Source organism: Seriola dumerili, unplaced genomic scaffold (assembly GCF_002260705.1).
Source record: "Seriola dumerili isolate Sdu_G_001 unplaced genomic scaffold, Sdu_1.0 BDQW01000478.1, whole genome shotgun sequence".
NCBI lineage: Eukaryota > Metazoa > Chordata > Actinopteri > Carangiformes > Carangidae > Seriola > Seriola dumerili.
The window spans coordinates 4,051,278-4,121,688 of record NW_019174733.1 but is presented as its reverse complement, the minus strand read 5'-3'; the positions used below and the strand labels follow the sequence as shown (position 1 = coordinate 4,121,688).

Sequence of the window (70,411 nt, the reverse complement as noted above, 5' to 3'; positions counted from 1 at the left end):
TAGCAAATACACTTTCATTTCAATTCAGTACAGTTAATCTCTCTGCTTTTGTTCTGTCTTCACGTGAGACTGTCCCGCCACCCCCCACCCCCACCACCAAGTTTACGCTTGTTTTTCACTGTGTATGCCAAAGCTGCAGCCCTCCACCGGTCCACTCCACTTCACCAAAAGTTTCGATGGAATGAAAACATCTTGTTTTGACATCTATGATGATGCGCTTTCTTTTTGCACCACATTTAGAGGAAGCAGTCCTCAGTCCTTGTTTGCCTCGCGTCTGCACTGAATCTGCATCTCAAGTTGAGCACTGAAATCTCTCCCCCTTTCGTCATCTTCTTCCCAGTGTCTTTCCCCCCCGTCCTTCAGGCATGGTAAATTTGAAGGCTAATTAGTCCAGAGAAACCAGTCATACCAACAGCCCACCCCAGGCCACACACACACACACATCCTCCTATTGATCTTATAGCACCAAAACAAGCACAACCACCCACAAATTCACACACAAAACAGAAGCAAACAAATAAGATGCAACAAGAGTTTTTAGAGCATTATGTATGATAGATGGTGCATACCTACAAAAATCAGCGAGCTTGCTTTATGCAAGTTTTTTTGACCTTGACAGAGGTCAAGTGAGCCAGATATTCTGCATCATGCTCCAAGATGCTATTTACAGAGCCGAGTGTAAAGGAAATGTTTTGCAGCATCAAAACCTTTTTTCTTGCAATTCCTCTTCTCCTCAGTTACTCCCGCTTCCTCAGCCATCCCTTCCCCCTCTCACTCTCCATTCTCAGTCTTTCCCTCATTTCTGATCCATTTTTTATGCATTACTCCATTACTCTCAACTCCCATTTACAGTGCATTACCTCCTCCCATCTTTCACAAACACACTTTGTACTTCTCTCTGTTTCTTTCAGTCACTTTGCTTTGCTCCTTCCCTCCCTCGCTCTCCTCTAGTGCATTATGACACTTTCCTCCACTTCTCCCCTTCACCAGCTTTATTATCTCTTTGTCTCTTCTCCGGTCACGTCATCTCATACTAAGCGCTTCTTTCCCCCTTATCTTTATTTCCCCCTAGTTTGTCATTCTCTGTACATCACGGCGTCTGTCTGCATTACTGTCATCCTCCCCTTTAATTGGTTATTCAAAGCATGCCATGTAATTGGGATTTAATACTGCCTATTGTCTCCGCTCTTTTACAACACCAATGTACAAATGTCAGCTGATGTAATTAACAATACTGGCGGTCAGTCTGTCCAGACATTTATTTGATCCGCACATGAACGCACAGACAACCAGCAGACTTTGAAATTTAATGACACAATAAATCACTATATTACAAGTTGCCATACAGAGTGAAACAGCGGAGTGACCAGTGTGTAGCGATGCCATCCTGCAGCTTTTAAATCAGGTAAGTGTGACGATGTTGTCTTCAGCAAGTTCTTTACAGCAGGAGCTCATGGCCATTTTTCTCATGTCAAAAGTTTTTCTCTTTGATTCTAGGACACAGCTTGCGGGAACCCATACTCATTGCTGTGGATAAAAACAAACAAAAAACATTTTGGTTTGGAATAATCTGTGATATAAATCAGATACATTTGACTTGAAAATTTGTAAGGAGAATGATCACGTTTTAGATCTAAATTTGGGGTAAAACTTGAAGCAAAATGTATGGAATGATTACGGAAAATACCCATCATCAAATCTTTTTAAACTGGTTGGGAATCTTTGCTCTTCTTCAACTGTATAAAACACAATCTACTACTTTTACAAGGACTACTTTTAATCTTGGCTTTCAATTACAGTAAAAGGGGCTTTGTGTGATCTATAACCTTTATCAACTCCTATATGTGACCATGTGGATTTACTGCAAGATCGGGCAAATGATGCAACTAACACATGAAATGGTAGAACCAGGCCTCAGAGCGATCCACCAGACAGCTCGTCCACTCTCGCAGGGTCACCTTCCTGTTCCTGTTACGGTCACATGACCTGCAAACACAGCACAGTGCAACACACGATGACCTCACAACATGGCACCGGCAGACGACAGAGCAACTGCAAAAACAGATGCGTTCACTCATACTTTTATGAACCCATGCACTCGTTGCAAGTGCACACAACATGATAGACTTGTATAGATGCACAGAGATGGTATAAAGACATATCCATAGGTATAGAAACAACTGCACTGGGGTTCCTCAACAGCCGTTGTCTTTCATTTCACCCTGCAGTATTATCTCTGAAGGGTACTCCTTCAATTTGTGTTAATCCATGGGCAGCGGGAGACACAGTGGGTAATAAACATTATCATTGCTGGGAATGGCTTGACATTGACACAGCTTGCCCAACTCCCACAAAACCTGTCACTGCAGACTGACAGAGAAATGGGAGGTTGGGTGGGAGTAGGGATGGTAGAAAGAGGATAAGAGATGGAAGAGTGCAAGAATGAGAGAAGAGTGAAAATGAAAGAGGGATTGACAGAGAGGGAGGAGGCTGAGGATAAGTCAATTTATGGGAGAGATGAAAGGAAAGTAGGAAGCACAGAAGGGGAGAAGAAATGCTTCAACATGGAGGAGGAGTATGGTGATGGAGAGATGGTGTGGTCATGAAATGGGAGGGGAGGAGGACACAGGAAGCGGGGATTGGCATGGTGAATGAATGAATAGATGGCATGCAGAGAGAACAGCATGGTGGGAGGTGCAACGTGGTCACAGAGCGGGGGCGAAATGCATCTCTGTGTGACATTTTTAACCCTTGGTGTTTCAGTAATTAGCTGAGATATAACATGTTGCAAGAGACAAAAAGGTTCACATCATGAAACTTTGTGTGACATGAGGTGATGCTGTTATGGACATAGTCCCTATCTTACTGACCACTTAGTCACCTCATGGTAACTGCGTAGTAAGTTTTTCAACTAAATTAGTCATCATATAATTTCCTGCAGGTGGGACTGACTGAAAGAAGGGTGTAGCGCAGTGCTCCAGCGGCATCCTCTTGTAACGCAGCTTCCTCAGGTCCCTGCGGCTCAACTTGCCATCTTTGTTCTTGTCCAACAAGGTAAATCTTTGCTATAGAGACAGAGGAAGAGGCATGAAAGTAATGGTGCAAACTGTTCAGCTTTACAACATTTCTTTCATTTCCATTGTACTAAATGTAAACATACATAAACATGCATTGTTAGCCATGCTAGCGGCACTTCTCTAACGTCTGGACAATTACTGGAAGGATTGCCATGAAATTTGATATAGACATTTGTGTCCCCTGCAGCATAATAACTTTGGTGATCCCTCCAGCGCCAGATTAGCCTCAACTGTACGTTGTTGTTGGGTTTCATGCTAATTAGCAAATGTTAGCATGCCAATACGCTAAACTAAGATAGTGAACATAGTAAACATTACATCTGTTAAACATCACCATAGTATTAGTATTGCCATTGTGAGCATGTTAACATGGTTGTACATTCTTCATTTGGTGTTTTACAATTGGTGGACAAAAGAAGTACTACAAAGAGTTTTATTCCAAAATACAGTGTATCATTTTTCCTATCATCAAAATAATGCACAGCTTTTTCTTTTAATTCATTTGAGGCCAGGAGGTCAAGGTGGCTGGCGGGAGGATATTAAGTTATCCCTCCATTCGCCATCTTATTGAATAATTTAGTGATTATTGACCAAATCCTATTTATACATGGTTTTCTTGAGAGCCACTGTCTCATTCTTTGGATGACCACACCACGAGCAACACAAGAGCTTGCCACTTACAGTAAGTTGTTAACATCGATTTCTCTCCAGATAATTCATGAAGCACAGTTTGTATATTAGCACGATGATGGTGTCTGGTGTCAAAAACAACTTTATGTTCAGTGTTAAGTTGCACGGGGGAGTGACAGTGATCCCCTGGCATGTTTTTTTTTCTTCTTCTGTCTATAGTTTCTCTTTTTGCATCATCATTAGCTGAGATCACAGATCATAAATCATGTTTACTACTCTCCAATCATCATCTCCCCTTGGACACAGACTTGTGGTGTCTGTCAGTCTTCTGTTTACCCCCACTTGAAGCCTGACATCTCAGATACCTGCGCTAGTTGTGTCCTCTGGGTGTGGCTGAGGCAGCTCTGGGGCGGGGCACCAGGTGTGTACGACTCCCCCATACGACTCAGGAGCAGAAACCAGTCCATGAGGCGATATGGAAACTGGCCTAACTCCTCCTCAGTGCATTTAGCCTTGGGGACTGATCGAGAAAAATAACAGAGCTAGTTTGGAAGACTGCAGTGCACAGTGGAGATTTGTGTGTAATATCTAATGCTGTATGTGTTTACCCAGACAGGGTCCTATGTGAGCCAGTCCAGTGCGGCGTCTCTTTCTGCAGGCTTCTTTATGCAGCAAACATTCATTCCCATAGGTTTTTCCCAGAACACTGCACACTGGTGCCCTCTGTCTGATTACATGAGCCAGTGCACACATGCAAAACCATATGTGAGGATGGATCTCATTTTTGTGCACAGCTGGATTAAATAAACACCTGTATTTTATGATTTCATCCCAAATTCTACACCCTTTTTGGTTTTATACGAGTATCATTTATAAATCCAAAGGCAGTGAATGATTAACTTCACACATGTGTGCAAACATTTGAATACATTTACTGGTAAAAAAACAAAAAAATGATCCAAAGCACAAATTAAATGTTGATAGGTTTTAAATGCCATGAGGCAATTACCGTGGACAGGACTGAGGACAAACACACTTGGGGATCAGGACTCCATTTTCCTGAACCACCTGGCACCAAGATCCCACTGGACTATGGCATTTCAGCAACTCACAAAGCTTTTCTGAAACATGAAGAGACAACCTTGTGAATGCATAATTTCTGTTCTGTTTCCACCAGTTCAGCTTTAAGTACTGATTAAAGGTGTTTAGAATGAGAGAATCATATAAAATAAGGGTCTGTTTGAAGGATAGAAATGTCATTGAGTGATGGACGGAAAAGTAAGTTGGAACAAGAGAAAGTAAAGTACAGGAATGATGGCAGGAGAATGAATAATTTGATTGCCTGACTTTTAATCATTGCTATACATTAAATTCTTGGGCCAAAATACTATGCTGTACACATGCATCACCCAAAATAGAAAGACATGCAGTGGGAGACATATCTTTGAAATTGTTTATTATAGATTTACTGATCTTATCAACTGGTTCAAACAAATGTTTTGGTCAAATTCTCTTTCCTTAGAATGGGACTGTGTTTGTCACCAAATGTCCCATTTTCTTTACAGTCAAAATTGCAGATTCATATAAATATAATATCTGTATAGATCACTTCTGCTCTGTTTATTCTTTTCATTAAACATGTAAATATAAAATATTTTTGACAGCAGTCGTATATGGTCATATTTATATGGATTATAAGTTACTGTTGTTTGAACAAACAATGCAGACGTGTCTTGCACTTGTCTCATTGTACATTACAGTCTTACCTGGCTCTACTCTGCCAATATATGGTCTCAGCCTCTCCTCGGCTTGTCTCTGTCTGCGCTGGGCTCTGCCTCCCTGACACACACAAACACACATGCATTTCTACCTTATCAACAATGAATTATTTGGCTCGACCAAAAGTGGACCATTATTTCTAGTAATTTTGAAAAAAACAAAAATGCAATGCTATGGTCTTTCATCATAATATAAGCACAGAATTGAATTTGTAATTTTCTTTTAAAAGTTGTCAAAGGGGGCTTGCAACTCTGGCCGATGTCTACATAACAAAGAGGGGACCTCCGTAGCCTGAAGTGTCGCTGTCAGTGGTGAACACAGACTGGGACATGAAGACATATAAAGACTTGCTGTCTTTCAAAACTTAATCTTTTGATTATATTATTTTTAACATTTAAACATTTTGCTTTGACAAATATCTTGAAAATAGACACTTGTTGCACTCCGTTAGCACTAACTATTATATGTAAGACTAGAATTGCTAATGTATTGCTGAACTCTTTTAGCAGAGTGGTCAAAAGGCACGACTATCTAAACCATTAATGTAGGCTATGCATTTTGTAAAAACTTATAGTGGATGCAGTGATCATTAGTGTCTAATGTTTTATCATAGTTGGAAAACAGTTCCAATTGGACTTCAAAATGTGCAGCAGAGCAGGGGATTGAACCTTAGATTTCAAACCCAAGATTTCAAAACTTACGCGTGGCCCTCCTGAGCCATTTGACTGGGCACTGTTGAACATTTCCTTGAGCCTCTGACTTTGGACTTCTCAACAGTCTTTGGTCTCCATTTTGTCATGACCATTTGAGCAGTGTTTGTCAGACCTTTTGTGTCTATCCTTTGGAAGTCAGGCTTCAGAATTCACTAGGTTAACTGAGGCTTGAACCCACAAGCTCAAAGGTCCGCAACAGTCCTCTAAGACCCTGAGCCATATGAGCAGACACTTATGAACTTTATTACTTAGAGTCTTTGCGTCTTCATTTGGGTGTTGGATTATGAAATTCACTGAGTCTCATAAATATTGAACCTCAGAACTTCAAAGCAGTCCTGTAACATATTGAGCTATTTAGTTACGGACTGACTTTTTCTTAGAGCTTTTGATTCTTTCCTTTGAGTGCTGTCCAAAGGAAAACTTGGGACCACCTTTGGCAGCTCACGGTAGACAAGTTGAAAGGCATTGGAGCAACAGGACTATTCAGAGGTTTTTAGGTTGTGGGTTTGATCCTCTGGCAACTTGTTGTACTTTCAATGCCCGCACCCAGAGGAAAGACTTGAATACTTTAAGAAATAGAGCAAGCTCTTCTGGTGAGATAGCTCAGGGAGTTAGAAGACTGTTTGGTAGCTTTTGGGTTGTGGTTTTGATGCCTATGAGATGCATTGAATTTTTAAGTCCAATGTTCAATAGAAAAAGTCAACATCTCCAAGAAATAAAGCTCAAATGTCTCTGTTCAGATAGCAGAGGGAAACAGAGGACTACTCTGGAGATTTGAGGTCTTGGGTTTGATCCTTAGGCTTTGCAGTGAATTTTGAAGTTCAACACTTCAGCACTCAAAGGCTCAAGGAAATTAGAGGCTAATGATATGACCAAGTAGCTCACGGTGTCAGAGGATTTATTGGATGATTTGAGGATGTGAGTTAGATTCTTCTGAGGCTCAATGAATTTTGAGGTTCAACACCCAAAGAGGAGACTGAAAAGTTCTCAGAGAGAAGCTGCCAGTGTGAAGGTTTGTATCCTGCCTGTTCTCTGTACCGGGAGCATCAAAAACCAATCTCGTGCAGATCTCCTGATCTCCAGAAAGAAAGAAGCAGGGACTTATGTCATGCAAAGCTATGACCGGCTAATATTTTGCTGCAACATAGAGGTGGCTGTATATATGTGTAACTTTACTGTATATAGTGCACCCTGCATTGTGTCTCCACACTGCCACTGCCCATGTAGCCACACATGGACATAGTTTTCTGAAGCTCCCTGTCATGTTCTAGGCAGAGGATGAAAGGTTCCTATGTTACCATGTAATTTCAGAGGCATGCACTAAACTCAGGTATAAACTTCTCTTTCATCGTAGACTTTCTGTGTTAAATTTTGGATGTTCATGGTTCATACTGATCAAAACCATGTTTACATCAACTTTGTTCATCATCAGCTCTGATGAAGCTTCTTCACAGGTGAAGAAGCTTTTTATCTACCTCTAATATAAATCATCAAAAAATTATTTTGAAGTCAGTGTACTATAAATGAATTATACTGTACAATTAAAAAAAACAACAAAGAATGGAACCACAGTGAAAACTTCTATTTCCAAAAACTTTGTAGTCTGTGCCAGGTCCACATCTGCCCCCAAAGTCCTCCAAGATCAGATGGGAAACAGGTGCACTGCTGACCCAAAAAACTGGAGCAACACTTTCTTAATACATGAATTACCATTTAACATATTACAAAGCAGCCCCCCTGATAACTAGCAAAACAACAGGTGAGGAGAGATTGTGTGCACTAAATATTCTACCAAATAGCCATGTGATCCAGTTCTTTAAAGTTGCCCTTTTCTCAGATCATAAAACAATAATATGATTATCCTTTATTAAGGTTTGTAACATTATTGTTCTCATATCCACATCAAAATTTGACAGCAAGTTTAGACAGAAGTTATAGACTCACCATGGTTGTACAAGAGTGAAGACTGAGGAGCAGAAACAAGGCGAAGGTCAAGCTCAGGTTCATAGTTGAGACTTCCAGTAGGATACACAAGGAAATTGACAGATTTTCCTGCAGGAAAATACTTCACTAAATCACTCTGATCTTCATATCACATCTGTGGTTGCTATCTAGAGTATACAGTATGAAAAATCATTGCCATGTGTTTATTTCTAGCAGCATCATCACTCTACATTTACATTTCTTGATATAAATTACATTTGAGGTTAACTCAGAAAAATAATTAGCACTGGAGAACTATCAATTTGCTGAGATCAAGCTCTGTTAATAGAAGCACTCTTTCCTCATTTTCTCCCTCTACTTTCTTCTGTGGTTTCATTTACTGACTATTACTCTATTTCCAGTCATTTTCATAATGCAGCAGGAAACAATGCACCTCATTGAGTCTCAAGAAAACAATCATTTTCCATCACAGAGGAAACAGAGGGTTGGATTACACGGAGAGGACATTCAGCTTTCAGTTGAGGAAGTTGTTACAGTCTAACAAGTCATTTTCTATCCCCCCGACTGCTTGAAAAGAAAAACCATCTTACCAGGGCCTCTGTCACTCCTTTCTTCTGTTGTTATTCCCTTGTATCCTTCTTTCCTTGTTTCCAGACACCCTTTTCTTTCTTTCTCACTCTCACCGTGAGGCTGTATTCTTTTTACGGCCCTCTTCAGCTGTCTGTACTTTCTCTTTTCATTTGATCCATCTATTTTTACATTCTTGCCTTATCTAACCCCTCCTCTCTGATTTTCCCTGTCTGTCAGACTTTCTCCCTCTCACGTTAGCTCCTTGTTGATTGCAGGTAAGTGCACAGGTACCTGAACTCAGCGTTAGTTTAAGACATTGTGCAGTTCAATGCTACTGAGATGGAATATGGGAGAACGTACAGGAAAAGCTGTGCCTACTGAGGAAGTGAGAGAGAGTGAGAGAGAGCGAGAGAAAGGATGTTTTCAGGGGCAAGTGCGGTGGCTTTCATTGAAGTTGGCAGAGACAGATTTACAAGCCAGAGAGAACATATGGTCACACATCTTCCTCTTACACTCACATCTCTCTATCTCCCTCTCCCTCTCTCAAACATTAACTGCAATGGAGCTGGAAGAACACAGCTGCAGAAAGTAGAGTTATCCACCTCTAGACGGTTAGACAAATCATAAATTGACTGCTGACTTTAGTATAACAGCAAGATTACGAGAAAACCTTATATATATATATATATATATACACATAATACTTTATTTAACATTTTAAGGAACCGTTAAGGGATAAAGTTAAGGTTGTTTTGAGCTACTGTTTTTATTTTAAGGAAATCTTAACTTGGACTTTAAGGAAAATCTTAACTCAAGGTCTCAACTTTTTTATGGGTGTCTCAGGTCCTGATTTACTACAGAAGTCTTCCCAAATGTTTTTCTTTGCTTCTTGTAGCCTACTTAGCTTTAGCTCCAACTATCTTGTATTTAATCGCATAGCTCTCTAGTGGATCCACCATACTACACCATAAACAGTAATACAAAAGCAAAAATAATATAGACAAATTCAGTGCTAATTATTTTCATTGCATGCACTTAGTATTTCTCTTGCCTTCTTTAAGCACCAAATAACACCAAAACAGCACATCAGTGATCAACAGAAGCACAAAGGAGTGAAGGCAATCAGAAGGTGGGACCCTTCTGTGTCTGGAAATTAAACAAAAATCTGCAGCATCTCAATATTGTCACATAGGACTAATGAGGCACATACAAAGTCACATCTGTGCAACCTTGTAACACCGGCCTCTAGAGGGCGCAGCAGCATTCTGACTCTTCTTCGTTGGTGCTCTCTTGCCATGTTTGCGGAAGCTTGGTCACAGCAGCGAACAGGAGGCTTGTCACCTTTTCTGTGTATGTGTTGTGGCTGTATTTTATAATTCAAAATGAACCTGCCGAAGGGCCCAGATTCTCTGTGCTTCGACAAGGATGTTTTTATGAAGGTGAGAATCCGTGAACGTTACGTTTGGTAACGCGTTAACCGTAAGCTGCTGTTGTCAAACTAGCTAGCATGGAGCTAAGTCAAAGTAATGATCCTGGATGCTCCAGTTTCTGAAACCTCTGTTTTTTGTTGAATAGAAATACTTTAGATGTAATAAGCGTTTAATGGTCAACGACAGACATAGTTATTGTTGTTGATATCATGTCAAACGTTAACTTCTCTGTGTATGAACCATGGCCAACCCTTAATAACAAACGACATTAATAATGAGAAAAATGTGTTCATGCTTTATAATGTGCCTCTGTTTGTTGTTTATTAGCTGCGTCTATTTTCTGGTGACATTTACTGATACTTTACTTAGCTGTCCATCGCTTAGTAATAACCGAAAATGCATGACTGGCTGCATTAAATGTCTGTACCCTTCTGGTCTGTTGCTGTCCCCCTGTCTGCAGGATGACTTTGACGTTGACCAGTTTGTGGCGGAGTGTCGGAAGCAGGTCCAGCTGGAGGAGATGAGAGAGGACCTGGAGCTCTACTATAAGCTGCTGAAAACAGCCATGGTTGAGCTCATCAACAAGGACTATGCAGACTTTGTTAACCTCTCCACCAACCTGGTCAGTTGCCCAGTATCTGTCACTGTGGCTGTAGTTACAACCATAACCCTGCAGTCAGCATGACTGTTACTGTCATGTTTGATAACAAAGTTAATTGTTAAATCCAAAATATCTTTAGAAAGGCATATCTGTCTCAAAATATTTGCAATATTTTATGTATATGTCGAAAAAGAGAAATAAAGAATATCGGACGTTTGATAACACATTTTATTATTCTCAAATATCAGTATCAGCCTTGACAATGCAGTACTGTTGGGATCTTAATATGCCCTTGAAAAATTAATAGGAATGCATGACACAGCTTTTATTTTTAAAATGAATCTAATGAGGATAGACTGTTTCTAATCTCAGACCTCTACTCCCTACTCAGGTGGGGATGGATAAAGCCCTCAATCAGCTTTCTGTGCCATTGGGACAGTTACGAGAAGAGGTTATGGTATGTGTTCTGATTAAGAATTATGTAAATCTTGATTAATTCATGCCACAGAGGCTTTATTCATGTCGCTGTTATCTGTTGCAGAGCCTACGGTTATGTGTGAGTGAAGTGATTCAGGCTATAGACAGCCAGCTGTCCAAACAGGAAGATCTACAGAAAAAAAAGGTCTGGTTCCTCGTCTGTCAGTTTGACTTTTATCATTCGGTCTTATTTTGTTTTCATCATTAACTGTATTCTATGATCACCCGTGCAATGCTCTTTGACAGTCTAGTGTAACATGTCCATGCCAAATTGTGAACTTAATGTTTCAACAAGCTTTATTTCTTTGTGGGATGATTTTAGTTAAGTATCATCTTCCTATATTTATCACCATCCATCAGGTGTGTGTATTGAGGCTAATCCAAGTGGTGCGCTCAGTGGAGAAGATTGAGAAGATCCTCCACTCACAGAACTCCAAGGAATCCAGCTCTCTGGAAATCAGCAGGTGGGAATCATGTCAACAAACGCACTGGCTGTCACTGAATGTGGGCAGGTTATTTACCAAGTAAGGCCAGTTTCAATATTTACATTTCAATATCTGGCCTAAACAGGTATGACAAGTACTCCTTGCACTCTCCTTGCACTTATTACACCAAGGTCTCCTACTGCACTGAAGCTTTAGTGTTTTCACTCACTTGTAAGTCACTTTGTAAGGTACTGTGTATATTTTTGTATATCTATCTTTGTTTGGAGGTGCAGAGAATGTTTTCCATTTTTGAACAAAAATCCAAACTGTTGACAGAAAGTATTCCAAAAACACAAAGTACTTGAGCACACGAGAGGTTCAAACTGTTTGAGCTTGGTCACTGCAGGCATGTGGTGCTAAGCGTTTGTGTCTGACTTTGTGTCTTTGTATGTAAAGTCCTTTGTTAGCAGGTCAGATCCTGGAGAGGATAGCTACAGAATTCAACCAGCTGCAGTTCCACGCTGTACAGAGCAAAGGCATGCCCCTGCTGGACAAAGTCAGACCTGTAAGTGTTAATGGGTCAGTCAATCGGACAGCTGATTAATCGCTAGCCACTCAGTTTGTCAAACAGTTTTTCTGCCCGTCTGCTCTTCTGTCAATCCACCAGCCCTGCAATTATTTGAAAAAGATAATCAACTTTTGTTTGATCCTTCTGGGTAGTGCTGAGGACACCTCTGTTACAGGAAAAAATAACATCAATGCACTGACTATCCATTAATGATCTCCAAAAATATTTGATCCTAGCACATTGATGCATGATTCCCTTGGTCTATGTGTTCCTACAATATACTAGAATACTTTTGATACTAATTTTTTTTTAACTATGTATGTGACGATGTTTCATCCTCTGTCAGCGTATTGCCGGCATCACCTCCATGCTGCAGCAGTCTCTAGAGGGCCTGCTGATCGAGGGTCTGCAGACATCCAATGTGGACATGGTGCGTCACTGCCTGAGGACATATGCCACCATAGACAAGACTCGAGATGCTGAAGGCCTGGTCGGACAGGTGCTGGTCAAACCGTACATGGACCAGGTAAACGTTTCACACGTGTTTGTGATATACTCCAGATCCCAGGGCGTTTCAACTTTTTTTTGAGGACATAAACTGCTAACTTTTCTGAAGTGTTTTTTCATTTAAATCTGATAAATTAAATCGATGAATCAATTCAATTAGCTTTATATGGGCCTAAAAACTAGATGTCATGTAGCAGGAGATAATACCATGTAAATATTGAGTTTCTTATTGAATGATAGCAATTCTTGTATATCCTGCTTTAGTAAGTTGTATGGATCAGCAGCTAAAACTCTCACCTCTTTCCTTCTTTTAGGTGATAGTGGAAGAGGTGGTGAAGTCCAGTCCGAACGGTCTCCAGTTGATGTATTCTCGACTGCTGGAGTTTGTTCCTCATCACTGTAGACTGCTGAGAGAAGTGACTGGAGGAGCCATATCCAGGTATTAATGTTATCATGGAGGCAAATCTATTCGAAGCGTGATCGCAGATCAAGTAGTTCTTTGTTGTGTTTTGCCTCTACTTGAAAAATAATCTGCTTTCATCTGTTGAGCTATTGAGCATACGGAATATTGGTTGTATGATCTTCTTCAGAGATCACACAGCTTCAAACACTTTTATTTATTTCTGTTTTAATAATACATTCATGTAATTACCATGCATCGTTTACTCAACGGATTTGAACATTTTCTCTCATAAAGGGTGTCAGCTTAACAGGGTCTAGTGGCCTTTAAAGATTTTTTCAGAAATAACAACTACTACTTTGAAGACATTAAGTTAATCAGCGGCTGGTATAGTGCCCAGGGTATAAAGTATCATAACATATTTTTAATGTGCCAGTGTTCTCTCTCTCCTCAGTGACAAAGCTGACATAGTGCCAGGTTATGATTTCCTGGTGAACTCTGTTTGGCCGGAGATAATCAAGGCGATAGAGGAAAGGTTGGGCTACCTCTTCAACCCTGGAAACCCTGACATATTCTATGAGGTACAGCCACAGTGACACAGTTGATGTGTGTATGCGTTCGCTTTGAGAAAATTTTTGTGTGTTTTGTGTGTCTTTACTGCCAACTCTTCTTTTCCAGCGCTACAGCATGAGTATGGAGTTTGTCCGAAGGTTTGAGCGTCAGTGCAGCTCGCAGGCCAGTGTGAAGAGACTGAGAGTACATCCTTCATACACCAGCTTCTACAACAAATGGAACCTGCCTGTCTACTTTCAACTACGGTGCATATTACCTCAACACAATCTATACTCTGCATACTGAACCTCAGCCTGTAGATTACACCACATACAGTACACATTCCACGGTCCTCTTTGCTAACTGCAGGTTTCAGCCTCAATCATGTTGGTAGTGTGACATCATATTTACTGGAAAAGTTAATAATCAGAGTGTGTACTAAAGGAATTGTTTGACAGAGTTAGATGAGATCAGTACCACTCTCATGTCTGTCTGTTCAGTATGAAGGTGGAGCCAGGAGAGGAATAGCTAAGCTTAACATGAACACCGAAAAAACTGGGGGAGACAGCTAGCCTGGTTATGTCCAATGTAAATTTAGATGTCTCTGAACAAAAGCCCATTTTTATAAGAATCTGGAAAAATTGCTTATTTGTATGAGTTTCATGCAGGGTGATGACAAGAAGAAAAAAGGAAATTGAGGATGTGCGTCAGAATATAACATACCGCATAAACATGACACCCAACCTTGACCAAATGGCCATTGATCTGTGCGACAAAGTAAAGAAGTAGTCTACTCCTTCTGCCCCGACAAACATACACACTGTAAAGTACACATGGCACAGATTCACCATTGCACGTCAAGATAGATATCAGGTAGTTGTGTCCTCATTTCACAATACAAACCTGCACTGTTCTGCTTTTCTGGAAAGTCCATATTTTCTAGTACACAGTGTTGTTTCACGTGAGCAGGTGCATATCAGAGCTGATGCAAGAAATGAGCTGATAACACATCGATTGTTTTGTTTTCCTCCTCTCTGCATGGCTCTCCTCAGGTACAAGGAAATAGCAGGAAGTCTGGAGAACGCTATAAGTGACGGACTCGAGGCAGCACCAGGTAGGAATTTATTTTCCACCACGAACACCAGTGTGGACCTCATACGTTACTCGCACTAACTGTGTGTCTGTGTCTGTTCATGTCCAGCTGGCAGTGCATACCACCTGCAGGCTTCTGAGGTGTTGTGGTCCTGTCTAGTGAGGTGCTGGTCAGACAAGGTCTACCTGTCACCTCTTGCCCATCGTTTCTGGAAGCTCACGCTGCAGCTCTACTCACGATATGCCAAGTTTCTCGATGAGGTAATCTCAAATAAACCAGAGGAGGACTATAATGATTTAAAGACTATTTTTAAAATCAGTAGTTCCAACAAAGCGGTATGCAAATGATTAGTCATCTTTGTTCCTCATCTGTATCGGTGTCTGCACAGGTGTTGACTAAGAGTCCATCCGCTGAGGTGACTAAAGAGCCAACCAGGCCTCTGCCCAGCTCGGCCTCCTCCACCTCCAGCCGAACGTCAATGGATGACGGTGGCAGCGAGAGTGGGAGTCCTGCCTCCCTGTCCACCAAACAGCTGGTCTACATTGCCGCTGACATCCAAAAGCTTCAGGAACAGGTGCTCACACACAAACTAAACGCCCATATTTACACGTGTAGTTCCAATTAACACATAAATTAGCATGCCTTTCTCAGAAGTTCAAACTGACAGTTTGCTCGTCTTTCTCTTAGATCCCAGAATTGTCAGAAACGGTCAGACAGCGTTTAGAAGCGGTCGGATTCAAAAACTTTGCTATTGTGGAAGGTAAGCTGCCCACACAGTGCCTAGAGAAATCATTTTATCTTTTCACTTCCTTTGCAGGGTTTCCGTGATCTTATTCAGTAATGTTTTGTCCATAAATGAGCAGGGAAATGCGAAGATGGAGCAGAATATTTTTTTATCTTTTTGGTTTTTCTGAATTTTCTTGGGATTATCTGTTAGCACAATATCTGCTGTAGTCTTAATTTGATATAATGCATGCTAAGGGTACACATGGTCACACAGTCATAAATGCCATTGTCCTCTGACATTTAAAAAATGTAAACACTCAAAAACGGCAACAGGCTTTATGTCTTAATTGACTATATTGTGGTCACAATATTTTATTACTTTAGTCCAATGTTAGCTCAGAGTGCCTTTACTTCATTGCATTTACTAGTGCTCTCTTCTATGTCAGATGCTCTAGCAGACTCCAAGGCATGCCTCTCAAGTAGCGTTCCCACTCTGAACGCCAGGATGACCCAGCATCTGACTGAACGCTGCTGCCGCTTCCTGAAGAGTGCCTCTGAGGTTCCACGGCTCTACCGCAGGACTAATAAAGTCAGTGAAGCGGCAAGCATTCACATATACATGTTGCTCCTATATTTCATCATATACAGTAACATTCTCCAATCACATAACATCCCTTGGAGCAAACACTGGGAGAGCACTGTTTGTCTGATTTAGACAAAACCTGGAGAGCTACTGCACTTGGAACTGTGCTTTCACATATACATTTTCTTTAGATGGAAATAGTATAATTGAAGGTCAGAATGTCACATTTGAAATGCTCTGACTGGTCAGATTTTGATGAAACCTGGAGGGATGATGCATCTTAAAACATGAATGGCTTTCAAACGTATGCCACTGGAGTATTTTATTATCATTGGCTCTAAAATTGAGCCTATTATTGAACTAAATGATGTTTCAGTAACAGGCTGAGCACACTTTTAAGAGATTTATTATATGTGAAGCTCATCAGAGTTCCAGAAACTAATGCAAAAATTGACCTTGGATGTGGCAGTTTGACAAAACAATTCAAAGTCCTCTAACTGGATTTATTTCTAGTAACTCTGATTTGTGCAAAGGATTTTCCATCAAACATCTTTACCTCTATCACTCACTTGCTCACTCATGGTTAGCCTGTCTGCCCCCCAGTGGCCACTAGCATCATGATATTGTGTTTCCTTATTCCTCATAGTTTTCTGTAGCATTGTTAGAACATTAACTATTTTGCAATGATGTCTAAATCAAATTGTATTCCCCCAATATGTTCCAAGTCCTGATAGTAAATTTTTAGTATCTGCTAATACTGAGTCTGATTCTATATTATTGTTTCCGGGAGGTCAACAAAAACTTTCAGGTGGTGTTAAGTTTCTTTTTTTTTTTTTTATTTCGCAGAAGCAATTTCAAATATGACTGAGGACTGTATAGATTTATATGAAGGAAATGTAGCCTACATAACGGATTTCCTTTCATAGTTCTCTCCTTATCCCCAACATGAACAAAACGTGGAACTTTAAATTCACCTTTCAACCAATATGTGTCCTTCAAATATTGAATTTTATTCCAACAAGTTTGTGAAAACCTACAATATTTGATGTCCTCCCTGTGTAGGATCTGCCGGTGCGGGCATCAGCGTACATGGACAACGCCTTACGTCCGTTACATCAGTTGCTGACAGACTCAACAGGGCTGGTCACCCCATCCACAGCACAAGAATGGCTGCGAGTTGCACTTTCTGACTGCACACAGAGGTAATTTTACGCACACGAATGGACCCAGATACAGTACCCATGATGAAGAATTTAAAATAGCTGACTAAGGCCAGTATTTAGATGAGTACATGTGCTCATCCATTTATTGTAAATTGGCTTCATTATAAAAAATGTCCCATCACATTAACTCAAAGAAAGTGAGAGGAATTTAATAGATATACAAAAGGAAAATTACAACCTGCTAACTTTCTCTCATGAACATTTTCTTTTCCATCATTCTTGACATTTTTTTTCATTCAGATACTATGAGACCATCTCAGAGGTGCTGAGCTCCGTGAGAAAGATGGAGGAGAGTCTGAAGCGACTGAAGCAAGCCAGAAAAGGTGCGACCACAACTACCACAGCAGGAGCAAATGGTGGACCCACAGATGACAGCAAGATCCGTCTTCAGCTGGCACTGGATGTGGAATACCTGGGGGAACAGGTCAGTGGTGTTTGACAAGTACACAATCACATTCAGATGTGTGGAGATACATACCTTACCTTATCTTACCATACATACCTTCCAGCAAAAACATATATTACACTCGCTGAACACTTTATTAGGAACACCTGTACACCTGCTTATTCATGAAACTATCCAATCAGCCAGTCATGTGGCAGCAGTGCAATACATAAAGAGCTCAGGATCTTCAGTTGATGTTCACATCAAACATCAGAGTGGGGAAAAATATGATCTCAGTGACTTTGACTGTGGCATGATTGTTGGTGCCAGACGGGCTGGTTTGAATATTTCCAAAACTGCTCATCGCCTGGGATTTTCACACACAACAGTCTCCAGAGTTTTTACTCAGAATGGTGCGAAAAACAAAACAAAACATCCAGTGAGCAGCAGTTCTGCAGATGGAACTGCTTTGTTGACAATAGAGGTCAGAGGGGAATGGCCAGACTGGTTGGAGCTGATAGAAAGGCAACGGTAACTCAGATAACCAGTCACTGTGGTGAGCAGAAAAGCATCTCGGAAAGCACAACATGATGAAACTTAAGGCGGATGGGTTGCAACATGAGAAGGCCACATCAGGTTCCACTCCTGTCAGCCCTCAACAGAAATCTGAGGCTGCAGTGGACACAGGCTCACCAAGACTGGACAAGTGAAGGCTGGAAAAACGTAGCCTGGTGTGATGAATCTGGATTTCTGCTGAGGCATGATGGTAGGGTCAGAGGGTCAAAGTTTTTTTTTTTTGGTGCAATTTGGGCCCCTTAATACCATTCAGTCATAGTTTGAATCTGATCACAGTTTGCCATCTTCTAATGGTTACTTCCAACATGATAATGCACTATGTCACTAAGCAAAAGTCGTCTCAGACTGGAAGCATGAACATCACATGGGGTTCAGTGTACTTCAGTGGCCTCCCCGGTCTCCAGATCTGACTCCAACAGAACACCTTTGGGGTGTGGTAGAATGGGGGAGATTGGCAGCATGAATGTGCAGCTGACAAGTCTGTGATGCAATCATGTTCAATCATTTCCAACGTCTTCTGGAATCCATGCCACAAAGAACTGAGGCTGTTTTGAGAGCAAGGCGAGGTCCTGCCCAGTATTAGCATGGTGATCCTAATAAAGTGTGCGGGAGTGTATACTGTAGACAGTTACAAACTGCTACTAGGGTGTGTTACAAATTTCAGTGTCATCTGAAATACTTTTGGCTAATATCTCTTATGTTGCTTTGTAATGTTGTTTGTCTCAGATCCAGAAGATGGGTCTTCAGCCGAGTGATGTCTCCATGTTTTCCACTCTGATGGACCTTGTGAAAGAGGCCCGAGAGCTTGCTGAACAGAACCAATAAAAAGTTGATTCCACAGTAACTGAAACCCATTAACATGCTGCACTCATCTCTGCATTTCCTGAAGGAAAAAAAAAACATTTGGCCCAGTCCAGGCTAAAGGTCATGGTCTGGTAACAGTCGATGATGATCAGACCATGAAGAATGTAGGACAAGATCTGACATTATTGAAATCCCTTTTCAAGGTTTTGTACAAAAATATCTCCATTTAATGCAGACCTTAGATCCACAGTGCACAAACATTTGAACAACAGGGACCTGCCGGAGTTGCATCTGACCAGGCTGTAAATTATTGTTTGAAACAGCGATAACTACTAGTTGGATCCTCGCTGGTTCTGTTGTAGGCACTGTGAATAAGAGGGACTGTTATTTTTCTGATGTGGCAAGAAAGTTGCAAAGACAGAATCAAACAATATTTGTCTAATTTCTGCTGTTGCTCGGTGAGAGATTCATCTCAAATAAATAAGTCTTTTAGTGTGTAACGTACATTTTTGTTAAAATCGAATTTGTATATTATTATATGTTTAACATAATTAACTTGGGGAAAAAATAAAGAACTTTGGATACAATCTTGAATTTATGTGTTTAAATACAAATGTCATGAGCTGACTACAACTGGTTGGGTATTAGTTATGGCAAATTCACAGGACTCTGACCATTGTGTACATGCCAACAAGTCGTTTTTACACATGATTTCACTCCAAAAGAAATATGACAGGTTGACACCATACATATATATAACTCAAAGACAAACTGTGGTCTTATGAAAACTCAAATTTGGCCTTGAATAACCGGTTTTAGATTTATTTTTTTGGACCTCAAGAGCAATATGCCATTGACACCTTTCACCATTCAACAATACTGCCTATTTCCATATTGTTTCACACATTAGGTCATGTTCTCTTCATGTATTTTCTAATCTTTTTGAGTAAGATGTAACACACAGTATATGTTGCCAATACAATTCAACCAGGCATTATAAGACCTTTAGTTACAGATGTTCTGATTTGCAGATGTTATATTTAAAAATACTGATTTGTGGTTTTGTAAAAGGTAGTGCATTGATCTTGACTCAACATCCTGTTTACACTAAACCGTATGATGTCAATCGGTAATTGGCTGATTCTGTAATTAGTCAAGAAGATTTTCTTTTATTTTAAATGAGCGATCTGTTTATTCTTTGGTTTAGCTCCATTTAGCTCCATTTTATTTTTCATAGAATATAAATACAACTGATGTCTAGTAGTTGATGAGATGATTCTCTAAAAAGGTAATTGTCTAAATTATTATTCTACATCTCACCAAAATTTCTGTCAGCAGTAAAAAAAGCATAATCTCTAACCAGAAAGGTGAATGACCTCTATTGCAGCAGTTCCCTGCAGCCAACACTGAAATGATAAAGACTGACTGAAATCCTGATGAAAAACAATAACATGATAACTATATTGGGAAACAAATGTTTTATTTTAGCAATCACAAAAAGTAACAAAACAAAAATAAACTCTTAGTTACAATATACAACGTATTAGTCATTCATCGTAGAGAATCGTGGTTACTGTACCTACTCTACTGAAAAATACTGTACAGAACTCTGCTATAATAAATTTTACAGAAAAAAAAAAACAATTAGGAATTTTAACAGACTGTTTGAACATAATTCAGCTTAAAGTAACAGGTTTTCATAAATACTGAGACAGGTATCCTGAGTGACTCCTGAGATTGTGGAGAGGATCAGGTCTGTGGTGAAATATAACTACAACACTGTTGAATATTGACGGTTTCGTCCCGTGTGAGGTTGTACTTCATTCCTCATGTACTGTATGTGGCCATTATTTCAGTTGAAAAACAAGGGCATGATCTAAATGTGACGTCTGATGAATGATTGATTTCAGCCCCAGTGGAAGCTTAAGCTGTAGGCAATAAAGTAGATTATAAGGAAATGGGCCTGGTATGTCGGACATTTTTCATGTCAGAAGTTTTTGTTTGCGTCATACTATATATCACAATATAACTTTAGAGTGTAGGGTTTGTGATCTTGCCCAGCATGAGGATGGCATTAGAATCTCCCTCTATGACAGAAAAGAAGAAAGGTCGGTTGATGGACAGTTTCAGAGGGACGCCCGCTTCTTGTATCTTGTCCTGAGGTTCTGCTCCTTCCTCAGACATCTCAAACAACACCTTGTTGACCGCCTGAGAGGAGACAGGGAGATCTGTTAATGATGCACACATACACAGTGAGCGGCTTTTATTATTATGACAAACTGAACACGCATCTAGTTCACCTTATCTACAGTGAAGGGCTTGGTGTTGCTGAGTTTGCTGAACTCAGCCTGGGAGCCCAACAGTTTGGTCTCGACTTCTGGGTCCATGTTGGTCAGCAGGTCTCGCAGATCAGTCACAGAGGACATGGAGAACTTTGGCAGTGACAGCTCCAACAGACTGGGTGGGTGAGGGAGAAAGATTAAGTTTAAATTTCAAGACAAAAAGTATTTGAACTAAAATGGGAATTGTACCTGACTCTTTCTCTCCTAAAAATCCATAGCCTCATTTGCTTTACATTGATATGACAAGCCATTACTGACTGATGCACTGATAGACAGGAAGTAAGGTCTTTTAACCTGTAGCCAATAAAGTGGCACACACTGTATATCCAGGAATTGTTTCTACAGTCATGACAAAAAAAAAACCCAGAAGTGATGAGCATTGTTGAAACACAGTTTGAGTATCATCATTTAAAGACTAAATAATGTTCACCTTGAAAATCAGATACTTTTAGGTTTAATAACTTATGAAAAATAATCCAAGGTGTAAGTGTAATAACGGTAATTACACTTGTAGTCCCTTGCAATAAATGGTAACTATACAAAAGATGATGGAAAGAAAAATGGACGCACAACAGGCCCATAACATAACGTGACGCGTCAGAGGTAAAGATAACAAAAGATGCTTCAGCTTTCCAGTCCGTCAACTCATGAGGACAATAATAGTGAGAAGTGACACCAGGTCTGGATTTAGTGTTTTAAAAAATGGACAACACTCACCCTTCCTGGAGGCTTTGGTGCCAGCCAGATATGACTTCTGTGCGCAGCTTCGACTCTATGTCACGGAGGTTGGCCCCTTCATGAGGCAGGACCAGCAACATGTATGACCTTTTGCTCAGAGACAGCTTCACAACAGTGCACCGCCGCACCTTCAGCAAAACAAAACAAAGAAATATTGCAGATGAGTGAAGTCATTAAGATTTGAGGAAGCTCAAAAGGGAGGCTCATTTTTATATTACATACATTACATTTTTACACCTGAAGGTTTGCAATAAACAGAAATACACAAATGAGTCAACAAATCAGCATAAAAAAAAACACAATTATACTGAAATAAGATTTACCTTATCATTCAGGTAGTGGTACTGACCCGTGTGGGTCATCAGTGGGGCCATCACTGTGGTTGTTTGATCCACATGAAACTCCTGCATGGAGGTCTTCTCTGGTTGGAAGGCTGTCCTCCAGTTGCCTAAACAGACACAACCAAAGACCACAGTCAGGTACTGCTGCAGGGTGGGTGCAGTAGTTGACAGCACTTTGAACGCTTATATTTGTAGGGTTTCAGTTTGTTGTATCAGCACCTGGATCAATGCACAGAGCCAAATCTAAGTCTAAGTCTAATCTGAGTCTTTGAATTTCAGAATCAATTTATCAGAGACAAACCTTGAAAGTTGAAGGTAGAAATGAACAGAAGGTCACTGCTGGAGTTCAGACCTTGGAAGATGCTTTTCACCTTCTTGTCTGACGTCTTCTCCACAAAGTTGTTGACCAGTTGCTCAGCCTCCTGAGGTTTGGAGAAATCCACACTGCGGATGAACGATGCATCTGAGAAGTCCTGTGTGCCTTGAATAAAGTCCTGGGAGAGCTGAACATTCTGGCGAGTGAAGGCCCAGACCTGGGTAGTGATTTCATCTTTAGGTCCATCGTCCACCAGAGAGTTGATGCTCTGCAAGGTCTTGAGAACCTTGTGTCCATCCACTAAGGACACGCAGTCTTCTCGGTCATTGACACTGCTCAGGCCCAGAAGAAGCTGCAAGGATAGAAGAGGATTGGGAAAGATTTATTTTTCTTGAGTTAAAGTACCCACATAAATGATCAGGCCTATATCAATAATCCCTTTATTCAAAACAGTAAAGAATCAGCAGGGTCTCCTTCCCTAAAACTCTTTTGAGGAATGTCTCTAAAGTGAGAGCAAATCAAAAGCAAAGACCTGGAATGGGCGTGCTGTCTTCTTGGAGGCTCCCAGGTAGAAAGTCACGAGGGATCCGTAGGTGTTGACCGGAGAGAGGAGGGTGTTGGTGCTGTGCTGCTTGCTGCTGAGACCCTGGTACATCCTCAGGCCCAGAGAGTTCAACAACTCTGCCAGAACTGCCGTCCTCTCTGTAATGTTCTGCCTCTGTGCATCCAGTGTTGACTGGTCCCTGCTGTCTGGTGTCAGGACTTCAATATCAAGGGGCGTCACAGGAAGGGTCTCCAGGGGCTTGGACGTCTGGGTCTGCAGGGTCTCGCAGCTGACATTCTCAGCGGCAAAGAGACTGAAGGGGTGAACGTAGACGCGGTTGGCCTGACTTCCTGACAGACAGCAGCATAGTAGGAGGACTAGAAGAGGCGATCTCTGCATTTTACTTCTGTTGGTAGTCACCGTGAAATGATTCTTTCTGTGGAGGGTGACAGATATTTTTAGTTAAAGATGAATTACCTTAAGTATATCAAAACACAAGCTGCCTCCTGTGCACCTCTCAGTGAGCACTGAGCATTGGGTGGTCTGTGAATGCTACATGACTATTAGTGTGGCTTTCGTCTGAAATCTGGCTGAAACCGATTTTCCGTCTCTGACCGGATTGGCTGGCAGAACACTGGGCATAGAGCGGCATGTCAGTGATTGATTGATCACTCTTTGTGTGTCCTCTCCTGCTGGTCAGTGAATGAGAGCAGGCATTAACCTCTGCAACAGAGGTCGCATAGATAATGAAGACGCATCTATGTGCGTCTGTGTGCGCGCAATGTGGATATTGTTTATTGCTTATTTAGTTTAAAGATCCTTCACATTGGGGACACAAACTGAATGTGCTCAGGCAGTCATTAAACAAATTTACATGCTCACCATATATTAAGAAAAAAACTGTTCACTTTGGACACTGATTGGAAAATATGATACTATAATATGAAATATAATAGTTTATTAATATATAATAAGTTGCTAAATAAATTTCTACACACATATATATAAGTATATAATTAAAATAAAAATATACCGACAAGTTCATTAAAATATTTCACATTTTCTCAACTGTCCATTGTAATTTTGTTGCTGGTTCTCCTAATGAATACAGAGTAAACACTGTGTCAATACTGCAGTTGGTCATCTAAGTTAAGAACTGGCAACTTTCTCTCCTTTATGAACACTTTCTTTACATTAACCCAGATGTTTCTGAAGGAGAAGAACTTGGATAAGTGCTCTTATACAAAAATAGGACTTTATCCTTTGAGTTGAACGTGCAGAGATGTGGACTGATGGACTCTTGGAGGAGGTTAGCAAACATCGGATTAACCTCTATTTGGACATGTACCGCAGGACATGGCCATGGTTCCTGATCAATAAAACCAGTGCACTCAAATACACATACACAACCTGGTGTACTTGTTGACACAGGTTAAAAAAAAACATGGCTGATTCCTCATGAGAGACGTTTCTGTCAAGCTCCAGAATTTTGACAAAACTTATGCTATGATTGGATTCATAACAATATTGTATTCAAGTGGGATATCTGCAAAAAATAAGTTGTCGTATTTATTTTTATGAAGTAGATAACCCTCAAATTAGACTAAAACGTTTATGAGAGAGAGAGTTTTTGACATTCAGGACACTATTTTTTGGTTTTGAAGAATTTAATGGAATAGTCCCCCTCATTTCTCTAAACTCAAGCATTAGATTACATTCACTGTACTGCACAAAAGGCAATTACTGAGATTAAGTCAAAGTTTGCTCTTACCGTGTGTATCTGCTGTTCCTGCTGCTGAGCGAGGTGCTGAATGAGGTCCTGACTCCCCTGCTCCCTTACTTTAACCCAGCCAGCCGCCCAGGGTGCTCCCACTCTGGTTACTGATTAACCAAAGCAGCATTGAGTCAGGGGCTCTGCTGCCATGACTCACAGCCCGCTTTGTACTGACGAGCTGCTGCTATAGATAAATAGGTCTGACAGAGAGAAGAAAGAGACCACCCAATGTCCCTCTGCATGTTGACTTTAGGAGGATGATGCAAGCACATCCTGGAGGGGGTGAAAAGGAGAGCTCAGCTTCCACAAAGGGAGGAGTATCAGAGGGACAGCCATGCTTGTTTGTGTTGTTTGCCATCAGAGTGACTCACTGAAAAGTCACCACATTGTGGAGATGTTAATTACGCATGTTCTTTGTAATTTTTGCCTAACGGGGTCAAACAAGTATCAAGTAAACAAGTCTCAAACTTGGTCACTTAAATCTACACAAGAAAAAAAATTAAAAGAGAGAGAATCTAGAAATTACCAAACAGTCGTGTTTTCTCTTGAGTTTCACTTTCTGATGTAATCCATAAGAATCTTTATTCACTCCATGTCATAACTGCAAAGTAACTGTTAACTATGAATTCACACTAATGCTCATAATGCTTGAGAAATTCTGTGGACATCCCCCTGACTCATATTTTTAACTTAATGAGCCCCTAAAAAAAGCTTAGAGAGAACTTACAAAGTGTCTGAGAAATGCACATGTATAAAATAAAGCAATACTGTGTCATGACTTCATCTCTCTTTCATGTCACGGTCAGTCTGTTAAAAAGGATGTTACAGCTGAATCTAGAGGGATAACAAACCCAACAGGTCCTGGGAAGAGAGCAAACACCTTTCAAATGTTCCTAATAGGCAGGTAAATTCATTTATTAATATATTGAGGAAAATCCTCCACACACACCTGATTCAACAGGCCAGGGTACGCTAGACTGTCTCATCAAAAAGAGAAACATCATGTCATGTCAAGTGTTTTACAGCCCTGGTTTTATCTTCTATAAACATTGTTACTGTAATAACAGCTGATAACGGGAAGTTAGGAGTCTTCATGTAACGCTGACAGTGAGATGGATTGTTTTAAACATCTTCCGTTAACAATATAAACCCAAAAATGTAATATACAGTATCTGACTGATGATGACATTCTGAACAGTTAACCTCATACATCATTAATAGCTGAGCCACTGTAAATTTAAAACCACAAAAATATAATTATAAATAAGATATTTAATGTATTTTGAAGTTGAATAAATACATAATGATCCAACCAAGATTTTATTTACACTATGTACTACAATTCTTATTTGCCAACATGTGCTAATACAAAGATTTACAAGTATTTCCCTTCAGTGAATAAGAGTTTACAGCCATGCTAGCAGCTCAGTGAGGCTGGACTTTAAAAAAAAATACTGCTTTGAGCCAAATGCTAATATCAGCATGCGAACATGCTTACAACGACCATGTCAACATTATCATTCTTAGCAGGTATAATGAACAGGGCTGTGCCCAGGGGCCCCCCTAGGTATTACCTGCAAAATGTCACTGAAACAGGCACATACCAGCTACAAAGAGACAAAAATGATGACAAAAAACAATTATAAAAACGTATCTGTGCTCAGCAGCCCATTATTTCATGATCTGTCCATGAACCGAAGTATTGGACAAATGAAAAAATTTGACCTCATGGTGTGAAATGAAAAGTTAAGGGATCTCAAAAGTAATTGCAAATCATTCTGATGGGAACATGAATGTCCAGAATTTCATGGCAATCCATTTTATAGTTGCATAGATGTCTAAGTCACGTCATAGTGGTAGACTGATATTACCATCCCACAGGCCACTGCTAACTGAAAGCTAAAATTAGCTTTAAATATCTATATAATTTTGTCACTTGACTGATAGCTATAACTTTATTGCCAAGAAATGATGTTTTCTTAAGAATATGTAAATCTTCAGCTGCAAAAAAATAGTTTTGTTTTTTTGAGTAAAATAATTAATTCATCTGATTTACTGTATATGGTATGAATGTTTACAGGACAATTATAAGCTTTAACATACATGAAGGTGCATCATTATTATAGTATATATATTAGTGTGAAAATAAAAATGCAGACATGTTTGATGTTCATTTTATTTTACTGTAACAGGATGCAACTGATGCAGCAGGATTCATGTGCTGACAGTAGTCACTCACAACTTTTGCAGCAGATGTCAGTTACACATGAGATCATTATAGTGTATATTTTATTATCCACTCATTTGTAAGTTCCCAAAAGCAGCGTGAAGGTCCAGTGTGTGTCTTAAGCAAATATCTTAAAACACGCATCCTGAAATGTCAACAATATTTATGATAGTTAACCAAGTGTGTGTTTCTCATGCACGATTATTGAGTAATTTATCACTATCACATTTGATGACATCAGAAACTTAAAGGGTGCTATATCATAGTGGGCTGTTGGGTATATAAGCTGCCAAGTTCAGCATCTGAAGCAGTTTGGAAGATGAACGGATTCACAATGTGGACTCTGTTGGTTCTTTGCAGCGTGATCGCCACACATGGAGTGCAAGGTATTATGCACTAATTTCTTATTGTTGTGTTTTTCCTCTTTGGTTTTGAATTATTTTCTTTTTCGCTCACATCAGTATTACATTTGTGTTTTTAGGGCAGTAATGGGCAACATTAGACTGAGCTGTTGGAAAGATTCTGTGTCTATGTGTTTTTACATTTACTTTTTTTTTGGCTGTTGTTACCTTTGCTCTAACTGGGCTTTTAAGTGGCATTGATCTTTTGTTTTCTAATCCATAATCCATCAGGTGGTGATCGCTTCCAAACAACGGCGGTACCAGGTTCTCCAGGTACAAAACTAATTCTAAATTTTTAGTTTAGCTTTAATTGTCTAAAATACATACATCAAAAATGTTGTCTCCCTTGCCCTGTTTCCATGAGAATGGGTTGATGTGTTGTTGCTTTCAGGTGGATTTAGCCAACAGTTTCCATTTACTAAGAATATTGAAAGTGAAGTGATTATTAGGATAACTAACGTCCTGAGTTATATTTTCTTTTTCACTCACATCAGTATTACATTTGTGTTTTTAGGGCAGTAATGGGCAACATTAGACTGAGCATTGAGCTGTTGGAAAGATTCTGTGTCTATGTGTTTTTACATTTACTTTTTTTTTGGCTGTTGTTACCTTTGCTCTAACTGGGCTTTTAAGTGGCATTGATCTTTTGTTTTGTAATCCATAATCCATCAGGTGGTGATCGCTTCCAAACAACGGCGGTACCAGGTTCTCCAGGTACAAAACTAATTCTAAATTTTTAGTTTAGCTTTAATTGTCTAAAATACGTACATCAAAAATGTTGTCTCCCTTGCCCTGTTTCCATGAGAATGGGTTGATGTGTTGTTGCTTTCAGGTGGATTTAGCCAACAGTTTCCATTTACTAAGAATATTAAAAGTGAAGTGATTATTAGGATAACTAACGTCCTGAGTTATATTTTCTTTTTCGCTCACATCAGTATTACATTTGTGTTTTTAGGGCAGTAATGGGCAACATTAGACTGAGCTGTTGGGAAGATTCTGTGTCTGTGTTTTTACATTTACTTTTTTTTGGCTGTTGTTACCTTTGCTCTAACTGGGCTTTTAAGTGGCATTGATCTTTTGTTTTATAATCCATAATCCATCAGATGCTGATCACTTCCAAACAACGACGGTACCAGGTTCTCCAGGTACAAAACTAATTCTAAGTCTCCCTTGCCCTGTTTCTATCAGAATGGTTTGATGTGTTGTTGCTTTCAGGTGGTTTTAGCCAACAGTTTCCATTTACTAAGAATATTAAAAGTGAAGTGTTTATTAGGATAACTAACGTCCTGAGTTATCTGAGTCATCTGAGTCACAGAATGTGTTGATACTGTTGTGTTGTATCGCTCTGTTGCTCTACTTTTTTTTTCAGTTTCTGATGCAACATACGGACATTTTGGAACAAGTGATTCTGCAGCAGGTAAAATGAGTTCCAGCAAAGCACAATGTCAGCTCATGGTTGTGGGTTTTTGCTTTGCTCAGTTAAAACATTCATGTAAAAAGTTTAGTTTTGTCAGGAGAGATAACCACACAGATCAAAAGCAATTGGCATAAACACATTAAACACACAATAAGATTTTTTTGGACAAAATACCTTTGAGGAAGTCTTTGACGTGTAGATTAAGAAGAAGTAATTTGTGCATTTCCCAACCCATTGTAGTTCAATATACGATCTCAGCATTTTTTCTTTTATTCTCTGCACCGCACCATAACATTTACTTTGTTTCTTACTTGTAAGACTGTCAATCTTGTTGTCGGTTGTCATTTGTTATTTCTCTATTCTTTGCAAGTCTTTTTAGTTTTACATTTTCATAAACCTGTGTTTCTTCATCTGCAGCATGTGGTGGTTATCTGTATAGCACCAGTGGCACCTTTCACAGCCCCAACTATCCACACAATTACTATGACTATGCAGACTGTACTTGGTACATCAGACCAGGCAGACAAATTGTGCAGCTGGAGTTCTCTAATGTAAAGTAAGTGTATGTCCTGCGGTCACTAACTACTGGCGCTGTATTGTCTGTGGCTTTAATTTCAAATCCCTGCTCTTCTTTTGCTCTTGTGACAGCATTGAGAATCACCCAGAATGCAATTTTGATGTCATTTACGTCTATGATGGCTCCAGCACTGGAAGCAGGCTCCTGGGGAAGGTGTGTGGCTCAAACAACGCCATCTTCCGCTCCACCGGGTCTTATTTGACGGTGCGCTTCAGGAGTGATAGCAGTGGTGGATACTCAGGATTTCGTGCTTACTACAAAATTGTTGGTAAGTTGCTTTGGATGTGACCAAGATATTTTACACAGTGTGTCCCCATTCATTTCAGATTAACATTTCACATAAAACAACATATGATAATCTTATAAAATACAATACAATTGTTGAAGAGTAAGATTGGTTGGTGCCACTGTTTCAAGTCCACCAGTTTTTCACATGGTGTAATTTAAGTCACTGTTTGAGGCCCAAAGGCATAAAAGTGTACAAAGATTAGAGAAATAAAATATGAAAGCAAATGTGTGTAGCAGAAATTAGTTTTTCATTCTTTGCTGCCCCTACATTAATCATCTCATGACCCCAGTGATTTATACTGTGACCCTTTGGGGTCCAGTTACATTAGTAAAATGCTCTTTATGCATTAATGCATCAGTATTAACAATATATTGATAATGTATTCACCGTTTTTCTTAGCAGAATGGGTACCTGTCCTTTTAATACTTTAAGTACACTTTACCTCTGAGCTATTACTTTAGCAGGATAATGAATACAGGCCTTTTAACTGTAACTTTCACATTGTTGTACTGATACCTTTACTTTAATCTGGGTACTTCTTCCACCACCAGACCAGGCTGTAGCAATATGATGGTCTTTGCTGAGTAGAATAGGTGAAGTATCAAAAGGCTCATATATCAATCTAATCTCTCTGTCATACAGATTTCAGCTCAGCCACATCTGCACCAGTCACAGGTAATTTAATCTCTCCAAGTAAAAGTTCCATACATTTTTCACTGGAAGTTTCTCCTGTAAAAGTAATTGTTTTCCCCTAGCTCGGCCCTCGTGTCGTTACAACTGCGGTTCCAACATGGGAAACTGCTCCTGCTCAAGCTCTTGTCAATACTATGGCAACTGTTGTCATGACTACAGCTGTAAGTGTCCAGCAGTTCTCACGCTTCAACAGCCTCACTATCTCACCACTGTTTAAACCCTCATGTTTACTAGAAGAAGAGAGGAGGAGCTGAATAGGAGTGAAAATTGATAAATTGAAAAATGAATTAATTCACTACTGTAATTGTTGTCTTTCTCTCAGATTACTGCGGAGCTGGAATCACGACCGAAGGTATTTAACTATCTGAAAACTGTTTCAAGCAGCAGCTCAAAGGTCAAATGAATATTCTCTTAGAGAGTTGAAAATACTTTGGTTTGACTATATCATCCTGTGTCTCCCAGCTCAGCCCTCGTGTCGTTACAACTGCGGTTACAACATGGGAAGCTGCTCCTGCTCAAGCTCATGTCAACACTATGGCAACTGTTGCTATGACTACAACTGTAAGTTCCAAGTGTAAAAAATCAACAGCATTAGCAGCCCTCTCTTGCTGAAGGAATCTGTCTGTCAAATTCCAGTATACTGTGCTCAGAATGACACATAGCAGTAGCTGTATTATAAGTTATCATGCAGTAAGTTAATGACCTCATTTTTCTTTCTCTGTCATGTAGACTACTGCCCATCAACGAGCACTACAAGGAGGCCTGCCACCACAGGTATAAAAACCCTTCAAGCTTCAGCCAATTTAGCTTGGAGAACTTGATATGTAATGGTTCCTCAGTAGCTGTAACGTAATGTCAACGTCATCCTGTGTCTCCCAGCTGGGCCCTCGTGTCGTTACAACTGCGGTTACAACATGGGAAGCTGCTCCTGCTCAAGCTCTTGTGAATACTATGGCAACTGTTGCTATGACTACCACTGTAAGTGCCAAGTGTAACAAATCAACACGATTAACAGGCTTAGTATCCCTCTCTTGCTGAAGGAATCACTCAAATTCCTCAGGGCTCATACAAACATGGCATGATAATATGTTTTGTTCACAGTTGCAGAATAAACAGCAGGTGTATCATCATGTTTTTTTACACAGTAAGAAGAGGTTTAAAACATAATTACCACTTTATTCTCTTCTCTCTGTCATGTAGCTTACTGCCAGTCCACCATTTTCAGAATGTAATATTTAAGAATTAATGTTATATCAGGAGACTTCTATACAGATTATAATGTCAGTGAACTGAGTAAATTGCTGGAAGTCAAAATTTTTAGTATGACCCTCTTTATGAGTGGGTCCAGTTCATGTAACTGGACCCACTCATAAAGAGGGTCATAGTCAAAATTTTGTGATTTAGCACAGGATTTAAAAAATACTATTTTTATGTCTTTAATGATGTACTTCCTGTTGAAACAGGATGTTGGGGCAGAACATACGCTGATCGATCATTGTGAAATCTAAATCAAAGTGATATTAGTTAACGAGAAAAAAAAGAAAAATGCTATGATCTGATAGGAAAGGGACAGAATATTGGTTGAAGTTTTTCTTTACAGGATGAGGTAATCATCAAAGATTCACAGATTTGCAGAAATGTGAAGTGTCAATTTCACATCAGTTTCCAGTCCTGGAGGATATTCATATTGTTCATGTGAAAAGTGACAGAAGTAGTTGTGTAATAAAAAAAAAAAAGAGCTAGAGCGAGAAGTGCAAACCTTGGCTCCTTTCTCACTTCCCCACAGCTGACCAGTCACTGCGTAAAGTGGGTGTGAGTGACAGAATGTCACTTATAGAAATGGTCGCAATTCTGATGGAAACAACCATCCGACAAGCAGTTCTCACCCCCACTGACTGAAAATTACCCTGCAACTCAACAACATCGAAGTAGAGGTTCTTAATTTTTGTGCTAAAAGCCTCAGGAGCAGCATGTCTTCATTTAGCCTGCCTGTCTTTACAAAGGACCACACAGACCACAAATTGTTGATGCTGACCACACACGCCACTTACAAAACGTATCTAAAGTAAAAGGCTTCCTATCACAGTCAAATGCAGAAAAAAACTTGCCTACGCATTTATTTTAGACTACTGCAATGTCCTTCTTACTGTATTTAACACAACTGCTGATCGACTGGATAACAATATAGACATGGTTGGATGATATTTTTTTGTTCACAGTTGTTTGTTGATGTATATGAATGATTGTAATTGTTTCATTGTCTCTCTTTGCCATGTAGCTTACTGCTACTGGACCACTGAAAGTGCCACCTCAGGTATGACCAAGCCTCTAAACAGTCTGGAGTATGTGTGAGTAAAGCAGCATGTCATTTATTCTGCTGGCAGGAAAGAGTACTGAAATGTCTCTTCTATGTCTCCCAGCTCAGCCCTCATGTCGTTAAAACTGCGGCAATTACATGGGAAGCTGCATATAGTTTGCTGCAATGACACTTGTGCCATCTTGTCCACCTTTAGCAACACCCTGTGGAGGCTCTTTGTCTGGTTCTGGCACCTTCTCCAGCCCGAACCATCCCAACTACTACTACGACAACGCCTACTGTGTCTGGCAGCTCAGAGCTCCGTATGACCAAAGAATCTTCCTGGATTTCACGTTCCTGCAGTGAGTGAAGACTGGTTCTTTGGAGACCATTAGTATAAATAAGCGCCCTCAATATGTGAATTACACATGGAGAAATTACAGTATGTGATGACAGGAGTGACAGAGAATATTATCAACTTCCTGGAAAAAATACCAACAAAATATAGATTTAGGCTCTGAATGGATCATCATTAAAGAAACTGTATTTCGAGTTTTACTTCAGTAAGTGAATAATCTTAATAATCTATGGCTTTTATCATATTTTTTTAACCTAGATTGGAGAACTGCTGCAACTGTGACTACGTTTCAGTCTATGATGGACCATCTGTCGGTTCACGATATCTGGGCAAAGTGTGCAACAACAGTCTGAACACTTTCTACTCGACCTCCAACTACATGACTGTGCTCTTCAGAACTGATGGTTCTGTTGTCGGCCGAGGGTTCAAAGCTGAGTTCGCGAGCTCTTTGCCACCAAACTCAGGTAGAGATATGATATATATGATATTTAAAAGTGGGTATAAGACACTGAGTTCTTTCAACTTATGTGTTAAATGTCTCTTGCGGACTGAAATACATCCTGTGAAACAATCTATACTGTCTGCTTTGGCTTGTAAAACTGTCACGAGGGATATCTCAATTTGACTACAATTTTTTCACAGAAAGCGTGTGTTACAAAGAAGGGGTATGGAGTTTGAAAGATGTGAGCAATTACCAGGCAGGGAGGATCTAACCAAATGTTGCTGTTGGTTGCATTATGGGTAATGTGCAGTAGCTGCTCTGTGGGGCTGTACATAGGCACAGTGGAGCATTGTGCTAAATACAAACATTGTCAATGCTTTAGCATGTAATGTTTACCATGTTTACTTAATTTAGCTACAAACAAAATACAGCTGAAGCTGATGGGAATGTCATTAGGTTTGCTGTTATTTTGTCATGAACCAAAATATTCGACAAATTAAAACCTGAATGTGCTGTTAAATGATGGGATAATCCATCTGCCACATATGTGAACCTCATGGTAGTGCTAAAGCAAAAGTCAAGGGATCATCAATTCCAGTAGGCTTCATACTCTGGGGACCAAGAATGTTTCGCCAAAATTTCATGGCAATCCTATGAGTGCTTGTTGAAATATAAAAATTTGGACCAAAGTGATAGATCAACCAATGCTAGAGCAACACTTGGGTAAAAATGCAAGTATTGTGAAATGCTACACCGTCATCCTTAAAGTAATTCAGGCTGTTGTAAATATCATGTCTCCTCTGTCAGGTCGAGTGGACTGTTCCTCAGACAACATGAACATTGTGATTGAGAGGAGTTACCTGAACTCTCTCGGCTATGATGGCCACAGTCTGTACCTGGACGACCCATACTGCAGACCCCAGGTTTCCAGGTACCAGGTGGTCTTCAATTTCCCCATCAACACTTGCGGCACCGCTCGAAAGGTAGACAACTCATCACCTTCTGGAAAACATTCGCAATATGCAGTACTTTGTAATAATTCTCCCACAAATTACAGTGATGGTTAAGACATACAGTAAATGCAGATGTCAGTGGATTCTTGAGTGTGACTGTTTTCCACTATCTTCTACCATGAACAGTTTGAGAATGGCAAAGTTGTGTACACCAACGCTATCCGTGCCTACACCTCCAACTCCGGAGAGATCACACGCCAGACCCACCTCAAACTGAACGTGGGCTGCCGAATGGAGCAGGACTCAGTGTCCCAGATTATGTACCTTGTGGAACATCATGATAACAGTAGCATTGTAGGCACAGGCAGATTCAATACCAGCATGGCATTCTACACATCCAGCAGCTTCTACTACCAGGTGTGTTCAGGTAGTGGTAAAGGAATGACTGTTTATGCAGAAGATTCCTATTGTAAATACTTACACATGATGCTGATATTTTACACTCTCAGGTGACTCAAGTTCCATACAAGGTGACACTCAACCAGAACATGTACGTCCAAGTGGACCTGAGAAGGGGTGACAGCACCCTGGTCCTCTTTCTTGACACCTGTGTGACCTCACCATCGCCCCATGATTTCCAAAGCAGACCTTACTACCTGGTCCGTAACGGGTAAGATGAGTGTGTTGTCTTGCTTCACTGCTCCCCACAAGCAGTGTAGATAGAGCACCTAACCTGCACGGGCTTCCTGTGACTGTTTTTGAAATAAGAGCGGCTGGATTAGTGTAGTCAATGCTGAAACTTCTAGTGTGTCCCACCAAACACCAGTGGTGCAAAGTAATCAAGTACATTTGCTAAAGTATTATACTTAAGTACAATTTTGAGGTACTTGCACTTGTGTATTTCCATTTTCTGATACTTTATATTTCCTCTCCATTACATTTATTTTACAGCTATAGTTACTTGGTACTTTACAGGTATAAAATATTTCACAACAAAACACTTATAAGTGTATATAAGTGGCACTGTTAAAGATAAACCTGTGTTTCCCCAAACTGTATGGCTTGTGACTTATTAAGGAAATGGCAGCCGGGGCCTCTTGTAACATGTTTCAGACATCTACGATTTGTTAGCAATTTTATTTGCAGTATTGGAACTTTTACTGAAGTAAGGGATCTGAATAGTTTTCCACATACAAATGTTAATAAACAAAGTACAGGCCCTTGCTATTCTCTTAACATGATAATCCATGTCCCTTACATAGTCATAGTATGTGTATTGTCCAGTAACACTGTCTGTCTCACCTTCAGATGTCCTGTGGACAACACCTACTATGCCTACACCAGTGGCACCAATGCCTACGCCCGCTTCAGATTTAGGGCGTTCCAGTTCCTGCGAGCCACAGAGTCAGTGTATATCCAGTGCAAGGTCCTGATATGCCAGGCCTCTGACTACAATTCCCGCTGCCGCCGTGGCTGCAACAGACGTATGACCAGAGATGTGGGGTCAAAACATGACAGCCAAACTCTGGTCATGGGTCCCATCCAACTCAAAGGTCTGTAGCCATTCGTACCTGGTTTTGATGTCAATAGTGGATCAATTGAAAAAATCATATTAGGTTAGCAGGAAGAAAAATCATTGTGATCTCATGAGCTCAAAAAACATAACAATAAAAGACATTTCACTATTTCTCTTTGACAGAACTTGAGAAAAAGGAAGAAGGGACTGATAAGCAGGACATGAAGCAGGACATGGAACGGGACAAGAAGCAGGACAAGGATTAACTTATTGCAGATATTGCAGTGAGCTGCATCAATCTTTACAAATCTAAATCTCCTACCATTCTTTTCACTGTGACTTTATTATACTCACCATTTCTCTTTATCGCATTACCTGATTAAAAGCATCATCAAAAGACAATCTGTGTTTGTGTATTTCATTATGTTATACTCTTAATGTTTAATATTAACACCCCATAAAATTAATATCACTTTTGCTGAATACAGAGGTGGAGAAAATGAAAACAAAAGACAAGATGCAGCTCTGTTAGAAAACACTTTACTTATAAATTAGTTAGATTAATCCATCTCACAATAAAATGATTTGCCATCCCAGAGGGAGCGTGATCGCCAAAAGGCTTCAACATTCACCATTACCTATGAACCTACGACACACTGAGAGAACATAAGGCAGTCATTACTGGATGCCCCTATTATTGGTAAGCATGGTGACAAAACGGTGGTCCTATAAACGGTAACTATGTTCTCCACACATGTTGCTAAGCAACAGACAACAGTACTCAAGACAAAGAACAATCTTGCTAAAGTAGCAGTCTTCCTGCAAAACGATTTTGCTTTTTTGACACTGAACATCTATCCAACCACTCAGAATACAATACTCAGTAAATATTCAGAAAAGCACTGGGATCCATGTGATGAATGGGGGGATTGTGGTGTATTATCACAAAGGCTAAAATTTGGCATCCCCAGTGCTACGTGGCAATTCTGAAAAAGTGTTCACATGAGACACAAGACTTGGTGATTCTGTCCTAAACACGGAGATACTGGTTATCAAAGTGACTTCATACAATATCAAAAGATCAGAATGATATAGTTAAAAGGATATGCAAAACCCTTTTAAGAAAATGAGAGGAGTTACCATGATGCTGGTCAAGGAAGGGCACTGTGTGGAGGAACTTCAAAAACAACACGACTTCAATAAAATCTAGTTTAACATCTTAACTGGCTGACCATACAAAGTGCGGCCAGGTTTTACTGTAAATGCCACCCATATAGTACAGCTGGCATTGATTTCAAAGTTTCTTAGCAGCACTCATGGACCAGAATTTTGGCAAACAAAAAAAATCGTGGCTACCATAGAAAACTACAATGGCCCAACTTTTTTTTCTAAGGTTCTGGGCCTATCCATTACAGTAAGAAGAGAATAACTGTAATAATATTAATCTTCAAAGTAACAGTCCTCTTTATCTTGGACACACAAGAAAGTGACTATGTCAGGCACTGCAAATAAATAGTAGTAATGCACCAAGCACTGAAATAATTTCAACAAGGCTTAAGTAAGATCACTCGAGGCCAACAGTTTGACTCCTGTGTGAGTATCATTACAGAAATCTTTATAGCTCCAGGAGTGTTGAGAATTTATTTGGGTGACTCAGTCAGAATCGCCCTGCAACACACATTTGTTTTGTCTTTACAGTTTGTATTTTTCTAAAGGAACATGCTGCTAAGAGTGACAGCCAATTTGTTGACCCTCCCCCCTTTACTCTCTTAACAGGCACAGGTGAGCTATGGTCATGCTTTTTTCTTCCATGAGGTGATGTTATATTTAGGATTTTTTTTTTAGAGTCAATGGAGACATTACATCTAGCCACTGCATGTGTACATGGTTTCCTCAAAATATGTAGTCTGCCCTTAGCATTAGTTATATCACTTGAGAGGGATTGAAAAGCATCACCTCTGCGTTTTGACCATCATATTTCAAATCATGTATATGCAACATTACAGTTGACCATTTTCTATGGTATATTTTATAAGTTGCTTTTAGATTTGTGAATGAATTCCTTAAAAAAAAAAAAGAGAAACAAAGTTCAAGGAATCTTGTGAATTTGGTTACCTACTTCATTCAATAAGGTCAGTTAGTTTGGCTGAGTAGGGAAGTTGTCTTTATTTTTTAACAGCACATAATTGTGACTCCCTCAATCACCACAAATAAATTCTCAACCTGTTGAAAACACTGATCATCCCTTTATAATACACTTGAATGGGCACCTTTAATTATATAAAATGGAACCATCTGAATGTTGACATTTTCCTGTATAAGTACAACTTTTAAAGGCTAGGCTACATCAAGGCCAAGTAAAAGACCAATAAATAAAATTACTATGGAATTAATAAAAAGAAAGCTGTCCGTTAAAAGTTCATTCAAATTCATACTCAGTCATCCATTACTTGTGCTGCCCGCGGGCAAAGTGGCAGGCAAAGTCGTACTTGCTCTTGCACTTGTAGCCACAGATGTTGCACTGGAATGGGTTCTCGTACCCATGGCAGCCCATGTGGATGGTGTAGAGGATGTTGTCTGGGAAGTAGATGTCACAGTGCTGGCAGTGATGCAGCATGTGGGAGTCCTGGAGTGGGGCGGACAGGCCTGGAGCTGGTGTACTGGGTTGGCTGTTGGAGATACTAGGGGTACTGGTGCGCCCACTGTGCTCACTGCAGGGTCCCCCTCCAGGGCTGCAATTGCTGTGGGGAGGAGCCCGGGGCTCTGGGGTGATTGGGGAGGAGGAGGAGGCATGGGCCATGCTGGCTGTGACAGCCACAGGAGCTGTGGCGGGGTGGGGCTGCTGGATGAGGAAGGGCTTCTCATCTACGATAGATTCTGCTCCTGGAGACATGGGAGGTTGAGTCTGACCCTGGGACTCTGAAGGGAGGCTGGCCAACTGGCCTGCCAGGGTGGAAAGCTGGTTCAGGGGGTTGTCCATGACCATATCATGGTGATGGTGATTTTGATTTGTGGAGAGCCCGTCCTCGACTGCTCGATTCTGATTATCATAGGTCTCCTGACGTAAGTGGGGCAGCTCATGAGAGAAGTCATTCACATTGTCAGCCTTGTGCACCACCATAGAAGGGGGGCTGAAGTTGATGAGGAGCCGGCGGCCATAGCCCAGTGAGCTGGCCTTCTTCTGTAAAACACTCAGCATCTTCTTGTGGGAAAGTGAGCGAGCACCTTTCATTGGCAGGAGTTTGTGACGTCTGCGGCGATGGTGCGACAAGTTGCTACGATCACTGCAGCGGAAGGAGCACAGCTCACACTTGTAAGGCTTCTCGCCTGTGTGTGATCGCATGTGGGCCTCCAGGTGGCGCTCGTAGGCCGAAGCAAATGGGCAAAGGTGGCAGCGGTGCGGCTTCTCTCCTGTTTAATTGGAAAAACAGGATCAATAATAAAACTTTGTGAGCGTTATCCCCTGAAAATTAACTATTAACACTTACCTGTGTGAATTCGGATGTGCTCAATAAGTCGTGCTGTGCCTCTGGTGGCATAGTTGCAGTAGCGGCACTTGAGCTTGCCGTCATATGTCCTCTCAAAACCATCCACAAGGATCCCTGAGCTGTCCTCAAGTGACATGTCCACTGCGGGGTGGTCCAGTCCATTTTGACTGCAGTCTGCATACAGGAACATTAGCAGCACTTATAATTTATACAAGAAAACACCAAAATGATACCATACCATACAAGCACTGATTATACTTTACTACGGTATATAGGGAAACAAGTGATTTGGCAGTAATGTCTTATTTTCATGAATACCATAGCTGCCTTTAATTCATTTAGCTGGCATTCAAGTTGTAACAACATGTAGTCCAACTCTTATGTTAACTGCATATTATAGGTGGCACTATGAAATATAAACGGGACAGTAGTTCAGAAATTGTTATCAAAACAACAGCCAATGATTTAACAAGCTGATTTATCACAGATTTATTGAAGGATCAAGTGGAAAACAATGACCATGTCCGATTACTCCAGCAGTAAGTGATAACATTCATTAAACTACATCTGATATCAGATAATGCCTATAGGGACATCTGTCAGCGGGTTGCCTAAAAATTAACTGAACAAAACTGCACTAAACCCACGCATAAAAAAATGCTGAATTTACATATAAGGGCTATAAACAGAGGTTAAATGACACTAGCAGTAACACAGTTACTTTACCTGCTGGCAGCTCGTCCGCCTCCTTGACGCCGCTGACAGAGCCTGATATCATGTTGACATGTTGAGTCTGCTGGCTCAGATACTCCTGGAAATCCTTCACAAAGTCCAGCGTGTCCGGCTTTTCCTCACCCATTGAAAGAAAGCGATGCAAATGTCCAACACTAAAAAGACGTGTTACGTGTTTTACTGTGGCGATCACAATTATGAATCTGCATGAAGTCAGGGAATTAAAATGTCATGAAAACACATATGCAACCAACCACATTTAAAAAAAAGTCTAAGTATCCGTGTCGTTAACGTAGCTAGCTGATTTCCAAAGTTACACACCTACCTCTTCGAAGATAAGTCGTCGGTTAAATGTAAACAGTTTTGTTTGCTCGCTTGGAAAAGCTGTTTAGTAGCTATCCAGACACAAACAATGGGGTAATCCTGAAAACCAGTAACTGTCAAGCAGGAAATCGGCGCGATCCGATTAAAGCTCGGTCGCTCCTACACACCGCTCCTCATCACCGTCATGTTGTTACCAAAGCTACGTACGCTGCGTTAGCTGCACAGCTAACGTTAGCTTAACTCGGAGATAGCATCTTTGTCAACAGCTACGCCGGTATCTGCTCAACACGGTCATCACTTACATAGTCCGTACGAGTGTCCGTAAACCCCACAAGTCTAATACTAGTTTTAAAATATCCGTTCCGTCGACACAATCGATACAATTCACAAAGAAAGACAACCTGCGAAATCAAAACAATAAACCAGTTTGAGGGGTCAAAGTTCAATATCTGTGCACCGGTGAAAACCGTCCCGCCAAAAAACCAATATAGCCCGCCAAGAAAGGTTCCCTTCACCTCCACTAATGCCACAGCTTTGGTAAAAAGACAAAGTTATACAGTTGTCCACATTGTATGCATTCAGCGAAAACGCAATACAACATTTTTAAACAACAATATGAATCGACGCACCTCTTTTGTATTTTCTGTGCCTGAAGACCAAAAATGTTTTGTACAGACGACGAGGCCTAAAACATGCCGCAGAGGAATGGGTAAGATACAATTTAACACAAATAATGTATTATTTACAAATTCTGAAACTCCAGTTAATGGCCTGAGGTTACACGTCGGATGTTGATTTAAATGTATGTTAATGTTTTCAAAATAACTGTGAAGCAAACAAACTTTTTAGCTAGTTCACCTAACTAGCTAAAAAGCGCATTCGACAGAGGAGAACGCCGTCGAAGGGATTTAACTATGTGGCTTTCTGATGAAACATGGAACTTTTTTCTGGTTTAGCGTCAGCATTAATATTAAGACAACAAACAAACTTGTGCACATTTTTAGACTGGCACAACTCTTAAGATGATGTCTTATTATGGAGTTGTTTAGTGTCAACATTTCACGTCAAATATAGGCTCATACATGAAGGAACTTGTTTTCTAAAACAATTTTTAGATAATATCTTTTATGTTAGTGATTCAAAGATGAAATTGTCATTAATAATTTGTCAACGTTGTATCAATATTGAAACTTACCTTCAACAATGCACTTTGTCATCAAAGACAATGGCTTTTTTTTCTTTTTTTTTCTTTTTTACAGACAGTTTGAATTAGAAACACAGATGTCTTGCCACCAGCTAATGAAGTTAACTGATAGCATTGTCCCTGACATGACACACTTTCAGATGTACAGCTTGCAATTATGCGCAAGTGGCAAATGAGGCACAACAATTGCATTACTTTCAAAAGCTATTGACTCATCCATGTTTTATCACAATCAATAATTTACCAGTAAGGGCTTGGTGAAGATCACATTGCCCCATTTGTGTCAAAGTTGTAGGAAAACCACTGAGGAGAAGATGATAAACGACTAAGTTGAGTGAGGCTGCTGTATCCTCTTACCGCATTACAACTGCTACTGTCAGAGCAATAGTATTACAGCAGTAATGTAAACCTGCTGCCAGAGAACACTTTACTCTGTAACAAGAGTCATTCATTTGATGTTGACAATTTATATACCTATCTGTGCTATGTCCTGTGGAGAAGCTATAGCGTGTGTGTGATCTGTTTGTGTGTCTCTTCAGGGAATGTTAACATGCTATTTTACGTTTTTTCATAGATCAGATTGGATCTGCATGTACACCTGCTGTTGCCTGTCCACATATGAGTGCAGTTCAGCATCCGGACACTAGATGGCGCACATGTCTCAGTGATGGTACAGGTACTTCCCATTTTACCACACACTGTTTTGAGACTCAAGGACTCCACATGACACAGGATACCAAGGTAAGACATGCAGGCTGGTACAAGTTCTAACCTCGCAGGAAAAGGTTTGACTCATCAAGATTAGACATGTCATTGCTATCACTGTGCAGACACAGAAAGCTCAGTCTACAGTAAGCTAGCGAGTCCTGTCTGTGTCAGCTGCCAGTCCTGTGGGACAGCATGTAGAGCACCCACAGAAGACGTGACAGTCAACCTCATCAGTTGAACCGTGACCGCCGGAGCAGCCAATTACATCACCTTCTAACAGCCTGTCCACACTAATGTTATTTTATTGCAATTTAATTATGCTCAGGTTTCCACCGAGGCCAGATCCTTTTGAATAATTTACACACAGCCACAATGATTTGTCGTCACGAAAAGACAAACTACACACGTCTTGGTGCTCTCATTTGTTTCAATTGTTTGTTTTTTTTTTATTCATATCGTATAAATCTTTGAAACAATAATCTCACGTTGTATTTACTACTAAGCATCTCCTGCAGTTAGAGCCAACATAGCTGCTGGTTTGAAGGACAGATTTATTAAGCCTAAAAATACTTAAGGGGAAGAATTGGTCATCCTTAATTTTGCATTAATGACATGTCCACTGCACGATATATTAAGCTGTTCTGTTAAAGGGCAGTGAGCATGTATTAATGAGACTGAGTGCAGGTAATACTCAAATAGGGCTTAGTGTGGGTGGTATTTACATCCAATAATACTGTGGTCACACTGTTGGAAACTTTTTGTTGAAAAACTGCTTTGGATGTTAAATGGCTTACCTTCAGCCATACAATTACATAATATCTACTCTAACATAAATCAAACATGGTAATCCAACATTTGTGTCTATTTTGATAGAATGACTCAATAACTCATATACTTAACATTTTGTATAGATCTGACTTGAACTCAAAACCTTTATGAGACCAATCTAAATTATATGAGCGAGCGTTTGAATATACACACTGCCACATGTAGAATGGGCTCTGGGACAACACCTGTCTTTGAGAAGGTTGCAGTGTTATCCACTTGCTCTGATTCACATTTAAAAGGCCTGAATGAAAAGGTTCCCTTCTCCTCTTAACTGCTTGATTTACAGGCTGTTTGTGGTTTAACGCCACACAAGACAATTCATTTGCTCCTCCTTTCCAAGAAAGAAATTGGAATTTAATTTAGAAAAAGGTCTTAAGCAGTTTTTTAAGAGTTGGTGTCATTTGTTGGGCTGCATTAGAGATTACCCTCCTGGAAAAGCTTTTTAATCCTAGACAAGTGCAGCCATAGTAACGGTAGACGGGAGCCTCTTGGATGCAGAAAGGTGAAGAGGGACTTTGACGAGATTTATTCTTCTTCTACTGCGACTGTTTCTTTCTTGAGGTCTCCCGCTCCACGTGGAGCATTTGAAAAAGAACTGAGAGGAGGGGGATAGGAAAAAGGAGGTATATATTAAGCTTTTCTTTCCTCTCACCACTTAATTTCCTTGCAGGCGCGCCTTGCGCCGTTGTAATGAATGTAATTGCTGCCTTTGATGAGAAAGCTATTATCTGGATCACACTTTACATGGGCAAACAAGACTGCCCCTCCCTCCACCTCCACCTCCCATTTAACTCAGCAATGAGACCCCCCAATTATGCAGGGAACAAGTGGCTTTTCATAAAGCCAGCGTGTCGCTCTTGATTGGTGAGGCTTGGAGCTGGCTACATGTGGACAAAGGATAGATTAGTTGTGATATAGGCACACCAAAAACCCCATTTCCTTGATTAATTTCCTGCATGCCTCGCAGAATGGCCCACTCTCTCCCCGCTGAATTCTATCTCTCCTTTTAAAGACAAACTTTCATCTTTTGATAGGTGTGGCAGCTCAATGGACAGACAGACATTTTATTGACCTAAGTTTGACCACAGCTGCCTGGACTTCAAGAGGGAATAGGAGCAGAAAGAGAAATGTGTCACTTCAACACGGGAGGATGGGCTTATTTTTCTTATGAAAAGCTCAAAGTCTTTGTGGTCCTACAGTATTTCTGCCCTCAGCCAGGATCAACTCGCTTTTCATGCTGATCTGTTTGTGCTCTCATGTCATCACCCTCTATACACACACACACACACACACACACACACACACACACACACACACACACACACACACACACACACACACACACACACACAGGCACAGGTTGCTCACTCATTCGCTGTCTCTTTCACACACCCACACACAGACACACTGAAGCACGCTAAACATCCATTTGATAATAGTGGCGAACAGATATGATGGGAGTTTATGAGGCGACGCGCGATAAAGCTGCTGTCACCTTAGGAAGTCGAAGTGTTCTTCTGACTGCCTTATTACCGTATTAAAAGCACGACTCGACGAATTCACACACACACCTCAGCCTGGCTCTGACAACCCGGCGCGATTCTGTCCAATATTCCACCAGGCTGAAATATCGAGAACAATCAAATAGACTGTCACAAGTGACAAATTATACTATTACTCCTCAAAGATTGTCATCCTTGAAATGTATTCATAGCCATTTCTTCTTTATCGGTGAGTGATTATTCCTCTAAGCAAGCAATTCCCCTGTGATAAATTGCTAATCAATTCATTTGACTGTTATGCTTTGAGAATGGCTACGAGGGATCAGCAGCATTGGTCACTCTTCTTCACATGGTGCTGTTGGGCCTGATAGATGCCAGCTGCCTGACCACCTGACTCTTAAAGGTTTATACCATCAGAAGCAGGTTGCCATCCGGACCCAGTCACGACAGAGAAAGAATTGGCCAATATTTTTGACTGAAGTGGCATTTTAGCAGTATATATTTGATGGTCCTACTACCAAAACCATGGGTCACAAATAAAGAAGATGGTATAATAGCTTTTGACTGGCCAGCTAGCTCTCGACTTGAAATGAAGTGTCCAGTTGTGAGTTATCGTGGCCAAACGTCATTTGTACAGCCTGAAAAGTGGGGACATTTTTCTAGCTTGTCACTCTCTAGCTATAGCTCATTGTCCTGAATGATGCCTCTGAACGCACAGTTGCCCTAATACGAGCATTTCACTCGCACTGCAAGAAGGCTGGTAATGGATTAGCCTGTCCATAGGAAGATAATATAGTGCGTCCACTGGCACATCCTTAAACACCAATGGTCACACATAGAGTATCAACCCTCAGCATGTCTACCACACTGCTCACACTTAGTATCATCTTAGCCGGCTGAAACAAAACAAAGATTGTTTTTTTTTTTTTACATCCACAACTAACGATTCATTTTTATCAGTTCATCTGCTGATTATTTTCGTGATTAATTGCTTTAACCAATCCATTGTTTACATTAAAATATCCCAGAGTACAAGGTTTTGAAATTGCTAGGTTTGTCCAACAAACGAAAAACCCAAAGATATTTAGTGTACGGTCACATAAGGTATGTAACAAATCCTGAATGTCTGCTTAAAAAATAACATAAATGATTAATGAATAATCAAAATAGTTTCTGATTAATTTTCTGTTAGTTGGCCAATTAATTAATCAACTAATCGTTTCAGCTCTACTTATCTCTTTTAATTTTGCTGGTAACACCTACAATATGAACATCAATGTCAAATAAATTCCAGAATTATTATACTGTACATTGTAACAGTTGATTTCCTTTTTTTTTTTTAATTTTTAATTTTAATACCTTATGAGCTCTTTCGGCCTTGTATTTTTTTGTGTGTTGTAAGTCAGTTTGATTCGCCTTGTTTTCACCTTATTTAGTAAAAGAAAAAGAAACAGTTTTGTGAAAATGGGTGTGTCATGATTTTGAATACTAGAATAAGAGACCTTGTTTTTACATGACAGAAGTAACCACATTCATAGAGATTTTTTATCAAATTTGTTTTGTAAAACGTCGTTTGTATTTTTTGTCTTTACAAATTAAGATCCCTGTAATAATAATAATAATGAATCAACATCAATATCATAAACAAAACTGGTCCCAGTGTTCACTAGGGAGCTCACAGCATTAAAAACTCCAGTGCACTCTAAATTAGCCGTTGAGTTTTGATCTCTGTATGGATCTGCTGGAGTGCCTATTGAGTCTGAGTAAAGAGTGGTCTAAATCGGACAGTGCTGCTAATGTGAGGGAAGTTTTAGATTAATGAGTCTCCTGCCCTCTCAGGATATTGATCAAACCCAATCTGGCCAGGAACGATTTCCCATGCTCCCCTGCTGTAATATTAATAATGTATCAACATCATGAGCAAAACTGGTCACAGTATTCCTTGGGGCACCTACAGGATAAAAAACTCAAAGCTCCAAGAAATGTGAGGCACACTTTAAATTAGCTGTTGAGTTTCGATCTCTGTATGGATCTTTGGGAGTCGTTATAGAGTCTGAGAAAAAAGCGATCTGAAATGGACAGTCCTGCTAATGTGAGGGAAGTTTTACATTAAAATGCTTTAAAAATTTCATTTCCTTTATTGTAAATAGACAAAAAATTAATTATTAAAACCTTTTTAAATGGCTGGGCATCATAAGGAGAAAAAAAATCATAGCTTATATAATGTTTCACGTTGGTGACTGGCTTGGAAATATAACTTTAAATAAATTAAAAAATAAGAAACAGGTTTTTAGCTGTAATTTTACCTCTATAAAAGAGAAATTACCAATACCAAGACACAAAAATTGGTAATATTGTTTTATTTTGATTTACAGATATCAGATAAATCAACAGCACATCTCATTTAATTTTACAATAAAATAAACCTGAAGAAATCTTATACCAGAATACTACATTATAAAAAATATAAAAATGACAAAAAACAACCGTAGCAGCACATTAAAAACTCAGAAAGAGCTGTTACCCTGAATTAACATAATGGCATCGTTAGGAATTACATCCATTAGGATATCGAATTCTTTGGGGTTTAAGTATAACATTGATTTAAAAAAATACACCTCTTAATAAAATGAGCGTTTGCATGAGCATTACCAAACTGTAGATGGACATCAACAAAAACTGAAGAACTCAGGGCACAAGGTTAAGATATGTTTATAAAGTTTATTTTAAAGTGTAATTCAGGGGAATGAACGTAAAAATTTCTGCTTTAACAGAGTTTTGTTTTTCCAAACAAAAAACCCTCATTAGACAATTATTGATTACACCAGTGTGAGCAGGAACAATTGCTGCTGAAACCCTGCTGTTTTCTTTGTCCTTTCCTAGTCAGTGACTGCACTGGCACTAGCCAGAGGCCATCACTGCAGTCACTGTTGGGTTGTTGTGTTTGATTATTTTTTTATACAGTTGTGTCGTTGCAGTTTGATGACAGTACTCTTTTGAGCTCTTTACACATGATAACAGACAGCAACAACAAAAACACACTGTTAGGTTATGCAGTAATGTGTAGTTCTACACTGTTGGTCTGACAGTATGTGTAGCTGGAGATCTGAACAACCAGATCACATGACCAATGTAATTGTGTAGGGACCATAGTTCTTACACAGTCGACTATATAGGAACTATGTACTTTATTAGCTAAGTGTGACCTGACAAGCTGAAGCTTTTCCAGAAACAGAATATGGAGACTCTCCAACCATGGTGAAGCTGTTTGGATTCTTCATCATAGATATATACAAAAACAAGCTTTAGACTTCAACCCCAGAAACCGCAACAGCCTCAGTTTGAAGCTGCTTCCTCTTTCTGCAGCAGCTCTGTCGCTGGCCCTCCTGCAGGCATCGTTAGCCAGACGATGATGGGAGCTACCTCGGACATAATGGGAGGGTTGACTGACCCCTGACCCCGTATCGATCCGTTGGCTGTGTCCAGCTGGGCCTCCCCAAACCCAGTCAGCTGAAGAGGTGTTTAAAAGCTAACGCCCCAGCTCCCATCCACTCTGCTACACACTCATTAATTACATCACTTACCTGTGACAGTGACAAACCGGCTCGGCCACGCCGCAGTTTATTAGGGTCACTGTATAAAGACCAGGCCAAACCCAGATCAAAAGTGTGTGCGTGTGTGTGTTTGTGTGCGTTTGTGTGCGTGTGTGTGCAATGGAGAGTGAAAGACCCCATCTCATACAGTATGGGATTATGAGTATAGATGCATGCTCCAGAGGGGAGTGTGACTGTTTTGTCCTGGCCTGTCGAGCTCCTTAGTGGGGAAATTTATTTTGATTTATTTGATATGTTGAAAGACAAAGATTGCCAATTTCCTTGTACAGACAAGAATATGAGTATAGATTCGAGAAACACAAGGGGGGAAAAAAAAATCACAAACAAAACCTCCCAGCAAAGTTTATCATTGTAGTCCTTGTAAAACACCACACAAGCAAAGGAATTTGACATGTTTTTGGATGAAATATAAAATCTTGCGGATTTAAGACCACTTTCTTTTTTATGTCTTTTGTGTTTTTACGTTCTATGCCAATTTGCTGACTCAGTTCTTGGCCAGTCTTTGTTGTCTTTGCTGCTCACAGGCAGCTGGATGTTTGTGGCCCATTCACTCCTCAACTTTTGTTGCTGCCTTTGCATCGCCTCCTATTTCTGCAGGTGTCTCCAATCCCAGATCCACCAAAAAATCACCTCGTTCCCCCGCCTTCACCCTTCTATCGTTTCTCCTTTTTCAGTATTCGCCTTCCTTTTCTCTTTACTGAAGCCCTCTACACAATAAAAGACTATTGGTTTCCTCTTGCCATACCTTTCCCACTACACACTGGTATTTCAATCTCGACTCAATCGAGAAGGCTGACCTGCAGACATAAAGAATTGGCTTTAAGGCTTTCGAAATGGAACTAAATCTGCTGCAGGTCACACTGGGGGAAAATAAGCGGCAAATGTAAGTAAGCATGAAATAGTTTTTCATAAATAATCCAAGTGACAGCAGGCTTTCTAATGGTGCCAGGGGGCTGTAAAAGAATATGTTGCCAATTTCTCCCCTATTAAAGTGAAATAGAAAGCCAAATACATAACAGTGGTGCCGGAAAAGTTGCATACCTGGGCCCGTTGGAGTGGAGATTGAGGACACAGTTGGGTGTTAGAGGTATTTGTAGTTGGAGGTAAGGTGGTGGAGTGATTGCTGGCCTTGCAGTCAAGGTCTTTTCACTGCGGGAAAAAGAATGCCCCTCCTTCACATCAAATCAATTGGTCAATAACTGCCCCCCTTTTCCTGCGTGTGCACAGGTAGGCAGCTCTCATCTGTCCCTGCGCAATGTTGATTTGATTTGCACTTATGTTTTTACAAATAATCAATGCTCCATTTTGACTAATACAAAGGCCTGTAACAGTATACATCGTCAGAGAAGGAAAAGGAGCGAAACCAGGAAAGAAGGTGAAAGTAGTAATGGGAATGCCATTGATAGAAAAGATAAATACCAGGATGTCACAATGCTGCGTGGGTCTAAAATATCACAGAACCATTCGTAAAAGTAGCAATACTGCAATATAGAAAGAAAAAATCTAGAAATGTAAAATCTTAATTTACAAAGAAGGTGCTCAAGTACACCTCATATTTGTATTTGAAAAATATACTTTCACTTACATTCCACTACTGAAGGTAACCTTGGTATGTTATCATCTCTTCTGTCAGTTTCTTTCTTTGTTTGATTGAAATGCTTATTATTTCCTGAAAAAAAAATTGCATGCATGAGGTTGAGGAAACCTTTCTATGAAGCTGTCACATTATAGGGTGTGTACGTGAGTGGGGAAAAGAGGGATGTTGCATGAAATTGGGCTGTTTGTTAATCCAGCTATGAGAGAGAGAGAGAGAGAGAGAGAGAGAGAGAGAGAGAGAGACTGATTTGAAGTCCCTGTTCGTCAGACTCAGTTATTTATTACTATTAAATGGTTAATTTTCCTGGGTGCCCTGAGGACTTAGGGGTCTGTTAAGATGTAAGGAAGAGTTGTCAAGGGCTGGTGTGAATGCTTGATGTACTGTATTAAAAGAGCACTTTTGAGGGATCTAATATGGATTGGTGCTGGTCCCTCATATGTATCCCATTTTTACTTAAACAGGAGGAAAATGATGATATGACTCCCATGACTTTATTTAATTTTATGTTCAGAGAGTATTTGATATACAAGATTCCATATTAAGTATCCATATGTATTTGTGTATTAGATTTTTTTTCTCTATATCTTTTATATATATATATATCTGTCTACACTCAGTTGGCGGTTTATTACGAACACCTAGCTAAAACAAATGCAGTCTAATACAGCAATCCTGATGGTCACAGTTTTCAGTTTTTGTTGAACCTGTTTTAAAGAGGTGCTCATTCAGCTTTATGGTCATTTTGGAGGCTGCCGTTTGTTGTGCTGTTGGAACTATATTGTGTTATAGACACGGGTGTCTATTATTTTGACCACCCCATTTGTTTCAGTGAGGGTAGGCTAAATTACAGAAACACCACCTTTATAATACATTACTTTTACCTCCTGTCTTTAAGTATTTTTATCAAAACTTTTTCCAGTTAAAAACAATTAAATTTATGAGAGCTCCAGTTGGTGAAGAGTAGATCTTACATGGCTGCAGTACTGCTCTGTGCATATTAATCATGTGACCACTTGAGAGCTGCTCTAAATATTTCTCTTACTCTTGATTGCTTTTACTTTTTTTTTCTTCCTAAGTTGTCTTAAGAACAGTCTTATGTGTGTGTAATTTTTAGAAGTTTGATAAATATGGGCTCAAAACCTCTCTTTTCCAATGTTTATTATTCCAAGGTATTTTGCCCTGGTGGTTAGCTTGAAGTCACACCACCTAAATAGCCTAAATTATCCACTGTTCTGTGTTGTGTTAAGTATTTGTGGCAGTTTGATACCAAGAGGAACCAGATACAAACAAACAGTGCATAGCTCCTATAAAATTAGCTGAATTGATTGTATTAGTGTAAATTGATTTTATCATAATGTAACTGAGGCAGTGCTGCATTTCTAGCCATTCTGCCAAAAGTTTCTTGACAAGCCTGTTGGTCTTTTCACCAAGTGGAAGATATTGTTGAAGGCTGATGTGAATGGTTTTTCCCACTTGGCTGCTCGTAATCACGGCTTAAACTTTTTGACGTGGATGCTGCATAAGGCCTGGCTTATAGTCAGTGTTCCAGTTCATACCAAAAGATGGGATTGAGGTCATCGTCTTTTGTAGGCCAGTTGGGTTCTCCCACAGCAAACTCTGAAAACCATTTCTTTATGGACCTCACGTTGTGTATTGTCATGTAAAAACAGGAAAGAATTTTCCCCAGACTGCTGCAACACAGTTGATGTGGTACCAGAACTCAGTGGTGTCCACATAGTTTTTTTTTTTTTTTTTTTTTTTTTTAATCTTTTGTTATTCGACTAAATACATAATTTTGGAGAAAAAAAAATACACTGAAGGCATGTCAAACGAATCTGTCTCTATCTCTCACACTTACTCTGTGTATGCTTAAATTTATGTGTCTGTGTGCAGGCCCCTCTTGTCTCTGCTCAAGTTTCCTCTCATTAGGCAGTCCTGACAGCTGCTGGAAGAGGCAGAGGAGCCATACTAATCAGCTGACAGTAATAGCACTCTTTACCACCCCACGATACAAGAGAGGGAGAAAAGAGAGCAAACAAACACCAATTACTGTCCGTCACGAGGAGGAGGGGGGCAATCGTGTTTGGGCACTCTTTGTAATCATGTGCTCCTTGCTGTACTTGCAGACCAATAAATAGGGTCAGCCGGATTTGTGTCCACAGGGAGGAGATGAATATTAGTGTCAAGTAGGAAAACACAATTTTTGTCCTCTGACCTGGAGAGTGAGAAGCTTGTTGAGTTTAATAGTCTTGTGCCTGTTTTGTGTTTGGGTCTGTTATCCTCTTTCATTTTCGAACATTCACCCCCCCCCACATGTCAGATAACTGCAGGTTTTCTGCTAAGCTGATGGAACAGCAGAAACAAAGAGGGCAGTTAAAGTGCTATTAGTTTTGATTGGTTAGTAATGGGCTCTTATTCACTAGCCAATGTATTGATCCATCAGTAATCAATTTTGCCTCATTCCCAACCCATGAGCTGAATCTCAGTCCATTTACTGAAGTGTCTGCGTCAAGACGAAAATTGACCCCAGCCCTTCACATACTAAATTCTGATGAGACGATCCAGTTCCTCTTTAATGTGGAGTTCTGTCACATTGCAGTGGAACACACACATCAGTCACATACATGTTACAGCCTGTTGGCTTCAGAGGCTGTCTGAGAGACTGTCTGCTGTCTCTGACCTGCGGATGCGCCTCATCTGTTGGTTCTGGTCTTACTCGAGCCGGTTCCTCTGGCCTGTTCACGGTGGTCTAGGGTAACACTTTCTCATCCCTCTCAGGATCACATCCTTGATAGCAACAGCTCCTCAATTATGCAGGGACAAAGAGAGATCGGCTGTCTGCTTGGATGTGGACAAGATAATATGGTGACACTGAGTGTGCATTACATCAGTTCTCTGCATGGGTCAAGGCTCTGGGTTTGGAGCCAAGACCTTCAAAGGACAGTGCAGCCAGTTAACCTTATTTGAACAAGTTTCTTAGGAGGTGGTATTTGATACCGACTCTACATTTAGACATTTCGAATAACAAATTTTAACTCAATTTTTCTAAGCTAACGCATAGCATACACCTCAGTAGACATACTGTATCTTTAAAAAAAGTCAGTGCTGCTTCTGATGATTTTTTTTCTGTCTGTTGCCTGTTTGAGCTGTTACATTCAGTTGTAGTGTAATAGCTCAGTAGCCACATGTCTGCAGCAGAGTTATCACATCGCAATTGTTTATGTGGCTTTTGCAGTCTCTGAGTAAGTTTTTGAGCTCAGCTTTAAACAGTGCTTTCAGTCACGGGTGAGGAGCTCCACCTCTAAAAGCTACTGATTCAGTCTGTGAAACTGATGATTCAGAATAGTCAGTTTAGTCTTAATACATTCAAACATACAAGCCCACTAATATTAGGAAATTGCAGAACCTACAATTATCTGGCAAACATGATGTACACTAAAGACTGTGTTTAAATCATTAGTGCAACATTTTGTTAAATATGCTTATTTGCTGCCAAGAGTTAGATGTGAAGTTTGATACTGTGCTCAGGTCCATATACTAAATGTGTAGCTGGAGCATGTAGCCGGTTAGCTTAGCTTAGTATAAAGACTGGTGGTAAAAAAACAGCTAGTTCGGCTCTGAGGGTAAAAGAATTTGCCTACCACCCCTTCTATAAAGATCACTAATTAACATGTTATATCCTGTGTTAATATAGACAAAAAAATTTACAATTTGCTGTTTTCCAGTGGCGATTTCTTGTCTGGGACCAGTAACTTTATGTCAAGTGTCTGCTGGTAGCTAACAAATAGTTTGATATATAACCCCCCCCCATAAAAGGACAAGTTATTGTTTTTACAGATCAGACATGCATGATATAATGTGTATATTTGTGCGCTTTAAAGGTGCTGATCTTTTACCTTTGGATTAAGTAGCCAGGCTGGAGCCAGCCTAGCTATTACCCAGTCTGTATGCTCAGCTAAACTAACAGACTGCTTGCAACATATTTACTACACAGACATGAGAGTGGTATCAATCTTCTCATCTTTCTCTGCAAGAAAGTAAATAAGCATAATTCCCCAATTGTCAAACTAATATTTTTTTCGCTGATGAGTTTACATGAATCAATGGTGCGATTAATAAGATATGAAACAAACAAGCTCCTTTTTTTAAACTACATTCTTGGTTGAATGGGTCGCCCGGGTCACATTTAGATATTGTTAAGTGGCTTTGAATAGCTCCCTTGATTTCACAGTTCCAAATGACCCGCGATAATCAGGCCATTAAAATGAGCCCATTCTCCACATCTGACACACTTCCACTCCCGCCTCATTTGAATAACAAATCAGCTCTGGAGTGCTTTCTCAAACAGAAAGGGGGGAAAAAAAGAGGGAAAACCGACTTTCTCTTTATTTTCAGGTTAACCTTATCTCTATATTCAGCAGCAAAGATAGTAAGTAAGCTAGAGGGGGGGAAAGGTCCTGTCAAAAGTGCCAGTGCCTGTGTGAAAGTACCCGGTTTTCTTAATTCATCCCTTAGGACCGGATAAGTCTATCAATCTGTTAAATTGGAAAGCCATTAGGTGCCCTGGTTTATGTGTTTCAAGCTGTTAACTAGAGGCTGATTGATTGTTGTTCCTTTGATGGGATATGCTGATCTAATCTCACTGTGTGCACGTTTGCAATAAATTACACAATTCATTTCCCCCATTTAGAGGTGGGGGGAAATCACACCTCCGGGCATGCCTACGCTCTGCAGGCAAAAGAGCAGGGAACCTATTTTATGGTGCCATTTAGTCAGCAAGCTTTCAGCAATCCCAGCCTTCTTTCTAACCCCCTCCCTCGCCCTCTACCCCTCCAAAAAATCGAAGCATAATCAAGGTGTATGTTTAGAAAATTTATTGTTATAATTTTCCCCCATAATCTCTTCCATTTTCCTGCAGCCACGCTGACATAGATCATCATCTAAAAAGAGAGAATGGATAGCAGTTTAAAATTTATCGGTCTTTGATTCTCAATTATACGTGTTTATGACTTCATCTGTCTTCAGTGACTTCAACCTTTTCCATTATGGCGGAATATTATTTGTACGGAATCCATTAAATTCACAAGGCAGGACTCTAATGGTCGGGCTGCAGCGATTTGCAGAGGGAAAAGTTTTGAAAGGCTGGCTTTAGGAAAAACGCGGCTGTTATGACACAAGAAATTGCTTTATTGATGGTCTGCTCTGCTGCCTGTGCATTTGGCCATTTGTTACCCGGCCCATGTCTATATCTCAGGTTGACACTGATGAGAACTTTTCTGTTGCCCTCTCCAGATTACCGAGTTGTAATGACACATCCAGGCAGGCTGGGTAAAAGCTGACGATCCAGGGCAGAGTTTTTAGAGGTACAGAGGGTGGATATTGAGGCTGGGCGCCTGGAGGGCTCAGATGAAGCTGCTCATAATAGAGAAAAAGGGCTACATCGCTTCTATGACTGTTTCCATCCAAACCTTACAGAGGTCATCATCTCTGCTGAAAAACAATAAAGGAAGAAGGAGTGATAAAATGTAGATAAAATGAGAGCATGGCAGATAAAAAGGAGAACACATCTTTTCTGTGCCCATATCTACTCATGAGGTACATGCTAAGTGACATGTTTTCAAATATTTCTGTTTGTATTTTTGTGTCTTGCACACAAAGTGCCCAAGGATATTTTAAAGCTCAGTCTTAATCAAAATATTCTGCCTTCTCTCCCGATACAGAAATGTCATGTGCTTGTCCAGCATCAAACCAAGGTATTTGTACTCATGAATGAATGATAGCACGATTGAAAGTTTAAAAACAACAGAATATCTCTCCAATTATTTTTACACTATTTGTGTTTCGTCTTGATTCACCACCAGTCTCCATTTCCAGCACCATTCTGCAACAATGATCAGCATAATCAGCATAATCTATCTTTTTCATGTTCAGCAACTAAAACCCCACACATAATAATATGACAACCTGATCATCGACAAGCTTTAATTTGAAGATCTAAATCATTAATATAAATAGAAAACAATGCTGGAGACAAAACATCTTCCTTCATACCAAATTGTTGGGAAAACCATTCAGCTGTACATTCATTAACCTGAACACGGGCAACAGGTGCTTGATAAAGAGACTTAATGGCATAATAAAACTTCCCATGAAGTTTAATAACCAATACTGAAGAAGTTCCCTATTAATCCAATCAAACGCTGTCTTGCAATTAATAAAGCAAACAAATGTAGGCGTATTCTCCCTAAATCTCGCATGTATAATTGAAGTGACTGCATATGATCAATACATGCTCTGGCCTTTCTAAATCCATTTTACTCAGCCAATAGATCTCTAATTTTTTGAAGATTTAGGAATAGGTTTAATAACCGTGTTATGCTATTGTGGGTGAAATACCACTCTCAAAACTAGACTGAAACAATCCATAGTAGATATTACACAACCTTGGCGACTTTTAGTTTTGCATCTATTACATTTTTTACCTCTTCTTCAGAGGTACATTTAAAAACATATTACAGTTATACACTATTACAGTTATATACATAGGCTTTCATTTCTGATTCCATTACCTAGTAGTAGTTATTTCATTCACAAAAAAAACATCATCAAATGAGTTGTTTACGAAAGCCCTAAAATCTACATTTTTTTTTTTTTTTTTTGCCTTTCAGGGCTTCTGTAGTTGTTGCACCCAGACAGCAAATCCACAAAATTTTTTTTCACTTTTGTACAAATAATAATAATAATAATAATGATAAGAAGAAGAAGAATTTAATACAAACAGAGCAACATTCACCATTCTCTAGTTATACCTCCATGGGTATTTACCTGGACTGTCTGGGACCCAATCTATGAATTCCATTCAAAAACTGCTGGGGATTATGAGTTTATAAGGGAGTCGCCTTCATGGTACAATTTTTCTAGAATAATGTAAACCGTCTTTAACAAAGTAAGATCTCCCTCTCCCTCATAACTATTAATGTTGCTGTCTGAATTATTTCTGTCAGGAATATTACCCACATCATTCAGTCAATTGCCAGGACTACCGATGCGACTAATGAAATCCACACACAAATAAACAGCATCCACTTCAGATAGAATAAACACATGAGCCATTACATGGAATGAGAACCAGTTGATCTTGTGGATCTCAGATCCCTCTGATCCAGAAAAAGTATTTTTAAATTGTAGTGCTAGTATCCCTTCTACTGATTTGTGCTTTATTAACTCAGATTTTTCGTAGTTAGAAAACCAACGCCCACAAATCCTTTAACTGCCTTTTTGTGCATTGTTGGGTTGTGTCCAAACCAGGTATAAGTCTGCAAGTCAAAGGCTTTATTGCCTTTTTAAATGCGTTTCATTAACTGAGTTTTTCGAGATAGGTATGCACCTCGTTAATCTGAGATTTGAGTGAAGCACTCTGATTTAAGTGTCCTTTTTTGCCAAGATAGCATTCATATCACTGGTTTCAGCTTTTTTCTTCTCTTTAAGCCGCGTCATATTGTATACAGGCTGATTTTAGCACAGAATTATTCAATATTAAAATAATTGATATACTTCCCTTCACCTACAAGCTTGTGAACAACACCAACTGGAACTGGAACCTCTATCTAAAAGTGACTAGTCATACACTAAGGGAATATTACAGCCTCATGTGACTGAAGTACATTTGCCAGGAGAGCTGTCCTCTTCATCTTAAATACATGTTGTTTCCTGTTTACACAGAAAGTAACAAGATTCCCTCTAGTCAAGTGGCTGCTGAAGTGTTCCAACCTGAATGACATTGAGCTCCTTCGACTGGCTGGTGCAAGGGGCCGAGTAAAAGCTAATCAGGCTGTAATTCAAGGTTCGCCTGGCCACTTACAATCGATACCTGCACAATCCCAATTAAAGCTTGCCGGGTCAGTGGAGGGCCACCAATTCCTTTACAAGTTAAATGCAATACTTAAATCTAAGCTATCTCAGTGTGGCCTTCATTGGTTTAATGGCTTGTCCCAAACAGGAGTATCCAGTGAAAAGTGCAAAGAGGACACAGGGTGGACAGGTTTCAGAGATAAATGCTGCTGTATGTGTGAACACAGTTTTACACCAAGACCTTCTTGTGCAAATGGATTCTGTGTAAACTCTGTGCTTCAAATTCCTCACACCTGCCGAAAACAATATGTTCTAGGGCTTCATCAGTTGCTGTCCATCTTTACCTAAGCCAGAGTCATTTTTTTACTATTAGATTGTGTTCAGGTTATGAAATATGATGCATTTCTGTAGATTAAACTACAGAACAAGGCATTTTTTACATTCTGATTATACTTTAAGTACATTTTACTAATAATGCTTAGCTACTTTTACCTAAGTTACATTTTCACATTTTCATTGCCAGACCTTTACTTGCAATGAATTATATTTGTATTACAGTATTTGCTATTTTTACTTAAGTAAAGGATCTGAATATTTCCTTCACCAGTGCCTAGAACTCAAAATAACAAACTCACAGCTCCACCATCAACATCTCTTACCCACCTATTTCTTCTATTCTCCTTCCAGTTTTCTCCCTCTGAGCTTTTGCCATTGCGTTCATGTCTTTTATCACAATTTTGACCCACAGAAAGGAATTCTCACAAGATATCAAAACAAAAATCTATATTTAATATGGGAGCAATTACAAAGTGAAGTTGGCTGCACAGGGCCGTTGTCACCAGAGCGCGTGTTTTTCATCAAATAGGTCATTAGACGATGATGGATGTAAACCTATAAAGTATCTAAACTGGACCTTTTAACAAACCACGAGCAACACTATCATTTCTCTAATAGAACCTGCTGACCGTGTCATTCCCTCCTGCCATTTGTCATTTTTCCTTGTGAAATAATCAATATCTGGGTGCTTTGAAATAAATAATATAAAAGTCATAGTAACCTACCCGAGGAGCAACAAAAATAGACTTATGGAGCATTCACAAGGCCTATGTAGCCTCTGGCCAATGTCTACTACATGTTTCTAATCAGTGCATAATATGAACTGTATCTTTTAAAGTAGAGCCTAGCAGATCTTGTTTATTTTCATAGTTACAATTTGTTGTGTTCTCTGTGTCCCCAGTTAAACATGTTGGACTGTCATTATATCAGAAAAGCATTGAAGTACATTATTATTTGTGGCATAAATATTGCTGTGCTCTTCAGGTCAATATGACAAATATATACAAGAGTTAAATTTTATCAAACTCTTATTTTTGTTCTATTTCTATCTCTTCTTTTTAGTTAGCATTGTAACCAGCTAGACCCGGCTGAGCTGTCCTGTCTCATCACTTTCCGATACCGAGTCACTAGTATCCAATCTGGCCTGAAGAAATAGCGCTGCTCTGAGGGTGTATTGTAACCTCTTGTTTTGTACAACAACAATGGTGGAAGCTCTTGGCAAGCGACCATCACCACCAACCGCTCCCAGCAAGAAACAAAGTTCGGGTGCAGAGAAAATTTACAAATAGCCCCTTGAATCCTTACCCAAGACAGCTGTCTGGTTTTGTTACCTGTTGTGTGAATTGACAACATCAGCACATACAGCTCTGAAGCTGTATAACTCTATATTATTATCTGGATCTGCACCAAAGTATGCAAACCTATAGCTCTCCAAACCAATCGCATTTTTTAACCAGATCCACACCAAACTCCTATAAATCAATACTTTTTAAGAGTGCTTCAAGACTGACCAGAATGAAGTTTCTTTTTATTCTTTGTGTTCAGTGTGAACATAACTGGCATCTGATTCAGTTGTACTACAATAATATGAAATGACTATCTGAATATTCTGTTTCACACAAGTACCATAAGAATTTATAGTCCATCTTCCTTACACCTCCAGAAATCAAAGATTCAGACCCCGAGGAGCTGGCCATATTCCCATATTCACAAATATCAAAATAATGTCAATTCTTGGATTTTGTACAAAGACAAGCTCCCACCTCATACTGAGAGTGTCATGAAATAGCTGTGATGCTGACCACATAAGGAAAGGCGGTACTTAACATCCAGAGTATCTCCACTTGAGCGGCTCACTAAATGAATAACACATGTTAATTACACAGATGTGTTGGTGCGTGTGGGAACTCCACAGATGACAGGGGAAAAAAAGCAGCCAGTACAACCTTTACCTCGTCACTGACACCTGTCATTATGGCTGCATGTCAGATGGCTAATGAATGTGTTCAGGGACCAGATGATGATGATTCATAACTGAAATGGATACATCTCAGTTCAGCCATGTGATCAAACTGTTTTATATTACAGATACGCTATATTAAGAACCGTCTTGTCACTGTCTCTCTTGGTCTCACCTAAGTTTGTTTTTTGTCCCTTTGGAGGACGATGCATTGACAGTTCCCTAATCTTAATCATAACCAATGCATGTCTACCCCAACCTTAACCAAAACATTCATCTTCACCTTAAAATTCAATATCATGCCTTGTTGGGAACCGCTTTCTGCCACCAAATTAGAGATGACTACCCATAATGTGACAGTAGCCTATAATGCAATTTTCGTCCCCACGTCACTAATACACGCTCCTTCCACACACTTGCATTTCACCAACGTGGCCCACAGAGGGTGCTGTCTCCCTGTCTTCCTCTACACCAGCTTCCAACCAGTAGACTGTTTTTTTTTTTTTTTTTTTTTTTTTTTTTTAAACAAGTCAATTAATATCAATGAGTGAATATACATAGCACATTTACAAAGAGTGCAATCTGAGGGATGAATTAACCAAATCGATTAGGGGGGAATAAATGACTGCGCGACCGGCAGACATTGTGGAAGTGGCCCTCGCTGAAAATCAATGAATTAGAAATATGAATCTAATCGCCCATTGGTGACATGTCGAGTAGCTGCAGCCTGATCTCAGGCCTTTTTCATATTGTCTCTGAGAAGCGAGAATTAGGGGACTGTTTGACGATTCGACTGCTGGCATGGTGACCATATATACACTCTTATTAAAGCTATATGTAATTGTTTTGTCGAGTTTGGATGAAAATTTTCACCATTCTGCACAAGAAATGAGGCATATTAGTGATTGAAAAATATGATGATGAAACTTTTGCTCCATTTTAATTTCTGTGACTGTTTTTATGAGTTTGCATATAGCGGGGGTTTTATGTGCTGCTGAGTAGGATGTTACTGGTTTATTCATCTGGCATACACACACGCATGGGTGGATTTTATTCAATGTAATTCGTTTTAACGGATTCACTATATAAAAGCACAATTAGGCCTTAGATTATCCAGTATTAGGTCCACAGACTGCAGCCTTTTTAAAAATTTCTTTAAAATACATATGTTTTGTTGATATTTCGAGAAATGATCTATTCAAAAATAGCCACATTTTAATAATCCACCATACACCTGCATCCTGAATGGAAGTGGTTCAAAATATGTTTCTAAATAGGAAAAACAAACTCTGGATTATGAGTAACCTCTTGCTGTCCATCTGTGGCTGACTGTAGGCTAATGTTAGTTGCGTGTTGAGGCGCTTGTTCTGACGGCGCTTATCCCAAACCTTCCTTTTTGGCGCTAACAGCCCTGTGTTCATTTGCTGCCTAATTGGACTATATGAGACCAATAACAGGCGAGCGCACACCGCCTGCAGCCAGAGCGCACAGAGAGGGAGGATGGTCTCTCTCTCTCTCTCTCTCTCTCTCTCTCTCTCTCTCTCTCTCTCTCTCTCCCTCCCTCTCCCCCCTCACCGTCTCTCCCTTAATCCCATTTGCCATTGTACATGCCCAATCGCCTATACTTTCCGCATTTAACTTGGATGACATTTTTATTTCATCATTAGCATCAGACTGACTGACACGGTGGACACAGTTTGCGTTTTGACGAAAGAGCCCGGAATGAGACATCTCCATGTTATTAAATTTTTTCACGCCTCAAACATTTTATTTTATTATTTTTCTAGGCTAGAAGGACGTGTGTTTTGACGCGCTCCCCGAGTGTGAATCGAGTCTCCGCGTTAAATCATTGAGAAGAATAAAACAGGAGCTCCACGCAGTCCGGATATCGACTGTCTGTAAATCAGCCTTGTTTTTTTTTTTTCTTTTGTAATTCCTGCTTCCGTGGTCCTCTGCGTTCAGACCACAACCACAGCGATGCCAGAGACAACGCAAGAGACGTGCGCTTCGGCCAAAGACTCTCCTTTCTTCATTAAGAACCTGCTGAACTGTGATAGCAAACCGTCCAAACCCAAGCCCGTACTGGCTGCCACCAAGGCGGCATTGGAGGGAGGATTTTCCCTTTCTCAAGTCGGGGACTTGCACTTTCCACGTTTTGACCTGCCCGCACAGAGGTTCAGTCTACCGGCTCACTACTTGGAGCGCACCTCGGCGTGGTGGTACCCCTACACCCTCAGCTCATCCGCCCACCTACACAGAACTGAAGGTAAGGCTGAGACAGAAAACTACAGTATTTATTATATATGATGGATACATAGAGGGTGTCACTTACGAGCAAGCAACCGCCACACCTTTAGCCTTTGGATTATAGCCTATTTTGATGTTGGAGTTTTTTCTCTTAATCATTTAAATAGAGAAGGAAAACTTTGATTAGATTTTTTATTTTTAAAAAAAAGTCAAATCATTGGTAACATGTCCCCTGTGCGTTTGGTGACATTATAACATCTTGTCAGCAACCTGTCATTGCACTTCCTCCTCGGAATTGCACTCGATAAAAGTGGAATTTGTGCGTTTTGGAGATAGGAAATAATAATAACCCTATACCACACCACAGAGTGCATAGTGATGTGACGCCTTGTCCTCAATGAAGGCCTATTTTGTTATGCCACGACGCGGGATAATAGATCAATAAAGTGACTCACTGTGCATAAAATGAAGTAGACATCATGAAATCATCGGGTGAGGGTGACGATGCGCAACGTGCTTTTGATTTGTCTATTGGCGCTCACTATGAACATCTTACCCCCGAGGCCTGGCCACTGACAGCCTGTTCCTGTGATTTATTCACGTGGGATTTAAAACACGCTGATATGAATGGCACTATCATGCAAAGAAAAGATGTGATTTCTTTCAGTTTTTTTAAGTTAGGAGAATGATAGTGAAACGCTGATTTGTTGAAACAAGACTAAGAAGTAAAGCAGGCCAATGGATTATGAATGTTTTACTTATTCTATTAAAAATGCCCTTTTTCGTAGGGTATAAATAGTAGCCTGATTTAGTACATAGTTGAGTATGGTGTTGTCTGAAAATGGTTTATGTTTATGTTGTAAGTCTAATTTTCTGGCACTATTTATAATCATTTTCGTTTTTCTAAAGTAGTACCAGAGCAGTGTCAACAGGGTGTAATAAAAGCACAAATACATAGAACATCAGTCCTCAGTGATAATGACCACATCTCCCTGTTTCCCCATTCCAGTCACCGAGAAACCACAAGCCAGGGACTCCTCTCCAACCTCGGGCACCGACAGAGACTCTCCGGACATGGTGCTCAAATCCGAGCCAGACGCCAAAGACGACGACGAGGATGATGAGCACAATAACAACAAAAGTGGTGACGAGATAATCCTGGAGGAGAGCGACGCGGAAGAAACCAAAAAAGACGAACTGGAGGAGTGGAAGAAGAGAGACGACGACAAGAAGCCGTGCCGCAAGAAGAAGACGCGCACGGTTTTCTCCCGGAGTCAGGTGTACCAGCTGGAGTCCACCTTCGACATGAAGCGGTACCTGAGCAGCTCGGAGCGCGCCGGCCTGGCCGCGTCCCTCCACCTGACGGAGACTCAGGTGAAGATCTGGTTCCAGAACAGGAGGAACAAGTGGAAAAGGCAGCTGGCCGCGGAGCTGGAGGCCGCGAACCTGAGCCACGCCGCGGCGCAGAGGATAGTCCGAGTGCCCATCCTCTACCACGAGAACTCGGCCTCGGAGAGCGCAGGTGCCGCTGCCAACGTGCCCGTGAGCCAACCGCTGCTCACCTTCCCGCACCCTGGCGTATACTACTCCCACCCCATCGTCACATCCGTGCCGCTGCTGAGACCGGTTTGAAAATAGCAGAAGTCAAAATCAAGTAAAGAAAAAAAGAAAATATTTTTGTACAATTGACAGAATAAAAAAAGAAGAGAGAGAGAGACACTGCAGGCCTACGTGGACCTATTTTGGCAAATATAGCCTATTGTGTCATTTTCCATAAGGGTGCCGTTTACACGTGATCCGACAATTCAGATCCCATGTTTTATATTATTATTATTATTATTATTATTATTATTATTATTATTATACGATCACCTGTGGTGTCCACCTGCTCACACTGCCTGATGAGTGTCTTTAATTCTTTCCCTAGTTTTTACACCATGACTGTTGTTGAACAGGCCAACTGTGTGCGATATTAATTTAAAAAAAAAGTACCTTGTTTACAAAACGTGGCGGCCTAAAGGCGCGGGCCTGCTTATCCATTAACACACTTATTTTGTTCACATGTCCAGAACTGCTGACACGATGATGTGCAATACACTGACGGTGTGCTGTGAATGAATGAATGAATCCACTAAACCGAGAAAAAAAAAAGTTTTGTTTTGTCTATTCGCGGTGGAACACTGATGAGGCTTTGTTGTAATATTTCCCCTTTCTTTTTTTTTTCTTTTTTTTTTGCTGTTTGAAGCGCGTGACGTGGACAATCAAGACACTCTCAGCTGTAAAATACCCCTGTAGCTTTATGTTTAGTTTTAGTGACTCGCCCGCGTTCCCTCCACACGGACACGTCCTTCAAGCACAAGTGTGAGCTCCAATTGTCTCTTGATCTACTTTGTGTTTTTGAACAGGAGCGCCAAGATATCGACTACACTGGTCTACAAAATATGTAAATGTATATATTTAATGAGGCACCGGGAGAGGAGCTGCCACTCGCAGCTTCTCCTTTGTACAGTAAAAACAACGTTTTGATATTGTATTGCTGAACCATGTTGTGAAATAAATGGAGAATATTCCTCACATTTTAGGACAGTTTTTGTAAGTCTTCCTTTCTGTATCCAGCCATGGATTAGAAAAATCTCTGAAGTAACCTGATGAGGTTCAATGGAGCCATGTTCTAATCAACATATATTTTAAAATGCTGTGTTCGTGCACCCTGCATAAAATTTCACACACGTTTTACGCAACAATCGAAAACATTATTAAATGTAGATAGTGATAGGACAGATTAATGCTTATCTGATAATAGACACACACACACACACACACACACACACTCTCACACACAGACACACTCACTCTCTCTTTCTCACACACACACACACACACACACACACACACACACACACACACACACACACACACACAGACACACTTGGGCAGGTGGGTTTCTGTAATCATCTTGGTGTTATGCACTTTAAAAACGTTATTTTACATAAAAAGTGGCTCGGTCAATTAGATGCGTAATTGCCACCATCTTGCCAAAATGATGGGTAATGTATTCAGAAGAGGACATTACTCCCTGAGTGTGAGCTGCTGTCTTTTAGCCGTATTTTTTCTCCGTATGTGTGTGTGTGTGTGTGTGTTTGTGTTTGTGTGTGATGTGTGTGTGTGTGTTATAGTCTATTTTCTGTAGTCTGTGTGAAGTGATCTATGACAAATATCACCACCTCACTATTTTGGTGTTACTACAAGCCGTCAATGTTACTGCCAATTTATTCTTATTTTATTTTTGTATTTAAGCACATTGAGAAAAAAAAAAAAATCTCTGAACTGTATTTTATTTTTTGACTAGCCTACCTTTTAAGGAACCTCTTGTCTTTACAAAGAATAGCCTACCAGTGATGTCACTAACCCTAACCCTGAATTGTGCAAATTATTTTAAAGGTAAAAAACACCTCTTTTGAAAAATCAGATCCTTGCTGTTTTTAAAATCTGTAAATAGCACCTCACAGTGTCTCCACGGGTAAAGCCATATTGTTCTGTAGTGATCTGGATGAATGGATTTACTTTAAAAAACAAAAAAATTCTCATTTCTCAAATTTGAAATAAATGATCAAACTGGTGCTTTGTAACACATACGATCCTACAGGTGTCACTGGACGCTCGATGCGACTTTATCTCAACAAACACATGCGCCAAGCGTCATTTTATTAAACATTAAGTGTAAAATAAAAAGTTTTAAAATACATGAGATAATTTTGTTTTCATCCAAATTAACCTGCTTTAATATTTCTCTTGAATAAGGAATTACCTTCCTCCAACTTGATTCAAGACACCGCGTGATTTGAAAAAAAATCAGTGGAAATTGGAAAAAAAAGTGCCCTAAATAAATACCATTAGTACAGGCTGCCCCATCCCAAGATGACGGCTTTGCTTTATAATCTTAAAAAATTCTTCAAAAATCACATTGATCCAGGTATTTTTGACAGGTGAGACATGACGAGACTGAACCAGTTAGTCTACTAGGCTTACATATACTGTTTTTGTTTAATTTAATTTTATTACTTTAATTTAATTTAATTTTATTTTACTTTTCATAAAACTGGATGTGCTGTGCTAAAGTTTCAAAGGCAGCAATGCAGATCCAAGGGGAGGAGGCTCCGAGAGGAGGGAGGGAACATTCCTCTCAGCCTCTGTTAAATTGGGCACAGTAAAGTAGTGATAAGTAATCAGCAATGATTTGTTACAAAATGAAATAATATTTTCATGGCAGAGTGCAATGTTTTATTTCAAGGTTTCAAAATTTCTTTGAACGCTTTTGAGTCTGGGCAGAATCCACCTTCAGACCGTTACCAGGTGACAGGATCTGCAGAGGAACTACAACCTGCTTGTGCACGGTCCCTTTAAATGACAGCAGACTCAACAAAAGCCTGATTCACTCCTAGTTTACTCAAAGTGCGTTTTACGTGGAGGCAGATGAACTATTGATAGTTTGAGTACAGTTTCAGGAGAATATGCTGAAAAAAAACAAACATGTAATAACACTACGCTCTTTTACCACAAAGTAACTGCTGAAATTCAAAATTTAGCAAATGAGATTTTGAGTAACAATTTAACAATTATTCTCGTGTATTTCCCATTCAGAGCAACCTTTTCTGTTTTCATCTGTGGGCTAATACAGTTATTGGAAATGAATCAGTCAGCTATAATAAACTCCATATGATGACCTCATCAAGAGACAAAGGGTTCATTCAAATATCGTCAGATCACCCAAAGTATTGACGCGTACCTACCATGCACACTCAACACGGCCCCATTACTGCAAATTAATAGATTAGTATGGCATTATTCCTCTGGCACATATCGATCTGTGAACGTCTGCAGCACATTGCGTCAAGTAAGAGCAACGTTCGCGCGCCGTTTCGGCTCAGCTTATGACCTTGATTTGCGCGCATAAATTGAAAAAATTACCACTCGATAATTTCCATTTGTGCGACATCTTTATGTAAAGGAGAAAAGGAAGCGGGACCAAAATCAGATAAAGTACATTTGCAGGGACGGGGGCAAACGGACGTGACCGGGGACTGCGATCAGTGTATTACATTAAAATGGAGAGCTGAATGGGTAATTTTAAGCCCCCCTATCATGGGTTTTAGTGCCAGTTTGGAGACACACAAGTGGCCCGACCACCTTGCGTAACGCGAGCCTCTTCTCTGCAGCCGCTGGCATCTGCTCAAATGTGTTGGACTATTAAAGTTTGTTACAGTGGGACTTTAAGGCTGCATGCAGATCATTATTATTATTATAGCATTTGATGCAAGAGGTTTTGTCATGGAAGCCTAAAGGACCATTTTCTGACTGTGCTTCGTGAATGAGGTTCTCTGAGGGGTTGGCACAAGGTTCCCTACAAAGAATGCAGTGATATTTCAATTGATGCATGGACAGAATGATATAAGCTCCTGTACCTCAGATGCATCCTGACTAGATGGTATCTGTTGGTGGATCCTGACAATCAGAGGCCACACAGAAGTGACCCGAGCACCTCACGCCCCTCGGCGTGATGCGTCAAAGCTTCACGTGTTTGAACAACTCTTCTTTTTTTTTTTTGACACTTTCTTGAAGAGGAAGTCTTGTTTTAAACCCATCCCATTTGCTTTCCTGATTGAATGCGAGCATCAGATTTTCATCAAAGTTCTATTAAGTGAAACATAGGTTGCGGGGCACCGTCTGATTGGAACAGTTTAAATTTTAATTGTGTTTTTAATTTGACATATAGTTGCTGTGAAGAATGACACTGAAACGCCGAGGGGCGGTCGATTTTCTTAATTTCTCCCCGAGGAATTGATGAGTCTATCAGGGCAGTAGATTGGAAAGCCATTAAAACTCAATGGTTAGGTTGTTAATTGGAACTTGATGGATAGGAGCCCTTGGATAGGCTGTACTGATCCAATCTTCCTGACTTTGTGTTTTCCAATAAATTACCCAGTTCATTTCCACACTCAGATTACATAAATTGTACACCTCCAGGGCTTGGGCGCTCTGCTTGCGTTTACAACTCTCTCTCTCTCTTTTTCCTCCTCCTCTCTTTCTCTCTCTCTCGCTCACACACACATACACACACACACACACACACACAAACGCCCCGTGAAAAAAGAGCAGGCCCCGCTTTCTTGAATGAAAATCGAAACATAATCAACGTTTATACTTAGAAAATTTATTGATATCATTTTCTCTGGTAATTTCCTTATTTTAGACTTGGACACGCCATATATCATAATACACACGTGTAAAGGGTCTTTGTTTAATATTTATCGAAGCTTGATTCCCAGATCAAAGCGCCTCATAACTTCATCTGTCTTTCTCAGACCTTTCTCTCCTGCTAAAGATCTTGTTCTGTTATTGCGGTAGGGCGGCCATACACCACCTATCATTGTGATAGAGCACGAACTTATAGGCCCACTCCTTGCTGTGTGTCTGGGCCTCGATGAAAACGCACTCAACATTTCCATAGGCTGCTAATATAGGGAGAGCTACGCGGCTCTCGGCCTGCACTGGCCTATATAAACGCCAACTCCGAAACTCTGACATAAAAACACGGCGTGTAAATCATCCTCTGCAGCACAATAGCAGCCTGTTATGTCCACTATCTCTATGATGAACTAATCTCACTTTGCAAAAGTCGTCTAAAAGTGATGAAGGCGGCTCCACTGACAAAGGTCTTTGTTTGAAAAGAGCGGCATATAAAATAAACCCATTTAACTGTCATTGCAGATTTCACGCCTTATGTGTAACCACCATAAATCCAGCATCCGCCCTGACTGCCCTCATATATTTACCCCCCCCCCCCTTCAGTAAAGCCTCCCCTGCGTAAGCGTTTTGTTAAGATCGTTTAGCAGCTGCTGGCCCCGCTGCCAGTTGACGATATTTACGCGTGGATCCAGATGCTGTCTGGCTACTATGATGATGATGATGGTAATGATGACGACAGAATCTGATGTCAGCATCATCATCATCATCACCATCATCATGATCATCGTCGTCGTCTTCTTCTTACTCTTACAGCCGAACGCCGGTTGTGCGTCTTACCGGGAAAAGCGCTGACATGATGATTAAAGCTGACTATTTGTAATGTGTCTGGGGCTCCCTCACAAAGCACTAAAAGAGGGATAATGCGCCCGAACCGCCAGCTCAAGCCCCGCAGCTGTCCCGCAGCCAGACACAACCAGAGGAGAGACACACACAGGGAAGGTGGGAGGAGGGCGGTGGTGGGAAGCGCGCCCCCTCCTCTTCACACACACACACACACACACACACACACACACACACACACACACACACACACACACACACACACACACACACACATACACGCCTGCGCGCACTCAGCCCCCACCACCTCCAATCAATTAGTCAATCAATTAGCCGGCCTCCACTCCACGCGCGGTCATCACGAGGCAGATTAGCTCAGTAATGATCAAATTAATTCTTAATCGCAGATAATGGACGCGGAATGAGTTTATTATTTTCAGGAAAAATGAGTTAGGCCTCTGTATTAGTTCCAAGGCTGCAGGCCTGTTACTGTCACCCCGACCAATTTAACATACACAGGATAATAGAAAAAAGACGACATGACGGTTCCTGCAAGAGGCCATCCTCAGCTGACTGATCCTTTTCCTCCTTGTACAGGTTGTACAGATAATAGACGTGTTGCCCATATCTTCATAATTCACATAACA

The 70,411-nt window shown here is 40.2% G+C and overlaps 6 protein-coding genes across 8 annotated transcripts; 3 read left to right on the top strand and 3 right to left on the bottom strand.

The window, feature by feature from the left end:
- Nucleotides 1–1,458: 1,458 nt before the first annotated feature.
- LOC111235385 (SPARC-like protein 1) lies at nt 1,459–4,386 on the bottom strand. The gene is made up of 5 exons (XM_022763833.1): nt 4,316–4,386; nt 4,073–4,227; nt 2,953–3,065; nt 1,892–1,986; nt 1,459–1,527 (listed from the first exon to the last, which is right to left on the bottom strand). The coding sequence occupies exons 2-5, from the start codon at nt 4,172–4,174 to the stop codon at nt 1,472–1,474; spliced, it is 366 nt and encodes a 121-aa protein (XP_022619554.1). The 5' UTR covers nt 4,175–4,227; nt 4,316–4,386; the 3' UTR covers nt 1,459–1,471.
- A 5,621-nt stretch (nt 4,387–10,007) lies between these two features.
- On the top strand, nt 10,008–19,640 carry cog2 (component of oligomeric golgi complex 2). The gene is made up of 18 exons (XM_022763634.1): nt 10,008–10,152; nt 10,604–10,765; nt 11,136–11,201; nt 11,286–11,366; nt 11,582–11,685; nt 12,103–12,211; nt 12,561–12,740; nt 13,036–13,160; nt 13,576–13,702; nt 13,800–13,939; nt 14,726–14,787; nt 14,875–15,026; nt 15,155–15,340; nt 15,454–15,526; nt 15,939–16,081; nt 17,138–17,277; nt 17,539–17,722; nt 18,986–19,640. Exons 1-18 carry the CDS (start codon nt 10,096–10,098, stop codon nt 19,082–19,084), a joined length of 2,190 nt encoding a protein of 729 aa, XP_022619355.1. The 5' UTR covers nt 10,008–10,095; the 3' UTR covers nt 19,085–19,640.
- An 882-nt stretch (nt 19,641–20,522) lies between these two features.
- On the bottom strand, nt 20,523–25,222 carry agt (angiotensinogen). The gene is made up of 7 exons (XM_022763671.1): nt 25,116–25,222; nt 23,333–23,780; nt 22,786–23,152; nt 22,467–22,591; nt 22,123–22,271; nt 21,364–21,520; nt 20,523–21,271 (listed from the first exon to the last, which is right to left on the bottom strand). The coding sequence occupies exons 2-7, from the start codon at nt 23,741–23,743 to the stop codon at nt 21,095–21,097; spliced, it is 1,386 nt and encodes a 461-aa protein (XP_022619392.1). The 5' UTR covers nt 23,744–23,780; nt 25,116–25,222; the 3' UTR covers nt 20,523–21,094.
- A 2,457-nt stretch (nt 25,223–27,679) lies between these two features.
- On the top strand, nt 27,680–36,679 carry LOC111235169 (deleted in malignant brain tumors 1 protein-like). Its single transcript, XM_022763505.1, has 20 exons — nt 27,680–27,731; nt 28,419–28,460; nt 28,850–28,891; nt 29,116–29,163; nt 29,581–29,719; nt 29,812–30,008; nt 30,672–30,704; nt 30,785–30,883; nt 31,045–31,074; nt 31,185–31,283; nt 31,452–31,496; nt 31,602–31,700; nt 33,001–33,036; nt 33,236–33,380; nt 33,635–33,840; nt 34,626–34,801; nt 34,958–35,188; nt 35,281–35,441; nt 36,080–36,324; nt 36,471–36,679. Exons 1-20 carry the CDS (start codon nt 27,680–27,682, stop codon nt 36,551–36,553), a joined length of 2,208 nt encoding a protein of 735 aa, XP_022619226.1. The 3' UTR covers nt 36,554–36,679.
- Nucleotides 36,680–36,811: 132 nt separating this feature from the next.
- LOC111235323 (zinc finger protein Pegasus-like) lies at nt 36,812–41,277 on the bottom strand. 3 transcript variants are annotated; one of them, XM_022763743.1, is made up of 4 exons: nt 40,833–41,277; nt 40,502–40,710; nt 39,776–39,949; nt 36,812–39,698 (listed from the first exon to the last, which is right to left on the bottom strand). In XM_022763743.1, exons 2-4 carry the CDS (start codon nt 40,632–40,634, stop codon nt 38,734–38,736), a joined length of 1,272 nt encoding a protein of 423 aa, XP_022619464.1. In that variant the 5' UTR covers nt 40,635–40,710; nt 40,833–41,277; the 3' UTR covers nt 36,812–38,733. The 3 variants fall into 3 exon arrangements, with proteins under 3 accessions (XP_022619464.1, XP_022619465.1, XP_022619466.1); XM_022763744.1 differs by having other exon boundaries at nt 40,502–40,662; XM_022763745.1 differs by having other exon boundaries at nt 40,502–40,662; nt 41,134–41,277.
- A 21,131-nt stretch (nt 41,278–62,408) lies between these two features.
- Nucleotides 62,409–64,310, top strand: LOC111235353 (homeobox protein HMX3-A). Its single transcript, XM_022763787.1, has 2 exons — nt 62,409–62,697; nt 63,688–64,310. Exons 1-2 carry the CDS (start codon nt 62,409–62,411, stop codon nt 64,308–64,310), a joined length of 912 nt encoding a protein of 303 aa, XP_022619508.1.
- The last annotated feature ends 6,101 nt before the right edge of the window (nt 64,311–70,411 follow it).

Coding starts and splice junctions, on each gene's coding strand:
- LOC111235323 (XM_022763743.1), bottom strand. CDS start 40,634: ATGGGTGAGGAAAAGCCGGACACGCTGGACTTTGTGAAGGATTTCCAG. Junction 39,950..40,501: donor GGCGGACGAGCTGCCAGCAG/GTAAAGTAACTG, acceptor TCCTGTATGCAG/ACTGCAGTCAAAATGGACTG. Junction 39,699..39,775: donor GCACATCCGAATTCACACAG/GTAAGTGTTAAT, acceptor CCAATTAAACAG/GAGAGAAGCCGCACCGCTGC.
- LOC111235385 (XM_022763833.1), bottom strand. CDS start 4,174: ATGGACTGGTTTCTGCTCCTGAGTCGTATGGGGGAGTCGTACACACCT. Junction 1,987..2,952: donor TGCGCTACACCCTTCTTTCA/GTCAGTCCCACC, acceptor CTGTGTTTGCAG/GTCATGTGACCGTAACAGGA. Junction 1,528..1,891: donor CTGGTTCTACCATTTCATGT/GTTAGTTGCATC, acceptor TTTTATCCACAG/CAATGAGTATGGGTTCCCGC.
- LOC111235353 (XM_022763787.1), top strand. CDS start 62,409: ATGCCAGAGACAACGCAAGAGACGTGCGCTTCGGCCAAAGACTCTCCT. Junction 62,698..63,687: donor CCACCTACACAGAACTGAAG/GTAAGGCTGAGA, acceptor TCCCCATTCCAG/TCACCGAGAAACCACAAGCC.
- agt (XM_022763671.1), bottom strand. CDS start 23,743: ATGCAGAGATCGCCTCTTCTAGTCCTCCTACTATGCTGCTGTCTGTCA. Junction 22,272..22,466: donor ACCACTACCTGAATGATAAG/GTAAATCTTATT, acceptor GTTTTGCTGAAG/GTGCGGCGGTGCACTGTTGT. Junction 21,272..21,363: donor AGCCCTTCACTGTAGATAAG/GTGAACTAGATG, acceptor GTCTCCTCTCAG/GCGGTCAACAAGGTGTTGTT.
- cog2 (XM_022763634.1), top strand. CDS start 10,096: ATGAACCTGCCGAAGGGCCCAGATTCTCTGTGCTTCGACAAGGATGTT. Junction 11,202..11,285: donor AGTTACGAGAAGAGGTTATG/GTATGTGTTCTG, acceptor TATCTGTTGCAG/AGCCTACGGTTATGTGTGAG. Junction 15,027..15,154: donor ATGCCAAGTTTCTCGATGAG/GTAATCTCAAAT, acceptor GTGTCTGCACAG/GTGTTGACTAAGAGTCCATC.
- LOC111235169 (XM_022763505.1), top strand. CDS start 27,680: ATGTGGACTCTGTTGGTTCTTTGCAGCGTGATCGCCACACATGGAGTG. Junction 28,892..29,115: donor GACGGTACCAGGTTCTCCAG/GTACAAAACTAA, acceptor TTTTTTTTTCAG/TTTCTGATGCAACATACGGA. Junction 34,802..34,957: donor CTTGCGGCACCGCTCGAAAG/GTAGACAACTCA, acceptor TACCATGAACAG/TTTGAGAATGGCAAAGTTGT.